The sequence below is a fragment of the Eumetopias jubatus genome, unplaced genomic scaffold, assembly GCF_037043125.1.
Source record: "Eumetopias jubatus isolate StellerSeaLion01/CBP00866 unplaced genomic scaffold, mEumJub1_p1.0 scaffold_1, whole genome shotgun sequence".
NCBI lineage: Eukaryota > Metazoa > Chordata > Mammalia > Carnivora > Otariidae > Eumetopias > Eumetopias jubatus.
This window is the reverse complement of record NW_028274807.1, coordinates 40,151,683-40,223,771: the sequence shown is the minus strand read 5'-3', so window position 1 is coordinate 40,223,771 and position 72,089 is coordinate 40,151,683. Positions and strand designations below refer to the sequence as shown.

Here is a 72,089-nt window from a genome sequence, read left to right as displayed (position 1 = left end):
AGTGACAGGCAGAGAAAGAGGGAGAATCAGGCTCCCCATGGAGCAGGAAGCCCGACATGGGGCTCAATCCCAGGACCCCAGGCTCATGACTTGAGCCAAAGGCAGACACTTAACTGACTGAGCCACCCAGGCGCCCCAGAACTTGCTGTCTTACTACCACATTCTCATCAAAGAGGAAAATGCTGAAGTATATGAAGCCAGCATCACTGGCCCACATGAAAAGTGCTGCCACAGGTTGAGATGAGCTCAAACAAGGATATTTCCTTTTGAAGTATGAAAGATTCCATGGCCCGGTGTTTAAAAAAATACTTTGACATATTACAAGCTAGTACTGAATTGTTTTTGTTGTATTCTGTATCAAAACATTTCTTATAAAGCAGTTCACTTCTTCCAACAATTATATTGCATCAACATTTTGTCTTTAAACAATTGTCTAAGCTTTCATTTCAAGTTAAGCTAATGTTCTTTATAGAAATATTGCTCGGGGTGGGCGTAAAGAAATCTAGAAAAGTGTGACTATACTCCCTCCCTTTTCCTCAATTGCTCTACCACCTGAAAACAAACACACATGCACACATGTGTGCAGACACACACACACACACACACACATTTGTGGCATGCATGCCTCTGAAATAAATCCTAACCCAAACAATTTTGCTTCCTTATGGAAATCACTGGCCTAAGAGAAATAACTGAAAGAAATCCAACACCCATATTTTACAGGGAAAAGCCATTAAAACTTTTTGTTTTTGTTTCTTTTTACAAGTACAGAGAAAGAAATCTTGTGTACAAGAAACAAAACAGTAGAAAGCATAATGAAACCAGCAAACATCCTGTGTTTTGAGGTGTCCCTCTAGGCCAATTTCTGAATTCCCTTATAATGTGAAGGTATAGGGTAAGTATATATAGGAATGTATAGGGTAAAATCTGGTGATGCCCTGTAGTAAAGATGAGGATGTGTTTTAATACACTCAAAAGACATTCTGAAGCAACTGGTTGTTTTTAGTTCAAAGTATTTATGATTTTGCTTACGGATGCATTATAAACAAAATTAGTTGCCTTAACTAGTCTCTCTCCAGCAAGGATCTGAATCTAAAGTCATATTCTGACTAGCAGCTTTAAATCTCTATCCAACTATATAAATGTTCAGATTGGACATATGTTGATAACGCCTTAGTAACAATATTTGCTTTTGCATTTGAGGCTCTTATTTTGAATATTCTAGGTAGAAGCAGTGGACAATCAATTGAAATTCTTTTAGAACAGTGGAATATTGACTTGTTGAAGTTATTTTTATAAATTGTTTAGTCCTCATTTTAGTGAGAAATTGCCTGGTCATCAGCAATTTAAAAAACGAATATCAAAGCTTCTGGTATGGTTAGAGGGCTGGGACCAACCGTTGGACTGACTTTCATACCAACCTTCACACAGATATATTTTATGTCTGAAATAAAAAGAAAACCTACCTGCATGCACTAGATAGTGTCCAAAAGTAGACAGACATTGGAGACAAATCAACTCTTGGTAGAATGGAATCACACGGAGTGGGCTTCCCATATATATCTTTTCAACTGATGACAGCACCGGTCTTCATCATGTAGGGTAGCTAAAACTTCAATAAAAAATCCATAATATTATTGGCTTGAAGAACCTGAGGACAGAATTTGGGTCAACCATAGTCACTGAATGATGTCAGGTGAGATTCCCAAAATGAGAGAGCCTAAGAGGAGGAGCCTTGAATTCCATGTATCAATGCTAACCAGCTCTTTGTCTGATCTGAACGACACATAAATGGGACAGACTCCTAGCAGCACAGCTAAGGCTACAATAAATGAACTGACATTTGGGCTGCTGCCATTGCAAGAAAAATAGTTTCAGGTTTAAGCTGGCTATGTATGGTAGGCCAAATAATAGCCTCCCAAAGATGTCCATGTCCTAATCCTTGGAATTGGTCAGTATGTTAAATTATTTGCCAAAGGAAATTAAAGTAGATGGAGTAAGGTTGCTAGTCATCTGAACTGAAAGAGGAAGATTTTCTGGGTTATGTTAGTGGGCCCAATGTAATCTCAAGGGTTCTAAAATGTGTAAGAGGGAAACAGCAGACTCAGTCTCAGGGTGATGGGATATGAGAAAGGGTAGACAAACTACTGTTGGCTTAGAACATGGAAAAGAGCCACCAGCCAAGGAATTCGTAGTTTCAAGACACTAGAAAAAGAAAAAAAAAATAATTCTCCCTTAAGGGCCTCTGGAAAGGAATGCAGTCTTGCCAGCATCTTCGTGTTAGCCCAGTGAGAACAATTTCAGACTTATGATGTTCAGAACTGTAAGATAAATTTGTGTTGCTCAATCCACTAGGCTTGTGGTCATTTGTTACAAAGACCATAGAAAACTAATGCAGATTTTGGTAATGGAAGTGGGGTGTTGCTGTAACAAATATCTAAGAATGGGGAAGTGGCCTTGGAATTGAGCAATGGATTAAAGCTGGAACATTTTTTGAGGAGCATTATAGGAAAAGCCTGGATTACCTTGAACAGATTGTTAGTAAAAACCTGTATGTTAATACACTTGCTAGAGAGAACCCAGAAGGGAATAAGGAGCATGCTATTGGAAACTGTAAAAAGGGGATGTATAGCAGCAGAGAAGTGAGCAGAAATATGTTCTGTAGTTAAAAGGAAAGTAGAACTTGTAAGTAATGAACTGGAATATTTAGCTGAGGAAATTTCCAAGCAAAGTGTTGAAGCTGTGGCTTGGTTTCTTCTTGCTTCTTAGAGTAAAATGTGAAATTAAAAAGATGCAATTACAGAAAAACTATCAGGCAAAAAGGATCAAATTTGATAACTTGAATCTTTAGGAAGGAATAAAGCACAATATCAGAAATAGTAAATGTGTCAGTAAATATAAGAGGTTGTTCTTTCCCCTCTTAGTTAAAATATAAATAATTGTTTAAAGGAAAATTATAACACTGGATGGTGGAGTTTCTAACATATAAATGTAATACATATGATTAACATAAAGGATGGGGGGGTAAATAGATCTACATGGTTACATGGTTTTGATATTTTATGTGTGGTAGTACTATATTAACTGCAACTAAAATGTGAAAAGTTAAGGATATGATTCCTTATTTAATTGATATAATTGATATAATTCCTTAAGTCATTTAAAAGTATACTAAAAAAAAAACTCAATATATATAAATGACTATCAACAAAGATTTAGAAAAACACAAATTTATGTAACTAGAAGAGGTGTGGAAAGGAACCAGCCATCTAATTTTCGCAGTGCAATGGAAAAGAACTATTTTTGTGTTTTCTAAAAATATTTATGAGCTCTGTGGCCTTAAACTTTGGCAAGAGAAATTTAAATCTCATATAAGATAAACTGTAAGGCATGTTGAATATTGCTATTCTACACAATTGCTATTCTTATCTAGATGTTTAGGCTAATGTCCATAATTATTGTTGGTATATTAATGGAAATGTAGCTCTTGTAAAGGCAATCATTTTGATTTTTTTCTTCTAACTGAAGATTAAAGAAGCTTGTCATTTCCAGGAGGTAATATTCTTCATCCTAACTTTTGGGGCTTTCCTTCAAAATTTAATTATTTTGACTTCATTCATAACAGATTTAGTATTCACAGTGATAGGAAGGGTGACACAATGTTCTTCTTAATAGGTGAACCTAATTTCTGGTAAAAACAGTAGAGCCACTATTTCAATTTTCTGCTTACAAGCAAAAGCAAAATTTCATACCTTCTTAGGTAAAATGGGCTCGCACTCTGGCATTCTCTTCCAGAGTTATTTATTCAATGTGTCATTTAAAATTGTTTTGAGTCTAAAGGTTTCTGGGAAAAAGCATTTATTTAAATATTCCAATTATTATGCCATGTCCTTATGCAAGCAAAGAAATGCTGAACTGTGATTGAGATAAACTTAATATCCTTTTCTGATTCTAAACCTGGATCTTAACAAAACAAAACAAAAAAAGGATATCTCACTCTGTATATTTATTACATCAGTAATGATAAGAGAGGAAAGTTAAATATAAAATTCAATCTATAGGGCAGTTTATCAAAGCAACCAAAAATGACTGTGAATCTAAGAAATAATAAAAATCAATAGAGGAAAAACAGGGGAGGGTTGGTGAATGCCAAAGAAGTAGGTGTGTCTGGGTACAGATGTGGCCTGAGTCAGAGTTGCACAAAGTACAACAAAAGAATTCCTAACTCAGCCTAATGCTCCCTAAAAATTACAGCCCAATGTATGTTATGCCTCAGTTAAATAATAACACAAACTGTAACCCAGCATTCAATGGTACTCATGTATTTACATATTATAGAAATACCCTTATATTTATTGATTGGCATAGTAAGTTAAAAAATAGTTATTGAGGGGCACTGGGCTGGCTCAGTCCGTAGAGCATGCGACTCTTAATCTCAGGGTCATGAGTTCAAGCCTCACATTGGGCATGGAGTCTACTTAAAAAAAAAAAGTTATTGGTTGCACTCTAAACAAGAGAATTGGTTGTACAATTACCTATATTCATAAAAATTTTCCATTTTTCACTTTTAAACTGCATGTTATCTAAAATGCTGTTAATAAAAAATAGTATATTCAGATTATTAGGACAAACATTTCTTAGCAAATTCTATATCTATGCACTGCATTTTGAAATTTCTACAGTATCTTCAATGTCAAATGTAGACTTTGCGTAAGTGGCTGACATGTGAAAGAAGCTCCCAGGTGTTGTCAATGGTGTTGGGCTCATAGACCACACTTTAGAGTGCTTCATAAATCCCAACCCCTTTCCAGCTCATCCCTTCCACAGAAGATAGATTTATATTGCTGACTGCCATATTAATAATTAATACCATTGTTTTAGGCAGGAACTTACACTTTAGGGGTAAATATAGGAGCAGCAGATAATATAATTCCCTAGGTGTTGAACATGAAAAAAAAGGTTTGCTTCCCTCAATTAGTGGCCCTATTGATTCCTTAGCATTGTAGCTATGAAAACCAATCAATGTCATATGGCTGTAGGGATGATGCTTTTTGTGGTTCTACTCTATAAGCAATATTCTTTTAGTACCTCATTCCTGTTGTCTATGGAATGATGTACTGCACACTAAGATACCAGCTGGTCATGTTGGCCAATCTCCAGAAACCTGACTCAGTCCAATTAATATCTTTTTAGAATGACCATTTACGTGAGACTAATGTGCTACAGCAATGAACAGCAGTAATACATTCCTTTGACAAAACTTCTTAAACTCAAGGAAGGAAATGCACTGTAGAAGAGGGAAATTAATAAAAACCCAAGTGTTGCAACCACTTGTCTCAGATCTGTGACTTTGCAGCCTGGATTTGCAAAGGAACTAGAAATGGTTTGATCCATTACAAAGTAAATGCCGACTTCTATGGTAAAGCATCTTTCTGTCATTCTTAGTAAAGATATGCTTGGTTTTAGTAAAAAGGAGGAAATGTACACAAAATATCCCATTGTTGGTAAAAAAACATAGAATATCTATCTCAAATAAAATTAATTTTACAGGTGATTGCAGGTCCTTGAAAGCACTGAAATCACATTCACAAAAATGGTACTCAGTGTTCTAAAATAGGGACAATGACATATAAGAAAGTTCATGAAGCACATGGAATTCCAAAATATCTTTAAAAAGTAAAATATGCAAAGGCAAAAGGGTGGTTGATATGAAGGGCATTTCATGTTGGTAGAAAGAGAAGTCCAAGCAGTAACAAAGTACAAACAAAAGGTAATGTTATCTTGTCAGACTAACCAATGCAATACACTGGCTAAGAGTGAAGTTTTTACGATTAAGGCCAATACAGACAGTTAAGAATGAGCAGAGGTTCATAGGTGATCACAAGCCACAATGTGATAGGCCTATCCAAGCCTGGTCATACACCTGAGGTACACAAACTTTGACATCGTTCCATATATTACTTTGCTCAGTGAAAGTTGTGAACTCACCTAGACTCTACATGTTGGGCATATTTATCAAGCCTTAAACTCCTTTATCCACAAACAACATTTTGAGATTTATTGAAAGTAATTTGACCAGGGCCTGAGTTTGGGTTGGGGGTAGAGAATAGGTTATGATTCTCTTTCTCCTTTTACTACTGCATTCCTTACCAAAGAAGAAATACAGTAACAGTACATTTTACCATTTTTCATTTTTTCTTTTTTCCTTTAAGGCATTAGAATACTGAAGAAATTTAGTTTAACAAAAATAATAGTGATATCACCATCACACCTTGTGGTAGGCAGAATAACCCCCAAAGATGTCCATGCTCTAAACCCCCAGATCCTGTGAATATTCTACTTTCCATGGCAAAAAGGACTTTTTGGGTGTCATTAAGAGTATAGACCTTCAGATGGGAAGATTATCCTGGATTATCTGCGTGGGCGCAATATAATCTTAGAGAACATTCTCTGGTGGGAGTGAGAGATAAGGCAGGAATAGAAGAAGAATGTTGAAGTGTGAGAGAATTCAGCCTGCCGTCGCTGGGTTTGAAGATGGAGGAAGAGGTGACAAGGAATGGGGGTGGCCTCTGGAAGCTGGAAAAGGCAGCAGAACACATTCTTCCCTACAGCCTAGAGATGGAACACAGCCCTGCTTTTATTTTAACCTAGTGTAGCCTGAAGTAGATTTCTCACCTGCAGAATGAGAATAGATTTGTGTTGTTTAAGCTAAGTTGGTGATAATTTATAACAGCAACACCTGAAAATGAATACATCAAGACTGATAAGAAATAAAGAAGTGGACACAAAATTATTTGACCTTAGCCCTCCCCTTTACACTGATCTTTTACGATGGCCCTAGGAGATATGCATTAATACCCTCAGTTTAAAGATGAAGAAATCTTAATTTGTCTAGCCTTTATATTCACTCACTCCCGTATTCATCCACTTTATAAAAAATATTAAAAACCTATAATAAGTAAAATTCTATCTTAAGTGCTGGGACATAGTGGTTAAAAAATAAAGAATGACACCAATCTAAGTCTTCTCGCATTGTCCTTACATTTTGCTGGAAAAGAAAGGCAAAATCAGAATGCTGCTGGCCTGTAAAACAGACCAGCATACGGCCCAGGAGGTCAGGGAAGAATGCTCTGAAGATACCATGTCCTAGATGAGACCTAGAATGGAGTAAGTTAGATGAAGCGAGGGAAGTTGGTGGGGGAAATAGTTTCTTGAGCAAATGCTATACCATGGAGGCAGGTCTAGAGAGAAAGCCAAGTTTAAAGTATTTCACAAACTGAAACCAGTTCAGAATGACCAAAGGAAGGGAAGAAGTGTCTGGATGAGGCTGAAGAGGTGGGCACAGGGAGGTCCCTGGATCTCATCTTAAAAACAATGAAAAATGAGTGAAGGATTTTAAAGTAGTGTGCAATTCAAAAATGTTCACATTTTAAGTATTCCTCTGGTTGCAAAAGTTTAAATGGATTGGAAAGGAGGTCGAGTGTTGTTTTCCAGGACAATTAATAGGCCATAGTGGGAGACCAGGGAAGAATGATAGGAATGAAGATGGAGAGAATGTGCTACATTCAAGAAATATTTAGGCTTGGCATGGACTTGATTTGTCATGGGGCATTTGGAGTCCAACAGTAGTTTTAAAATTCTGGCATCAACTACAGGGAACATGGGTCGATTTTTCGTGAAGGGCAATATTCCAACAGATGTTTGTTTGGGAAAAAATATTATGAGTTCTGTTGGATATATTGAGTTTGAAATGTCTTTGAGTCATTCACGTAAGGAGACTGAGTTGCCATTAGATATATGGATTTGGAACTCAGAAAACAGGCTTGGGCTTGAGAAACATATCTGGGAGTCACTGACAAATATAGCAAGAGTATACCAAGGGGGAAAGAAAAGTGCCTGGGACAGAACCTTAGGGAATGCTATTCCAGTGATAATGGAATACAGAGAGTGAGAAACTGACAGTTTCAGAGTCACTGACAGAGTCAAGATATGTAACCAAATTTGCATGACTCTGAAGTCCAGAATCCGAGATATCTTGTCTATTAAAGAACAATTTTGAAAGGCTTTAAGAGATTCCTCCTTCTTCTGAATGGAATGAAGATCATGGACATTTAAAAGACATATTAAAATACCTTCTTCAAAATTAGTTATCCTTTTTTTCCTATTTTGGGTCTATTTATGATGGAACAAACACCCCTAGGATCATTCTTCCTTTTGGAAGGCATTTGTCATGTGTTATAAATCTATATGGCTGGCTTTAGCTAAGGAATTAATTAATTTAATTAATTTTTAAAATTTGGATTATGCATTTGATATTCTTCCTAGTCATTATAGTGTGCATATGGAATATAAATTATGATGATGTAGTTATACGTGTTCTCTCCCAGAACTAGAAAAGTGTGTTTAGAATTTTCTGTTTGCTGGAAAACAATTTGGCACAACATAAAAATATTTGGCAAGTTGTATATTTGAACATTCAGAGACAATTTTCTCCTGCTCGTCTCCATTCTGCCTCATTGTGTTCTTCAAGCAGCAAATGTGAACATGATAAAATAATTTCTTTTTTCACCAAATAGTCCTAGGCAGAGCAACATCATAAAGGAAGACAGCAAAACATAGAAAACACTAACAAGTCTGGAGAAATGAAAGGGTAACTAACACAGGCTGTAAACGGCACGAAAACATCGCCAGAATCAATAGAAGCTGATGTGCATCAATTTTACTAATAATGGTCCCAGGGATTGTATTCTGAGATTCTCAGAGGGTAAAACTTAATGTGAAGACACACAGATTGAAATTTATAATAGCAGTCTAAGACTTTTATTCCATTCTTAGAGATATGATGCAGGTTGCACTAGTTTCTATTACATTACATTTGTCCAAATGGACATTTACATTGGCACAAACTTTGGAGAAAATGGGTTAGTTGCATATTCTGCAAGTCTTTTTTTTTTTTTTTATTTAACCTTTTTGGTTTAAAGATTTGAGAGAGAGAGTGAGAGGACGAGCTGGGTGAGGGGCAGAGGGAGAAGCAGACTCCTCATTGAGCAGGGAGCTGAGCAGGGAGCCTGATGCAGGGCTGGGTCCGGGGACCCCAGGGATCCTGACCTGAGCCGAGGGCAGACACTTAACCAACTGAGCCACCCAGGTGCCCCTAACCTTTTTGGTTTAATAACTATGTGTTAGCAACTGACTGGAGGTTTATCTTCCTCAGTAGCGTTGGAAGAAATTCTTTGCAGAAAGCAGTTTCCTTTTGCACATGCCCCAAAGACCAGGGGTATTAATATCAAATATATACCATACAAAACAAGTACAGACTGTCCGTTTGGATACTTTTAACTTTTAAATCATGTTCAAATATATTTACTTCTACATATTTCATTTTTTTAAAATAGCCTTTATTTTTTAGAGTAGTATTAGATTCACAACAAAACTGAGCAGGAAGTACAGAGACTTGACATATACTCCCCGCCCTCCGTACCCAATTTTACTATATTACTTTATTCTGATTAGAGGTAACACAAAGGATGGAGAAACAGGATTCGAGAAATGTGGCAGCCAAATGCATCCCACTTTTCTCTCCGTTCTCAACGTCAAAGTAAATGATCTTTTCTGCATCTGCCAGTCAGACTGGCTGAGGGAGCTGGAGAAAAAGCCACTGCAGAGCATTCACCCTCTGAACTGTCAAGAATCATTAGGGAACCATACATGCATCATTCTGCAAGTGCAGTTTAAATCCTAGAGAAAATCTTCTCCCAGAAAGACAAATCACTAAGATTAACATAAGAAGGGACAAACTTAAATGGATCAATATGAAGATAGTAAAGAGGTATCAAGATGGAATCACAGCCTAATTTTACTAACTTTTAAAAGGCAGTCTTTAAAATATTATTTAAACTATGTCAGATTATGCAAAAAGTATAAAACTTTATGAAAGGACATAAAAATATGAGCAATGAAATACCAAGATATTTGGGAAGGAAATTGTAATTAGAATCACAGTGTGGCTTAGTTTTTTGTGGTTTAAAACACCTAAGACAAATATACATTTCTTAAGGAAGAATAGCTGTCTAAGAACAGCCAAGTGAAAATAAAAGAGATTACCAAGGTGGAATTGGCTTTAGCAAACAGTCTATATTAAAAAAATAGATCATATAGTTATGGTATACAGGTAAAAAGAGATTGATGTAGCAGAATCGAGATTCTACAAATTGCAGAATATATGAAAATTTAATGTATGACACAGGCAGTATCAATTCAGTGGGGGAAATGTGGTTTATTTAATAAACATATCTGGGCATTATTTCAGGGTGAAACTAAGTTGAAGACCCAGTTTACATCATATGCAAAATAAATTTCAGATGTATTAAGGAAGAACAGTTTTAGAAGTAAACATTGGAGGCTACCTGCAAAAGCCAAGGATGGAAAAGACTTCTTAAACAAAAACAGAAGTGCATACACTATTAAAAAAACAGAGACTTTTTGCTACAAAATTTATAGTAAATATGGTAGGTTAAAGGCTAAACGTCAATAAAAAATTGTTAAATTGACAAGAAGACAAAATGTAATCAAAATTTGGACTGGAAAAAAAATGGAAAATCAATGCACACTAGAGAAAATCCAAAGGTCAATTAATATAAAAGATATGATGAAACTCATTATTGGTCAGGGTAATGAGCATGAAAGTAACCATTAAATACCATTTCATACCTATCGGGCTGGCAAAAATATTTATTGCTAGTGAGGATATTGAGAAAAATATATGCTTAAATCTTGTTTGTAGAAATGTACACAGTGTACATTGTTATTTATATCTGCAAATGTTTTTTTGTGTGTGGGAAGGAGAGGAATCTAGCACTATCTATTTTAATTTAAAAGAATCATATCCTTAGATCTGGCAATGCCATTCCTGTAAATCTATCCCATAGCAATTGAAGCACGAATTCATTAGGCTCCATGTTCAGGGATGTTTACTGTATCATCGTAAAAAGAACACCGTAGAGGAATAATTGGATTAATTATGGCACAGCAACGACATGGAATATTAAGCTGTCATTAAAAACAGTGAATTAGCATAGTTGAAGATTCCCATGAAATGTTAAGCAATAAAATTAAGATGCAAATATACACTATTGTATTTTTAAAAAGCAAACAAAACCCCTTGTACATGTGAGTAACTATATAAGTAGATTTTGACTGATTACTACCTGGGAGTGGGAATGGAATACTTGGACGCGTACAGACTTGAGTGAGAGAATGTTATATAAGATAGTAATAATAAATCCACATGACATTTCATTTTGGTAAAATCATACATGTGTAAATGACACATGTGATGAAGAAATTCAAATAAAAATATAGAATTAGATCTATCTGCTTGTCAGATGATCATGATATTCTGTTGAGTGAAAAAAGAGAATTGCAAAATAATGGGCATAATGGAATTTTGTTTTGATAAAAAAAGAAAATTAGAAAAAATTAGAAAATTAGAAATTAGAAACAAGTATTTAAAAAGGTATGTTTATATCAACTATGAGAAAAAGGTGGAAAGAGGCATCCTAGGCTTGTTAACATTCTTACTTTGCTGGGATGAGAGCAGAGGTGAGGTGTTGGAAGGCAGGTAGAAATGGTTAATTCTGCATTTTAAGATAGCTATTCTGCTTCACTTATTACAAAACAATCAAATGAAGACAAATTTTAGAAAAGTAGTATAGAATGAAAGGGGGAAATTGGAGGGGGAGATGAACCATGAGAGACTATGGACTCTGTGAAACAAACTGAGGGTTCTAGAGGGGAGGGGGTGGGAGGGATGGGTTAGCCTGGTGATGGGTATTGAAGAGGGCACGTTCTGCGTGGAGCACTGGGTGTTATACGCAAACAATGAATCATGGAACACTACATCAAAAACTAATGATGTAATATATGGTGATTAACATAATATAAAATAAAAAAAGTAGTATATACATATTACAGAAAACTATAGAAAATTTATGTAAATAGAAAACTATGATAAGAAAATAAAAATCACTTAATTCCAGAACACAGAAATACACATTTTTTGTTAATTTTTTCTAGTATTTTTTCTGTTCTTGTATATAATTAAGTTTGTATACAAAATTTGTATATGCCATTTTGCATTTTCAGGGTGTATATATTTTTCTTTATACTTTTTGCTTAATAAAATGCTGTGTTTTTGTATCATTAATCTTTGAAAATATTTCTCACATTGACATTTAATTTGATGAATATCATAATTTATTGATTTGTTAAATCATTTTCTCATTTTTACACATTTAGATTATTTGTTTTTGGAATTCTAAACATCTTGTACCTAATATCTGCTTTAAAAAAACTTTTCTATATATATATATATATTACTTGAAATATCAAGCTTCTATAGAGCTTAATAACTTAAAACACTAAAATAAAACAAATTTTATTTCTTTTTTAAAAGATTATTTTAAGGGGGGAAGGGCAGAGGCAGAGAATCTCAAGCAGACTCTCCACTGAGCACAGAGCCTGACGTGGGGCTTGATCCCATGACCCTGAGATCATGACTTGAGTGGAAACCAAGAGTCTGACGCTTAACCAACTGCATCACCCGGGTGCCCAAACAAATTTTATTTCTTGAAGATTTCCCAAGAACTTCTGCTCATGCTTCATTCCTGGTCACTTTTTCTCCCCCTCTTCTCTTAAAATCAGATGTTGATTAGATTGAGAAAGAATCTCTCTATTCCCATTCAGGTCACATGTATACTATCTCTTCTTGAAAACAAGGAATCTTTGAATATTCACTATTCAAAACCCCAAAATTAAAAAGGACTCAACACATTGCAATAAGTTATGAAACATCTTGATTTCCTGTGATTTTTTCCTAAGAATAAATTTCTGGAAGTGGAATTCTTCAGTCCAAGCTCGAGGTACTTGATATTTAAGTACTTGATACTTACTGTCAAGTAGAACTATAATAAATTTGTACCAATTAACCCCCTTGCCAAAAGTATACCATGAAAGTGCCTCTGTCAAAACATCATTATGACTATTTACAAATTTTTGTTAATTTATAAAAGCCTAAACCCCCCAAAAGCATTTCATTAATCTTTTAATTTATATTTCTTTTGAGGAAAGTTGTACAATTTTCATGATAAATAATCATTTGTATATTTTATTTAATGAATTTTATATTCATTTTCCCCCCCATTTTGGATTTGGATGTTTGTGTGTATGTGCTACATACCTTAAAAAAGAATAACACACTTAGGGTTCCTGGGTGGCTCAGTTAGGTTATGTGTCTGACTCTTGATTTTGGCTCAGGTCATGATCGCAGGGTCATGATCTCAGGGTGGTTAGATCAAGCCCCACATCCGGCTCTGTGCTCAGTGGGGAGTCTGCTTGAGATTTTCTCTCTCCCTCTCCCTCTGCCCTTCCCCCTTGCTCTCTCTCTCTCAAATAAATTAATTTAAAAAAATACACTTATCTGGAGAAATGGACATTTCTGAACACAATGACCATGTGATTATTTTACTTTCAATTAAAGCAAATTAACAGGGTAATTAGCCACAAAATGACATTTTACTGTCCACTAGAAAATTCCTGTGACTTCTATAAAATTAAACTCCAGTGTGAAAAACTTGGAATTTCTATTTCAAAAGTTATAAATTATATTATGCAGTTAAGGTACAATTACATTCTTATCCATGAAGAATTTGTCTTTAACCAGGAAGATTTTCAATCAAACTTCATGCTCAAGAGGATTCTGTAATATTACAGTATAGTGTCTTCCTTCCAGTCAAATGTTGAAGACAGCATTCAGTCATGACAATGAAGTTGGATTTGTAATTCAAAAAACAACAACAAATAGGAATGCTGACTATGTTACTATCTAGCTGGGTGATTTGGAAAAGTCATTTGACCTTTCATGAGCCTATTTTTCTCATTTATTAAATTATAAATTATAAAGTTGGCATTCTCTCTCACTTATCCTGCTTTGTCTCCATCCCATCTTTATGTAACTCACTGTATGTTTATTGATTATATTTACTGTCGGTCTCCTCCCCCACTGGAATGTCAAACCCCATAAGAGTGAGGCCTGTGAGTTACTGCTTACCCCTAGCACCTAGAAGAGTGCAGGCACACAGTGAGTGCTCCATTAACAACTGTCAAAAAGGGCGCCTGAGTGGCTCAGTCATTAAGTGTCTGCCTTCAACTCAGGTCATGATCCCAGGGTCCTGGGATTGAGCCCCACATCTGGCTCCTTGCTCAGCGGGGAGACTGTCGCTCCCCCTGCTTGTGCTCTCTCTCTCTCTCTCTCTCTCTGACAGATAAATAAAATCTTTAAAAAAAAAGTCAAATATGATGATGAATAAAACCCATGCTAGGAAGGAATTTATAATCCAGTGGATGAGTTTCTGAGGGAAAATGCCAAAATAATCTTTTCAGAGAGGAGAATATATTCCATCTCTAAATAAGAAACTAGGACTTAAAAATGGGAAATATGTAATATATAAAATGTTCAAATCATTTGACAAATATATTCACTTAAATCGGATAATGAGAACTTGAGGAATGCATAGAAATAATTTTCTTTTTCTCTTTCTTTTGTAAATAGAACTTATGCCAGGCCTTGCCTTTGTTTGAGAAAGTAAGTCAGAGAGTGAAGGGGCAGCAGTAAGTTTATGTGATATTGATAAATGTATTGCGTTTGGTCACAAGGTACTTCAAAGGATACAATGTCAACATTAAACAGAACTATAAAGTACACTGAGGAAGAACACAGTTCACATTTAATGTTTTAGGATGAAAAATACAAATATTCAAGAAATAACATCATAAACAGAATCCAGTTAAATATATCAATGAGTTACATATGCAGGTTACCTCAAGAAGTTAAAATAATTTTAACTGGTATTATTGACACCACTAACATAAACCAAAAGGTTTTACAAGTTATCTTCACTTTTGCTTTTATTAATATTTTTATTTCTGAGATTGTTCTTGAGTGAATGTAAGTTCCGGCATCGTTCCAGATACACAGGTGGAACTACAATCTCAGGGGCTTCAGTTACACAGGCCCACTTGAATAATGGAGTCGGCCCCCATGCTTCAGAGCTAGAGACTCATGAAAACTTGTCTGAACTTGGAAACCGTGAGCATGACACTCTGGTTTACTACGACCCAACTACAGCATCTGTACAGCCTGTCCTTTCAATCCTGTAGTGAATGTGTGCCTGTTGTTGTATGGTTCTTAGAAGAACATTTCAGCTTTTAAAAATTACTTGACTATGGTCTCTGGTGGAGGGAAATATATTTCTTCCTTAGGCAGACATCCCGATACACTACAGATTAAGTGTCATAAGTTTGTTTTATAAGGAGTAAGTCTTCAAAGTTTTCTGATTTGTAATCTGCAGAGATGTCTAGCTTCTGGTTCTTCCTCCAGAAAAGATGTGGGTACTGTTTGGTCCAAAAATTTTAGAGCCATCACATATGCAGTAATATTTCATTACGATTTCTCTGAGTATCGAGGCTGCCATTATTTTAGAGTTTGTTTTCTAGGAAACTATTTTACTGATACAAAATCCTAGATATTTGAAATTCTGTTATAGCTCAAATGATGTTTTATAACTCATTTCAATGTATTGGGTCTCTTTATGAAAGTTATTGTTTTGAATTGTTGAGTTGTTAATATTAAAATATTCTTCAACTTCCAGAAGAGTGAGTATACAATGTAATCTTAGTGGTAATGAAGAGATACTTTTATAATCTAATCAACTTTTAATTTTAAAAGGAGAAAAAAAAAGTGACCAGGAGTGAGGTATGAGCAGGAGTTCTTGGGAAATCTTTAAAACATGAAATTTATTTCATTTTAGTTTTTTACATTATTGAGTTTCATGGAAGTCTAGAATTCCAAATAATATAGAAAAAATGCATTTTCTTTAAATTAGTGGTTCTACTCACCTGAGTGCTCAACTCCCCTTGTATTCTTGTGTATTTGCTATAACAATTAATGGGATAATGGATTAATATTTTAGTTCATCTCTGTCTTTCAAAAAGTGCAATTATAAGTAAAGAAGAGTTTTCATTGCGAGGTATAATCAAAAGGATTGATTAACGATGGAGAATCCGGGGACTAAGGCAAACCTAGAGAAGTATTCTATTTTTATTTATTTTTATTTATTTATTTTTGGAAGGAAACTTTCAGACCCACTCAGATTTTAGCATGCAGCAGGTCACCCATTCTACTTTAGACACAGGTTAGGTCCTTTCTAGAATTTCCCATTGAAGAGACTCTTGGATTTTAAAAATGTGGAGTTGTCCCAATTCTGTTTCTTTTTCTTTTTTTAAAGATTTTATTTATTTATTTGAGAGAGAGAGACAGATATAGGGAGAAGAGAGCATGAGTGGGGAGGAGAGGGAGAAGCAGGCTCCCACTGAGCAGGGGGCCTGACGTGGGGCTCTATCCCAGGACCCTGGGATCATGACTTGAGCTGAAGGCAGACACTTAACTGACTGAGCCACCCAGGGGCCCCTGTTTTCTTTTCTTATATATTTTTCCCATAATGTGTGTGTATAGTTTATTTTCATTTCAGTCCATTATTGAGTAATATTGCAGCAATTTAAATATAAAACGCTTCAACTACAAAGTACCAAAAGGCAATCACAGCAATAAAAAGGAATAACCGATTGACATATAGTAATTTGAATGGATCTCAAGACATTATGTTGAGTGAATAAAGCCAATCTTAAAATTTCACATACTACATGAGTCCATTTATATAGCCCTTTCAAAATGACAAAATTACAGAGATGGAAAACATACTAGCAGTAATCAGGAGCTAGGAGTTGTGGGAGAGTGTGGGGGTAGTATACAGGGTAAACTCTGTGGTGTTGGAACAGTTCTGTATCCTGTTTGTGGTGGTGGTTACACAAATCTACACATTAGATAAAATGGCATAGAAATATGTAAGTGCATTTTACCAAAACTAGTTTCCTGATGTTGATAATGTATTTCAGTTATATAAAATGTAACTACCAGGTTTACAGGGTGAGAGAGAGATAACTGGGACCCCCTTTGTTCTATTTGGCAAGTTCTTGTGACTCTATTAATTATTCCAAAATAAATTTTTAAGGACCATGGTTATTAGCAAATAATCATGGTCTTTTAATCACTTGAAACTTTTACCTATGAATTTCATTTTTAAGATAGGTTTTACAATATCCTGTCATATATTAGAGATACCAAATAAACCCAAATATGAAGTCTTGAAGTCTTTCATATAATAAAAAAAATGTCTTTTGTGTTCAATTACCTCCCCTGCATATTATATTTTAGTAACAAATTAAAACTTCCAAAATGTAAAGGCAAGAATCAGAACTCAAGAAAACTGATTCTAATAAATGTACCAGCCAAAATCATGTAGGAAATTTCAGAGTGAGAAGGGAGAAAAGATTATAGTAGTTTTATGAGTTTTTACTGGGTTTTTATGCATGGACTTCTAAAAATTTCCTTGGTATCAATAAAAGCCTACGGTAATTTATCTTCTGTATTTAATTCACTATATAGATCGAGAATTTAAAATGATGAATGTGACATTACACTTTCTACAGAGTAATATCATAGAAACAGTATGGGTTTGGGACAGCAGAACTGTGTTCAACTTCTGGCTGTGTGATTTGCTAGCTTGGTGATTTCATTGGTTATAATAAAGGGATAGGGAAAAAGTCACTTTGAAATGGTTTGAGTGGTAAATGGAAAAAAAAGAATGGAGTCAGAGGGATAGTTAAATCCTTGTTTATGGGGTGTGTGTGTGAAAAGGATTCAAGAATAAGTGAGTAGTCAAACTAAAGAGCGAAACATCAGTCTACGGCCATACCACTTTGAACACGCCCAATCTCGTCTAAAGAGCCAAACATCTAATGGGTGTGAAGATCAGAGCATCTGCTGCTCTGAGGCAATGCTTGGCCATGGCAATTGTGATAAAAGCAGTTTGGGAATAATAGTTGAGGAATAAATAAAAGATGAAAAAGTGGAAAATATCCCATGAAATCAGTCTCAGGATTATAGATGCCAAGGAAAGGAGAGAGATGGGCAATGGTTAGAAACAAATACACCGTGGACACAGTGAGAGAAATCATATGCATAGAAGAGAAAGGATCATGGAGAAAGATTGAAGATAGAGAGACTTGGGGGATAGAGAACTAGATAGAGAGACACTTCAGGTCTCTGAAGTGGCAGGAGGGTATGGAATACAGAAGAAAGGGAAAATATTTATCCTGGCTTTTAAAGGGTCCTTCTTCCACTGAGAGGAGATAGAAAATTTTAGGTTGGTGTTTTGATTAGTAGTGGCTTCCTCCATCCCCAGCTAACTCAGCCCTTAACATCTCTCCTCCCTAATGGGTCAGTTCCTATTAGGAATTATTATATTATTAAGGTTCTTTTTGAGTGGGCCTTCTTGGAGGCTTCAATCTGGTTTCTTTCCAGAGATCTCAAAATAAATATCTTTGCTTTCTGAAAGAAATTATTCAACAACCACAGTTATTATTTCCAGATAGTATTCTCACAGATAAAATAAATTCTAGAAAAATATCAAGTAAATAGAAATATGGCACACTGGTTTTTGAAAAAAGATAAAAAGATTCTTCAACCATAACATGGTAATAACAACATTTTATCTGCCTTAACTGAAGGGAGGAGGTGAACACATTCAATGTAACTTAATCCAGGGAAATAGGTTAAGAATCATTTATTTAAAAAATATGTCCTATTTACAAAAGAGAGTATGAGGCAAGAATTTAGAAAATTGTTAGCCGATATATAATATGCTTTCAACATAATCTAATAATAAATTATCAAGATGCATTTGAAGTCTTTAAGATTCATCTATTTCTTAAGATATATTTATTATTTTTCTGGTTAGAGTGCAATGATTTTTAAATATCCTTAAACAAGTCACTGAAAAAAAGTATTCAAGAAACACAGATGGGAAATTTAACCATTAGATTTCTTTATTTCATACAAACCCTACATTTAGTCTAGAAAAAACAAACAAAAAAACTCTACATGAAGTATTATTAAAACGCTAAACAAATCATTTTACCATAAATCCAGTACATGCATTACAAGATTCCACTGCTAGGAATTTTGTTAAGATCAGTTTAAGCATTAGTAACACTACGTAATAGAGTACAGGAACACAGGTCATTGGATGTGATCCTTGCCTCCTATCCTCAGATTTATGTCAGAATAAAGCTGACAATTCTCCCAGGCTCTGAACCCCCAGTGACCACGTCCCAATCCTTGGAAACAATGAAGATGTCCTGTCACATCACACAACTTTGTATAAGTTGTAATAAAACAAAGCCTAAGTTTTCTTACCGTTCTATAGGAAATGGTCAGTTATTTGATAAATATTAAAACTTTTTTTTAAGATTTATTTATTTATTTATTTGAGAGAAAGAGAGAGGCACAAGCAGGCGGAGGGGCAGAGGGAGAGGGAGAAGCAGACTCCCTGCTGAGCAGCGAGCTATATGTGGGGCTCAATGCAGGGCTTGATCCCAGGACCCTGAGATCACGATGTGAGCTGAAGGCAGCCATGTAACCAACTGAGTCACCCAGGAGCCTCAATATTAAAACACTTCTAGGAATTTACTTTGTGAGTTTGTTTACCAAATATATTTTTTAAGAACTGACTACACAAAAGGTTCCTTTAGTATTTGGCCCACAAACTCACTTAACAGGTTGGAAACTTAAAACCTGCAAGAAAATGAGGAAATGGGGAATCCCTGATCCTAACGTGCTGTATTTACTAAAGGGATGTACACACATACAAAAGTTTTGCTCACAGAAGGCACAAACTATAAATGGATATGCTTTCCGAGTAAAAACAAAGATGTAGCTGATATCTTTGTTTTGTGTGAACCATAGGTAAGATGAAGTTAGACCCGAATTCACTGTCTACTCCTGTGACCAAAAAAAAAAAAAAAATTAAAGATAAAAATTTTAATTTGTCTTACTATATACTTGCCAGCCATTAACTGAGGTGTAATTATGAAAGGTTAAAATTGCCTTAAGAAGGGGTTGTAATAGCAGCTATCAAAGCAATATTCAAACATGATTTCAAAGATGCTTTCAGGTTTAGAGTTTACCTTCTTTGTAAAAATTCTTCACAACTTCATCAAAAACTTCAGTGACAGATTCAGAGGCGTCTATTTTCTTGACTTTCCCCATTTCTTCATATAAACCAATAATTGGCTATATTGACTAAAGATACATTTGAATTCTCTTTTCCAAGCCCTTTCTGTTGTCATCACTCCTACTTTAATCTTTCCCCTCTTAAGACATAGTTCAATACAGATCTCATTATTATAGTCAGAAAATAGAATGAAAGATAAATCTGCCTTTACATCCATGGTCTTGTTCCAACCTTGAAGGTTGTCTTGATTTCTTGGAAACCCATCAATCAAGAATTCATTCTTCTGAACATTGACAGCAATTGTTGGATCCATTTCCCTCTTAAAAAAAAATTTTTTTAAAGATTGTATATATTTATTTGAGAGAGACAGCATGAGCAAGAGAGCACAAGCAGGGGGAGCAGCAGAGGGAGAGGGAGAAGCAGGCTCCCCACTGAGCAGGGAGGCTGATGTGGGGCTCAATCCCAGGACTCTGGGATCATGACCTGAGCTGAACGCAGACGCTTAACAACTGAGCCACCCACGTGCCCCTGATCCATTTCCCTCTTTAACAAACTGATGGGTATCTCAACTGGCACGATCTTTATACATCTTTAATGTATTTTTCAATGAGTTCGTCATACTGTGAGTCTGGGTTGCTCCTTTCATCATGAAGAAATTCATGATGACAGGTGTGTGTACCATATTTTAGATCACCAGTTTACTATAAAGAGAACATAACTCAGGAACATCCAGCTAGATGTATAGCACGAGGGTATAAGGTCTTCCATGCCCTCTCCAGGCAAGTGTCTTCCCTTGAATCTCTCATCTATTTCTATTATTAAATTATGGAGGATGTTTCCTGTTTTTCCCTATGGAGAATTCGGTTATCCAGTGAATAATAACGAATATGTCCAGTGAATATGTTCACTCCCAGGAAGAACATCTGATTTTCCTTAGGGAACTATTCCTCTTTACTCTTTTCTCCTGTGATTCAGGCAAGGCTAGGCATTTACTCTTAGCTTCTAGACTGTGAACATGCCTCACATTGGCTAATCAAAAAATTGCAATGATGGCCAATCTCAGGACTTTGGCTGGAGCTTCTGGAAAAGAGCTTTTCTATTCTGTTAGTATCGCTAGGCTAGCAAACCATAAACCTGGAGTTGCTATGACTATTTCTATAAAGATAATGAAGGCTTGTTAATGAAGCTACCAGAGGAAAGCAGAGTTGAGAATATGGAAGAAAAACTAAGCCTTTATTGTGTGTGACCTTGAATTTATGGCTTGTTCAGTCACGTCGGTCAAATTCTACTTTTTTTTTTTGTGAGCAAAAGGCATTGGGAATTTTATGAATTTTATATATAACATTCTGAAGTTTAAAAAAATAGTTCTGAAGGCAGACACACTAATCAACCAAAGTATTTCAGCTAATGAGCAGCAATATGAGGGTAGCTTCAACTCTTATTAGAGCTGATTTTTTAATAACATAATAAAAAAATTCTTTTAAGATTTTATTTATTTATTTGAGAGACAGTGAGTGAGAGAGCACAAGCAGGGGGAGCAGCAGAGGGAAGAAGCAGGCTCAATTCCAGGACCTCGAAGTCATAACCCAAGCTGAAGGCAGATGCTTAACTGACTGAGCAACCCAGGGCGCCCCAGTCAAATTCTTTTTTTTCTTGAATGTATAGGTATTTTATTTATTTTTCCTTTAAATTTTTTTATTGTTATGTTAATCACCATACATTACATCATTAGTTTTTGATGTAGTGTTCCATGATTCATTGTTTGTGCATAACACCCAGTGCTCCATGCAGAATGTGCCCTCTTTAATACCCATCACCAGGCTAACCCATCCCCCCACCCCCCTCCCCACTAGAACCCTCAGTGTTTTTTTTTTAAAGATTTTATTTATTTATTCATGAGAGACAGAGGAGGATAGAGAGAGAGAGAAGCAGAGGGAGAAGCAGGCTCCCAAGGAGCAGGCAGCCCGAAGCGGGACTCGATCCCAGGACCCCGGGATCATGACCTGAGCCAAAGGCAGACGCTTAACCATCTGAGCCACCCAGGTGCCCCCTCAGTTTGTTTTTCAGAGTCCATTGTCTCTCATGGTTCATCTCCCCCTCTGGTTTCCCCCCCTTCATTCTTCCACTCCTGCTATCTTCTTCTTCTTTTTTTTAAATATATTATATTATTTGTTTCAGAGGTACAGATCTGTGATTCCACAGTCTTGCAAAATTCACAGCGCTCACCATAGCACATACCCTCCCCAATGTCTATCACCCAGCCACCCCAGCCCTCCCACCCCCCACCACTCCAGCAACCCTCAGTTTGTTTCCTGAGATTAAGAATTCCTCATATCAGTGAGGTCATATGATACATGTCTTTCTCTGATTGACTTATTTCACTCAGCATGACACCCTCCAGTTCCATCCACGTCGTTGCAAGTGGAAGATCTCATTCCTTTTGATGGCTGCATAATATTCCATTTTATATATATACAACATCTTTTTTATCCATTCATCTGTCGATGGACGTCTTGGCTCGTTCCACAGTTTGGCTATTGTGGACATTGCTGCTATAAACATCGGGGTGCATGTACCACTTCAGATCCCTACATTTGTATCTTTGGGGTAAATACCCAGTATTGCAATTGCTGGATCTTATGGTAGCTCTATTTTCAACTTTTTGAGGAAGCTCCATACTGTTTTCCAGAGTGGTTGCACCAGCTTGCATTGCCACCAACAGTGTAGGAGGGTTCCCCTTTCTCCGCAACTCTGCCAATATCTGTCATATCCTGACTTGTTAATTTTAGCCATTCTGACTGGTGTGAGGTGGTATCTCATTGAAGTTTTGATTTGGATTTCCCTGATGCCGAGCGATGTTGAGCACTTTTTCATGTGTCTGTTGGCCATTTGGATGTCTTCTTTGGAAAAATGTCTGTTCATGTCTTCTGCCCATTTCTTGATTGGATCATTTGTTCTTTGGGTGTTGAGTTTGATCAGTTCTTTATAGATTTTGGATACTAGCTCTTTATCTGATATGTCATTTGCAAATCTTCTCCCATTCTGTTGGTTGTCTTTTGGTTTTGTGGACTGTTTCTTTTGCTGTGTAAAAGCTTTTTATCATGATGAAATCACAGTATTTCATTTTTCCCCTTGGTTCCCTGGCCTTTGGTGATGTTTCTAGGAAGATGTTGCTGCGGCTGAGGTTGAAGAGGTTGCTGCCTGTGTTCTCCTTTAGGATTTTGATGGACTGCTGTCTCACGTTTAGGTCTTTCAACCATTTGGAGTCTATTTTTGTGTGTGGTGTAAGGAAATGGTCCAGTTTCATTCTTCTGCATGTGGCTGTCCAATTTTCCCAACACCATTTGTTGAAGACACTGTCTTTTTTCCACTGGACATTCTTTCCTGCTTTGTCAAAGATTAGTTGACCATAGAGTTGAGGGTCCATTTCTGGGCTTTCTATTCTGTTCCAATGATCTATGTGTCTGTTTTTGTGCCAGTACCATACTATCTTGATGATGACAGCTTTGTAATAGAGCTGGAAGTCCGGAATTGTGATGCCGCCAGCTTTGCTTTTCTTTTTCCACATTCCTCTGGCAATTCAGGGTCTTTTCTGGTTCCATACAAATTTTAGGATTATTTGTTCCATTTCTTTGAAAAAAGTTAATGGTATTTTGATGGGGATTGCATTGCATGTGTAGATTGCTCTAGGTAGCAATGACATCTTCACAATATTTGTTCTTCCAATCCATGAGCATGGAACGTTTTTCCATTTCTTGTGTCTTCCTCCATTTCTTTCATGAGTATTTTATAGTTTTCTGAGTACAGATCCTTTGCCTCTTTGGTTAGATTTATTCCTAGGTATCTTATGGTTTTGGGTGCAGTTGTAAATGGGATTGACTCCTTAATTTCTCTCTCTTCTGTCTTGTTGTTGGTGTATAGGAATGCCACTGATTTCTGTGCATTAATTTTATATCCTGCCACTTTACTGAATTCCTTTATGAGTTCTAGCAGTTTTGGGGTGGAGTCTTTCGGGTTTTCCACATACAGTATCATATCATCTGCAAAGAGTGAGAGTTTGACTTCTTCTTTGCCGATTTGGATGCCTTTGATTTCTTTTTGTTGTCTGATTGCTGTGGCTAGGACTTCTAATACTATGTTGAATAGCAGTGCTGATAGTGGACATCCCTGCCACATTCCTGACCTCAGGGGGAAAGCTCTCAGTTTTTCCCCATTGAGAATGATATTCGCTGTAGGTTTTTCATAGATGGCTTTTATGATATTGAGGTATGTACACTCTATCCCTATACTCTGAAGAATTTTGATCAAGAAAGGATGCTGTACTTTGCCAAATGCTTTTTCTGCATCTATTGAGAGGATCATATGATTCTTGTTCTTTCTTTTATTAATGTATTGTATCACGTTGATTGATTTGCGGATGTTGAACCAACCTTGCAGCCCAGGGATAAATCCCACTTGGTTGTGGTGAATAATCCTCTTAATGTACTCTTGGATCTTATTGGCTAGTATTTTGGTGAGAATTTTTGCATCCATGTTCATCAAGGATATTGGTCTGTGATTCTCTTTTTTGATGGGGTCTTTGGTTTGGGGATCAAGGTAATGGTGGCCTCATAAAACGAGTTTGGAAGTTTTCCTTCCATTTCTATTTTTTGGAACAGTTTCAGGAGAATAGATATTAATTCTTCTTGAAATGTTTGGTAGAATTCCCCTGGGAAGCCATCTGGCCCCGGGCTTTTATTTGTTGGGAGATTTTTGATGACTGCTTCAATTTCCTTAGTGGTTATAGGTCCGTTCAGGTTTTCTATTTCTTCCTGGTTCAGTTTTGATAGTTGATACATCTCTAGGAATGCATCCATTTCTTCCAGGTTATCTAATTCGCTGGCATATAGTTGCTCATAATATGTTCTTATAATTGTTTGTATTTCTTTGGTGTTGGTTGTGATCTCTCCTCTTTCATTCATGATTTTGTTGATTTGGGTCATTTCTCTTTTCTTTTTGATAAGTCTGGTCAGGGGTTTATCAATCTTGTTAATTCTTCCAGAGAACCAGCTCCTAGTTTTGTTGATCTGTTCTACTGTTATTTTGGTTTGTATTTCATTGATTTCTGCTCTCATCTTTATTATTTCTCTTCTCCTGCTGGGTTTAGGCTTTATTTGCTGTTTTTTTCTCTAGCTCCTTTAGGTGTAGAGTTGGGTTGTGTATTTGAGACCTTTCTTGTTTCTTGAGAAAGGCTTGTATTGCTATATACTTTCCTCTTAGGACCACCTTTGCTGCATCCCAAAGATTCTGAACAGTTGTGTTTTCATTTTCATTTGTTTCCATGAATTTTTTTAATTCTTCTTTAATTTCCTGGTTGACCCATTCATTCTTTAGTAGGATGCTCTTTAGCCTCCATGTATTTGAGTTCTTTCTGACTTTCCTCTTGTGATTGAGTTCTAGTTTCAAAGCACTGTGGTCTGAAAATATGCAGGGAATAATCTCAATCTTTTGGTACTGGTTGAGACCTGATTTGTAACCTAGGATGTGATCAATTCTGGAGAATGTTCCATGGGCACTAGAGAAGAATGTGTATTCTGTTTGGGATGGAATGTTCTGAATATGTTTGTGAAGTCCATTTGGTCCAGTGTGTCATTTAAAGTCTTTATTTCTTTGTTGATCTTTTGCTTAGATGATCTGTCCATTTCATCCAGGGGGGTGTTAAAGTCCCCCACTATTATTGTATTGTTGTTGATGTGTTTCTTTGCTTTTGTTATTAATTGCCTTATATAATTGGCTGCTCCCATGTTAGGGGCATAGATATTTACAATGGTTAGATCTTCTTGTTTGATAGACCCTTTATGTAGGATGTAGTGTCTTTCCTCATCTCTTATTACAGTCTTTCGTTTAAAATGTAATTTGTCTGATATAAGGATTGCCACCCAGCTTTCTTTTCGTGTCCATTAGCATGGTAAATGGTTTTCCACCCCCTCACTTTCAATCTGGGGGTGTCTTTGGGTCTAAAACGAGTCTCTTGCAGACAGCATATTGATGGGTCTTGTTTTTTAATGCAATCTGATAGCCTGTGTCTTTTGATTGGGGCATTTAGCCCATTTACATTCAGGGTAACTACTGAAAGATATGAATTTAGTGCCATTGTATTGCCTGTAAGGTGACTGTTACTGTATATTGTCTGTGTTCCTTTCTGGTCTATGTTACTTTTAGGCTCTCTCTTTGCTTAGAGGACCCCTTTCAATATTTCTTGTAGGGCTGGTTTTGTGTTTGCAAATTCCTTTAGTTTTTGTTTGTCCTGGAAGCTTTTTATCTCTCCTTCTATTTTCAATGACAGCCTAGCTGGATATAGTATTCTTGGCTGCATATTTTTCTCGTTTAGTGCTCTGAATATATCATACCAGTCCTTTCTGGCCTGCCAGGTCTCTGTGGATAGGTCTGTTGCCAATCTAATGTTTCTACCGTTTTAGGTCACATATCTCTTCTCCCGAGCTGCCTTTAGGATCTTCTCTTTGTCTCTGAGACTCGTGAGTTTTACTATTAGATGTCGGGGTGTTGACCTATTTTTATTGATTTTGAGAGGGGTTCTCTGTGCCTCCTGGATTTTGATGCCTGTTTCCTTCCCCACATTAGGGAAGTTCTCTGTTATAATTTGCTCCAATATACCTTCTGCCCCTCTCTCTTTCTTCTTCTTCTGGGATCCCAATTATTCTAATGTTGTTTCATGTTATGGTATCACTTATCTCTCGAATTCTGCCCTCGTGATCCAGTAGTTGTTTATCTCTCTTTTTCTCAGCTTCTTTATTTTCCATCATTTGGTCTTCTATATCGCTGATTCTCTCTTCTGCCTCATTTTTCCCAGCAGTTAGTGCCCCCATTTTTTATTGCACCTCATTAATAGCCTTTTTGATTTTGACTTGGTTAGATTTTAGTTCTTTTATTTCTCCAGAAAGGGTTTCTCTAATAACTTCCATGCTTTTTTCAAGCCCAGCTAGTATTTTAAAATCATGATTCTGAACTCTAGGTCTGACATCATAGTAATGTCCGTGTTGAGTAGGTCCCTGGCAGACGGTACTACCTCTTGTTCTTTTTGTTGAGGTGATTTTTTCCATCTTGTCATTTTGTCCAGAGGAGAATAGATGAATGAGAGAACAAAATGCTAACAGGGTAACAACGTCCCCAGAAAATATACTCTAAACAAATCAGAAAAGACCTGAAACCAGGGGAAAAGAAAGGGAAAGACAGAAAAAAGAAAGAGAAAAAAAAAGATAAAAACAAACAAAAACAGAACAAAACAAACAGAATATGATGAAATATGTTCAGGCTGGTGCATAGATCAGTGCCACACACTAAATTTTGGGTGTATTTTGGTCTGGTAGAAGAAAGTGCCTCCCAAAATTTTAAAGAAAGAAAGACTTATATATGTACAAAACAAGGGTTGATACAATGAAGTGATGCAATATGACTGTAAAGATGAAAATTGTAAAAAATTTTATAAAAGGAATTGATAAGTTGGTTGGAAAAAGAAACAAGAGGGTTTAAAAAAAAAGAAAGAAAAGAAAAACAAAAGAAAAGGGGAGAGAATGTGATCAGGCAGGAGTCTAGAACAAAGCCATACACTAGAGATTTAGGGTATATTTTGATCTGTTAGAAGAAACTGTATTTCAAAATTTTAAAGAGAGAACAACTTATATATATATGCCAAAAATAAGGGCTACTATGAAGGGATAGAATATGACACTAAAAATAAAAAATAAAAATGTTTTTTTAAGAAAGGGATTGATAAGATGTTGGTTGAAAAAGGGAAAAAGAAAAATTAAAAAAAAAAAGACAGTTAAAAAAATTAACTTTGAAAGACTAAAGAATCATGGTAAAAAAGCCATGAATTCTATGTGCAGTATTCCCCTCGTGCTGGAGTTCTGCTGTTCTCATTGATCGGTAAACTTGGTCTGGCTGGCTGTTCTTGCTGATCTTCCTGGGGAGGGGCCTGTTGCCATGGTTCCCAAATGGCTTTGCCAGAGGTGGACTTGCCCTGCCCTTGCCGGTCAGGGCTAAGTAATCTGCTTGGGTTTGCTCTTGGGAGCTTTTGTTCCCTGCAAGCTTTCAATACAGCTTTGGAGGACGAGTGTGAAAACGGCGGCCTCCCAATCTCCACCCCAGAGGAGCTGAGAACTTGGGGCCCCACTCCTCAGTGCACCCCCAGAGAAAAGCAGTCACTCCCATCTCCCAGGTCTCCGGCCGCACTCCATGCTCCCCCGGTCTGTGACCGAGCGTTTGTATATCTGGCACCCGATTCGGTGTGGAGTCTCCAAACCCAGCAGATCCCTGTGGTGCGCTCCCATGCCACTCCTCCCAGGGCAGGAGGGGGAGTCTCCCCGGATCTGCCACTTGTTGGGTCCCTGCTGGATGAACAGTGGCCCGACTGTGTCGCTGATCACAGTTTATGGCAACCCTGAGCTGAGAGCCTGTGCCTTGGCTCCATCTCTACAGCCAGTTTCCCTGCTCTGATACCCAGGAGCTCTGCCGCACTCAGGCACCCCCGGTCTTTCTGTGACCCTGAGGGTCCCGAGATCACACTGTCCCATGCGGGTTCCACCCCCTGCTTAGCCACTGGAGCGACGTCCCTCAGCGGAGCTGACTTCTGAAGTTCCGATTTTGTGCTCTGCGGCTCTATCACTTGCCAGAAGTAGATGATGGAGGCCCCCTCCCCTGCTGTCTATCCTCCTGAATATCGCCTCAGATTCACTTCTCCGCACGTCCTACCTTCCAGAATGTGGTCACTTTTCTGTTCAGAGAGTTGTTGCTATTCTTTTCTTCGATCTCCTGTTGAGTTCGTAGGTGTTCAGAATGGTTTGATCCCTATCCGGCTGAATTCCTGAGACCAGATGAAATCCAGGTCTCCTACTCCTCTGCTATCTTGCTCCACTCAAATTCTTTTTTATTAACAAATTCTTTATTAACAGAAGATAGTTTGATTGGATTGCTGATATTGCAAGTAAAAAAAGTGCTAAGATCAAAAATACAAGAAATAGCAAGTGTTGATGAGGATGTGGAGAAAAAGGAACTCTCATACATTGTTGGTGGGAATGCAAATTGTTATAGCCATTGTGGAAAACAGTATGGATGTTCCTCAAAAAATTAACCATACAATTACCATAATATCTAGTAATTCCAGTACTGGGTAATTACCCAAAAAAACAAAAACACTAATTTGAAAATATATATTCATCCCTATGTTTACTGTAGCATTATTTACAACAGCTACGATATGGAAGCAATGCAGGTATCCATTCTTAGACAAATAAAGAAGTGGTTTATGTGTATACACACACAAACACACACACATACACACACTGGAATATTACTCAGGCACAAAAAAGAATAAAACCTTGCCATTTGAGACAACATGCATTGAACTAGAGAGCATAATGTTAAGTGAAATAAGTCAATCAGAGAAAGACAAATACCATATGATTTCACCCATATGTGAAATTTAAGAAAAAAAATCCAAACTAACAAAAAAGAAAAGAAAAAGAGACACCAAAAAACCCAGACTCTTAAATACAGAGAACAAACCCATGGTTACCAGGGGGGAGGTAGGCGGGGAATGGATGAAACAGATAAAGGGGTTTAAGGGTACTTGTCTCTTGATGAAGAATGTATAGAATTGTTGAATCATTATATTTACACTAAAACTAATACAACATTCTATGTTAATTATACTTGAAGTAAAAAAAATAGCATAAAAAGTAAAAAAAAAGTGCTATCTAATGCATTGATATTAATTATATGAAATGCTTTCCCTATATTCTACAAAGTATTATTTTGTTGTAATGATACTATATTAATAATTCAAAGTTAAACATCACCACCATTAATTTATAATTATACAACTAAAGATAGGAATGAGTAGATACTGGAGTGCAAAACGATCGTGAATTACTTGTATTGAGTACTGTCAACTTCTCAGAGATTGGGGCATTACAAATACAATTTGGAGTTATAATTTGATAGGCTATATTCACATACCAATAAATATCAGCCCTTAATAAGTTGAGAATTTATTAAATTTAAAGTATTAAGGAATTCTGAAAAAAAATAAAGCATTAAGGAATTCTGTAGTTTTATCTTTATTTGACACTTACTGAATATTTCCATTATCCAAAACAAATGACTCATTTTTATGAAGGAAAAAAAAACACTCGTGGATACCAAAATTTTTTTCCAAATAAAAGTTGTGTGACTTTATATGAAAAACAAACAAAATCTTCTGAGAAATTATTATTTACTAGGACACACACTGTTGTGTGAATCAGCACAAAAACCAAAAACTAAAAGAGGAAATGGCCTTCTCATATTAAAAACAATGATCTCAATGGGAGAGGCAATCTTTTTGCTAATGCTACTTCCATGAGTGCATTGAGTTAATTCACAATCTGAGTTCTCTGTGGTAACTGTAGAATTACTGTTTTCTTCCTAAAGCTGTGAGTTGGTGGCACAGAACCGCAAAGACTTCCAAAAGAAGCTAAGCACGAGTATGGAGTCCATCTGACCCGAGGGGCAGTATATCCACTGGCAGACAAGAAAATATACGTTGACTGCTCTGTTGATAGTGAGCAGAATGCAAGGTATTTCCTTTTCTGCTGGGTGGAATCCTGGAGAATAATCAGGACAAGCAGTGAAGGTGTTCATTTAGGATTAGCCCTTGTGACCCTAAAACTATCAAGTGAGGATTCTTTGCACTGGCAGATTGCAACTAATGCAAAGGTCTGAAAAGTGCCCTGAGGAACGTTTCTCATTAGTTTTAGAAGGTGTGTACCCAGCGGGTACAGACTAGTTAACAAATGCTCTGGGAAAGACTTATTCACAAGGAATCAAAATGGATCCAACTAATGGTCCAATTTACTTCTAATTTGGACATCTCTTTAGGAGAATGTAAGATCCAGGCCATAGATGAAGTTCCTGGCAGGAAGGAATTTGGTTTCAACTTAAGAACTGGGAAACGACATTTAGTCTTTTATGATAGGAAAAATACTTCTTGAATCAGTCCTGGAAGGAAGTACAGAAAATTGAAAAATAAATAGCCGAGAACATTGCTAATTGTTTTATATGTGTGGTCTATAGACTTTCTAACTTTTTGCGATAGATACCAAATATTGCATTACTGTATAAATTGGGCACAGATAGATTCTTTAATTTGGGAAAGCATCATATCTGGTTTTGAGGTAGAGTAACAGTGTATTGTGTATGTGTGTGCACAGTGTATGTACATATATACACATAAGTCTTATGTATAACTTGTATGTGTGTGTATATGTAAACATCAATCTACACAGACACACACACACATGACATCTTATAGTTCCAATTTAGAAATTCAAGCACATATCACATGTAGTTTACTGGTTAGAGGACTCCCCCTTTGGGTTTTATATCCAAATATACTATCTCTGTCCCAGAAATACAACCACTGAATTATGAACATGATTATCAGCTAATTTGCAGCACTTAGGATATTAATCTTATTAAACAGTTTCTTGCCATGCATAAAACAAAATGTCCTCCTGAGTTAAGCACCCAATCTATATATATTTTGCAGATGGAACAAAATAACTTTCTTTTCTTTTTTTAACTTTCCTTTAAAGTTAATCAGAATTTAGCATGTGAACTCTGATTCCTAAGTTACTTATTTAAAATGTAAGTAGATGTTTTCAAAGTAAAAAGTTAAGAATCTGTGTATATGTCCAAGTTGTATAAAAATATATGGAGGACTTTTTAAATTTTTTTAAAGATTTTTTATTTATTTGACGGAGAGAGACACAGCAGGAGAGGGAACACAAGCAGGGAGAGTGGGAGAGGGAGAAGCAGGCTTCCCGCTGAGCAGGGAGCCCGATACGGGGCTCGATCCCAGGACCCTGGGATCATGACCTGAGCTGAAGGCAGACGCTTAACGACTAAGCCACCCAGGTGCCCCTGGAGGACTTTTTTAAAAACATGCTTTATAGAGTGCAAGGGTTATCTGCTTTGCTTATTGAAATACTGTCTCCTCGTTCCCAGCTCGGAGGTTCTGATCAAGTAGGTCAGGAACAAGGCCAAGAAATATACATTTTTTTTTTTTTTTTTAAACAGGTAGATTAGGTTGTTTCGATATAGTAGGCTCAGGGGCAACATATGGGAAACGGCTTTAAGAGGCAAACAGTTAAGGCTTTTATTTTTATTTTTCCTAGTTCCAGTTTGGGAACATTCTAGGCACTTAAAAGAGGCAGAAGCCTGTTCGCTCTATGTGCTTTTACTTAAAACGACTCTCAGAAGGAAGCAGAGTCCACCAGTGGAAACAATGGCAATTTTCTAAACAGTTTATAACCAGGATGAAGAACAGTGCAGACAAAGACAAACTGAGTGTTACCCTTTGCATCTTCAGTCTAAACAAGATGTCAAAATCTCTCATACATGGCCTTTTCTTAACAGCTAAAGAAAAGGTGTTGATTCAGACTCTCACACCCTAAAGAAGAACCTTCAGGTAAGAAAACGGTGATTTTGAAACACTTAAACCCTGTTACACAAGTCTGAAATTTGCCAATTTGAAGACAAAAACAAACAAAACAGCAAACAAAGAAAACAAAACCTTGCAAATATTTTCTCTATTCATCCACCATCCAAAGGGTTTTTATTCCTGAGATTTTGATACAAGTTTCAAATATCTTAAATACAACTTTCAAACATCACTATTTTGCTATAATATGAATTCTTGATAATGTCAAATGTGAAACCCTGGGGTGATCTGAAAAAGCTTTAGCTTGATTTGGTGAAAGAGACAAAGGTTTTTGCCTCTATTATGACTTCAGTTGCAGCGTATGCACCATGATGATCATTTCTTACAAGAAAGAGTATTTCTGTGCATGTAGGTACCTGTGCATGTGTATACATATGTATCATACATATTATACATTATATATATATTAAGTGTATCTATCATCACATTCATTTAATGAAGGAAGTACTTCTATAAATTCACTTTGCCTTTAACAATGCTGTTCAGACTCACATAAGACATGGCTTTTAGCTTGTTTATTCAGTGTGAGTTTTCTTCTAGCCTCTAGACGGGTGTCACAGTGTAGTTGTTAAGAGCACAGGCTTGTGGAATTAGAGTCTGCAATCCCTACTTACCGTGTGACCTTCGGCAAGTCACTTAACCTCCCTAATTCTCAGTTTCCTTACAGGGGTGATGGTAGTACTTATCATACGATTAGTAATATTAATGGTGCTTGGGGATGATTTTAGTATTTACTTCATGGGGTGGTGAAGAGTGCAATAATCCATAGTGTAAGTATAATTTTCAAAAAGTTAACAACATGACTCATTTACAAATATAAGTTAAATATGGGTCAAAGATTTTATTCAACCCGCTAATTAATGGATAAACCAATCAGATGGCAAGGTTGACTCACAGCATTTTGAGGATCTGGGCATTTATAGGCATTTTGAAACATTATTAGTATAAGATCTAGGTAAGATTCAACACTGATTAATGTCCTATGGGATAATAATCTATGATAGTTGGGTTTACTTTTCTCCAGGACAGAAATTATTTCTGTGTTAGAAAAACATCTGCAAGTTAACATGTAACTAAATCTGGACTTTTCATCAACAGCAGTGAATTTAACAAAGCACATTCTCTAGATTATTAAATAATCTGGAGTGTGCCTGTTAGATATTAAAACCATGCTCCCTTGCTTTGTTTATATAATTGTTCTTAATAACCTTTAATGTATGAGGACCCTATAAAACTTAGTTACTAATATTTTTATTACTATTGTGTACTTTATAGGCTAAAATGTTTGTGCACTCCAACTAGGTTATCACTTTTCTGCATCATGATGTTTGTCCATCATAACAGTAAATTCCTCTCGTTTAGGTAAGAACATCTAGCTCTTTAAGGCTATTCTTCAGTCACACAATGCACCTACTACTTACAGGAATCAGAAGAATAACTATTGATTCACTGTATATACTGTTCAACAAACAGATTGTTTCTTCATTCGTCAATTATTGATTGAATGTCAGACTCTGCGAATACTGCACTGAAGGGGACACAGTCCTTTCTTTTATGAAACTGTATCTTATATTTATATGTGATATTTAAGACCCATTTCTACTTCAAATGTGCCATAAGCATTGATTAGAAAAAAGAACATGGAAAAGCATTTTTGTTAAGTGATATCCATTTTTACCCCCAAATTTCTTCATACAAATCATCTGGAGCAAGTCCATCAGTCTCCTAGTTCAAGACAAGGGTGGCAATATAATGCTGGTGCTCATGTTAGTAGCTCTCCACTGCACATTCACTTTTTAAACATCCAAAATATATTTCTGTATTTTAAAATAAAGCAACCAAAATGTAGTGAGATATCACTAAATACTCATTAAACAGATCCTCTCAAACCTATTTTGCTACTATTAATTTCAAGATATTTGGTTTTTCAATAAAGAGTTTCTTTCCATAAAGTGAGCAAGAGAAGTCATGAGAAATTAATATCTTTATGATGATAAACCAGAGCATAATAACATGAGCTAATGAATAATAAAATTGTATCATTATAAAACATTTCATTTATCTTATGACCAAGAACATTCCTGTTCTGAAAATATATCTATGAACATATGCTGATGGACTCTTTGATATTCTTTTTTTTTAAGATTTTATTTATTTATTTGACAGAGAGAGAGAGACAGAGAGAGCAATCACAAGCAGGCAGAGTGGCAGAGGGAGAATCAGGCTCCCCGCGAAACAGGGAGCCTGATGCGGGGCTTGATCCCAGGACCCCAGGATCATGACCTGAGCCTAGGGCAGACGCTTAAAGACTGAGCCACCCAGGCACCCCAGGACTCTATGATATTCTTATACATTTCAGTGAATCCATACATATGGATGTTTTTTAGTATTTAAAAACCTGCACACATAGAGGAATTTACACATCATAAATGGATTTTACTTTATGCTATGGTTCTGAGGTAAGCAATTTTATCTTTTCCCCCAAAATATTATATGCAGACATGTACATTTTTGCACATGATTTCAAGGAGCTTATAATCCCTCTAGAATAGTATTCTAGAGTAACCAATACACTACAAAAAACTTGTATCTACATTAAATATTTAAATGACCAGGGAGTTTTTTTTAAGTATGCTCTGCCAAATTATTTTCACTTTAAAATTTAAAATTCATTTTTAAATCTTATGACTCAATTTATTTTGTAAATAAAAGTTAAGTGTGCTTAAATTAGGGGAATACCATTCTATATGTTAGATTAAATACTATTTTGGAAACAAAGAATAGTTCATCTTTTCACTTAGATCATATTTGCACTTCTGTCGAAAGTATTTATTATTGGCTTTATGTGAGGATATCAGTAATTTCCAAAGTATTCACAAATTGCATACACCTTTGATTAAAAAGCACGGTCTCCATCAGTATTTTCACAATTTAAGTAAATGATTTTCTTTCCAAAGGAGGACTTGAGTATTTTCTCTGTCAGACTAATGGTGTATCTTACAAGACTGGCTGGTTTCCTTGAAGCAACACACAGTCGTAATTACATGTTTGGAGAATGGAAGGCAAGTGTGCGAACCTCGATGCAGCACTTGTCAGTTCCACTCAAGCCAGTGTGGATGTGGAAATGGAATCAAGAGATCTCTAAAGAAATGGGAAGTCCTAGGAGCATGACTGTGAAGGGTATGGGTCTGCATGCCTTCCCATGAGTGCAGGATTCCTTTCTCTCTATGCCTGTGCCAAATTTGGAGGCTTTGGATTTTACCTTATTAAGGAAGATGCTTATTTCTTTAGGCACCTCCAACAGGTCACTTAAGCTTCATTTGAGAATTTCAGTGCTGAATTTCAGATTCTGCATGTTATATACAAATACAGAATATGACTTATCCTCAAAGGATAGTAAGTGAAAATGAATATCCTTTCAGAAATTGGTGGCTAATTCTCATGAAATCACCCAAGCAAATTGTCAGATTTTGGAGACAAAACTGAAGTTGTGCAGTAGGCAGTAGGAAGTGTTGGTGAGTCTGTGGAGGAAGCTCTCTGTGGTGGTGGCTTTGTTTGCTGGGTGGTACTGGCAGGCTGGGGGGTGAGCCTTTTCAAAGGGAGGGGCAGAACCAAAGATATCTGGACAGATCTTACTGACTTTTTATTTATTTATTTTTTTGCATGCTGACTTTACACCACAAATAAAAACTATTACTTGTCTACCTTCGAAATAGGACCCCATCTACAAATGGTTGATGAAAAGCACTTGGAAAATCCAGGAGGGAAAAAGAGAAAGTTTCTTTTTCTTTTTCTCTATTTTGTTGCTCAGGAAGGAATGGACTTGAGACAGTAGGAAATAGTTATTTCATTGTTTGATTCAGAAAGGTGAATCAAAGATACTAATCTATACTTTTGAATGATAAGAGATAATCTTTTCTAGAAAATCCTCACACTCAAAATGTTTTGTATTTAGTTCTCAGAATGTTCGTTGCTATAATAAAAGCAAAACGAAGATTTATTTTATTTTAAAATTTCAAGTCCTTTGGTTTCTGATTTCAATCTTTTCTGGCTACTCTCTACTGAATGCTTAATTTACTACTGATCAGCTCATCTGCCATGGGTGAGGTGTCAAATACAAAAAGACAGAATTCACACTAATTAATTCTCAACTCTGAGCAATGTTAAGAAGCTCATTGGTAACAAAGGTTTAATGTGCTCTTTAAAATAAAATTTTGGATTATCTGTAGGTTTCAATTTTCTATTCCCCATTGTTATAGACAATTAAGAGTTGTATTTATGGGGTTCCTGGGTGGCTCAGTCGATTAAGCATCTGCCTTCGGCTCAGGTCATGGTTCCAGGGTCCTGGGATTAAGCCCTGCATTGAGCCCTGCATCAAGCCCTGCATGGAGCCCCACATCGAACCCTGAACACCACATTGGGCTCCCTGCTCTGTGGGGAGTCTGCTTCTCCTGCTGCCTCTGTTCCTCCCCTCTGTTCCTGCTCTCTCTCTCTCTCAAATAAATAAATAAAATCTTAAAAAAAGGAGTTGTATTTATACTTAAACTGGATTTGTTAGAAAATTCCTTTTAAACTAATGAAAAGGGGCTAAAGATATTCTTATCTTTTCCCAGGCATGAGACTAATATTTTTTAATGCTTAACTAATCAAACTTGAATGACACTCTCAACTTGTGTTCTGTCAGGAAGTACAAGTTCCCCACTTTGTCAGCTATTTTACAAAGTGGGTTCTTGAAAATTCTCATACATGAACCAAAGAAAGTAAAGACATAGATAATCCACCAGATTTCTTAGGAGATGGAACAAAATTTATAACAATATCTTAAAATAATGTAAATAATATAAACACATAACATATATGGGAAGAGACAGTACAATTACCCTCCCCATCCCCAGATAAAATTATAGAAAGTTTCAAACCTGCTGGTCTAGATCTACTGTAGAGTAGGCTTGCTGGCTAGATGTTCAAATGCTCTGCCCTCTCTGACTTTTCCTTAGTGATGAAGACCCAGGGCAGGGAACCAGAGAAGTTCATTAAGTTATCCTAGGAGAGAAAGATCTAGATTGTGGATGTGTGTGGTTGCTTAGCCTGGCTATGCTGAGCTTAAATGTGGTACAATAGCTGGATGCCGGTTATTCTCCTATCTCCTCATCTTTTTCCAAGTAAGGAGTTTCTCTCAAGGCTATCAAGGTAGATCTATTTTTTTAGCACTGATTTCTAATATGAAAGAAATTTGTGAATAAAAGGTGAGTGCTTATTTGGAAGGTTGATGAAATTTCGCCCCACTGCTTTCCAATTTATTTAAATAAACTGGCTAAAATATGGATAACTTTTACTAAGGACTCGTTTTTTTTTTTTTAAAGATTTTATTTATTTATTTGAGAGAGAGAGAATGAGAGAGAGAGAGCACAAGAGGGAAGAGGGTCAGAGGGAGAAGCAGACTCCCCGCTGAGCAGGGAGCCCGATGTGGGACTCGATCCCGGGACTCCAGGATCATGACCTGAGCCGAAGGCAGTCGCTTAACCAACTGAGCCACCCAGGCGCCCCTAAGGACTCGGTTTTTTTAAAACAAGGCTTTGAAATTTCTGAACTTAAAATCTCAATTGCAGAACATTATTTTCATGCAAATGAGAAAAGCACACATACTAGACTATTTGTTTAGGCTTTTACATCTTGATGTTCAGAATTACATGAAAATAGCTTTACATAAAAATCATATTTGTTTATGATATAGAGTACAAAATGGTAGTACAATTTGACAAATAAAATCTTGGAAATAAATTTTTAAATAGGGCAATAGGAATAATAATAACACCTTCCATTAGCCATTCATTATTTATGGACCTTCAAGCATATTGTAGGTGCTGTGGTACTGTCATCCATTCAAGGAATTGATTTGATAGTAGGTAAGACAAATAGCACATAAACAGTACCGATATGACAAGGTACATGCTTATAGAGACATATCCAAGTGCAAGGGGAATACTAAGCTGAGATAAATGGACTGAGATGAGGCCAAGGCTGACAAAGCTTTATAAAGGACTTTATTTGAAACTATCAAGGCATTCACTGGACATATAAGTAGCAGGTGGGGAGAGGCATTCTAATTGGAGAGGCTGGTCATGTGGATACAAAGGAGTGAACAAAGATGAACTTTATGAGAAAGCCAAGCAGCTGAAAAGAATGAGTGTTGGAACTGAGTTTGGAAAAATATGCAAGGATAGGGGAGAAAAGGCTAAAAAATCTGTATTTTTGTTTCTCACCTAGAGAGGGTCATTGATGTACATCAAAGCAAGAAAACAGCCTGAAGGGAAATAGGTTTCAGGTATTCTAGAATGAGGATTTGCAGAAGCATAGAAAGAAACAGGTTCCCTGAGACAGAATAGGGTCTTACTGAAGTTCCTTTATCCTGGTATAGGATAGACTGTGTATTGCCACTCCAAAGAGATCAGTACAAGATGCCTAGGAAAGCAAGCAGGGTTTCTGCAAGTGCGTTCTGGGTAACAGACAATGGTGCCGAGAGTGGTAGGAGAATGCAAGAAGAAAACTAACGTCTGGTGAGCATCCACCATATGTCAGGAAATACCTTTTAGTAACATAATCTTATGTGGTTTTCACAATAACTCTATGAAGTGTGAATTCTTATCTCAAAGTCAAATATGGTTAAATTAAGTTCCAGAGAGGAACTTACCCAAGATGATACCACTGGTAGAGGCAGAGACAGGATCTGAAGCCCTGCTTGTCTGGTATCATCACTTACACTTTTTTTTGTAGAATCTCCTATTTCAACCCATCAGTCCCAAACCATACTGCCTCTCAGGGACATGATTCTGAGCTGACCCTTCTCTGGTTTTATAGGGAAGGTATGGTGCAGTCAGAAACCAGGTTAATACACCTTGGTGAGACTAGAATGGGTCAATCTTTCAAAGAAGTCACAGTGATGGAGAAAAGGGAACAGATGCCAGAAATATTTTGTAAGCAGAGGATATGGTGACCCAATAATTAATATGAAATGAGGGGAAGCTGGGCATTAAGAAATGAATCTTCTGGCTTGAGAGACTGGATTGAAAAAAAGGTACCATCAACCAACATATAGAATATGGGAGGAGGTACAAGCTCCATGATTAGGAGATTAAATTTGACCTGAAAACAATGAGACATACTTTAGTAATTATTCAAACAAATTCACGAAAGAGGAACCAGAGATCTTACCATACCACATTTCATACATTCACTGGTCATTAATTTATTGCAAGCCCAAGCAAATGAACACCATAGTAGACTATATAATTCATTATCAGTCAGGTCCAGACAACTCTGAGGGCCATTATTTGGGATCATTTAAATATTTCAAATACAACTTAAAGATTTGAAGCAGACACTACTTTTTCTGGCAAGAGATATGTAAATCCACCCATAATCTATTATGGCTATGGTCTGAAAAGTTGTTAGGGCAAATAAAAGATCTGAAGAGTAGTAAAACAGATTTACCATCATGACATTTCTTTTCCACCATGACATATTTTTATGCTTTAGCTACTGCACAATTTGAAAGGATTTGGCATAATATTACTTCTGATGATCACTATCATCAAGTCCAAATACAATTTTTGACTATGAGGGGAAAGACAAAGGATGTTCCTAAGTATAAACGTTCAGGAGGTAGGGATGGAAGTTGGAGAGATCAATAATACAAACAAAAACAAAAATGACTTTCCCTTTCTTAGTTTTTGAGAGTTTCCATTCTTATAGAATTACCCTGAGTTGAAAATAGGTAGTATTATATCTTTGAATCAATATGGTATTTTTGGCTGTCTGTATTCAAAAGGAATGCCAAGAATGTACTTCGTAAACAAAGAATGCATTTATGGAAGCACACCTAGCACACTGATGGTCATGTGCAGCTGTATCATGGAATCAGCTGAATCTGATTCCTGGGGATTCCAAGCCTGTTTCCACTAATGGATTCATACAATGGCTATGAATTCATTCATTCACAAGTATTATTGTGCCAGGCAGCATTGCAGGTATGGACCTGAGAATAAAACTGGACAAGTCCTTTCCTAATAGGGGAAAGAGACAATTAAAAAAACCCCATATATATAGAAATATAATTTCCAAGAGGGCTTTGTGATATGAAGAGTGACAAGTAAAAAAAGCCTGCTTTACATAGTTGAGCTTAAAATAGTGGCCACGGATCTGATCATATAGCATTTTATAGGGCATGATAAGTGATATATATTACAGTAGAATCAGAACTTGCTGATGGATTGGATGATGATGAGAGGAAAAGGAAGGGGTCACTAATGACACCCATATTTTTGACTTAAACAACCAAGGGTTTAGTGGCACCATAGGAAAAATAGGGAGAAACTGGGGAGAAACAATTTTAGATAGAACACTGAGAAGTTGATCTGGACATGTAGACTGGACATACAAAGATGGTGCAGAGCCATTTGGTGTCTAAGTCTAGAGGTCATGGGAAATTCAGGATTGGGGCTCTAAATCTGGAAAACCTCTGCATATCTAAATTTTTTTTAAGCTGTGGGAACAGTTGAGACAATATGAACATGGAGAAAGAAGGGAAGAGGGCTGAGACTCCAAGAGCATTCCCACATCTCGAGGTCTTGAAAAGGATGATGAACTGCAAAGTAGACTACATGGGCAAGAAGCTCCTGATACAGAGTACCTCTACTCTCTACATTACTTCTCTGTAACTCAAACTGGCAACCACTACGGCTTATAAATTGTTGATATTCTCTATCATAACTGAGAATCAATGCAATGGGAAAATAAAAATCTTTTAAAAAGAGTAAGAGACTGGGGACCACTGGGGTCTTAATATCTAATATATAGAATTACAAATTAGTATAAATTTCAAAGTATTTTTCATAGATGGTAAAATTTTGGCTTTCCCTTTAACAAAAAAATAGTTTAATTATTAAACAAATACTTCTAGCTTGGAACTGTAGCTTACATGAGATAATATGCCAGACTGTCTCTTAAAAACTATTAAAATCCATATACATGGCAACAGAGTTATCTTATGGTTGTGTTAATACCCTAAATAATAATACGCTTTTCTATAAAACTTGACATTTTATGAAACATTCTTTTATTAACTCAGACAACTATGTAAGGGTTAGAAGGTAAATATTATCATCATCATTGTGCTAATAGGCACAATGGGATTCAGAGGCTGACTGATTTGAATAATGTCATCCAGCTAGGTATATGTGACCTGAATGAGGGTCTTATGACTCTTAATCCATTGCTCTTCCCAAGATCACACCATTTATTATGTACTTTGATTTCTTTTTTTAAAATTTTATTTGTTATGTTAATCACCCTACATTACATCATTAGTTTTTGATGTAGTGTTCCATGATTCATTGTTTGTGCATAACACCCAGTGCTCCACGCAGAACGTGCCCTCTTTAATACCCATCACCAGGCTAGCCCATCCCCCCACCCCCCTCCCCTCTAGAACACTCAGTTTGTTTCTCAGAGTCCATCATCTCTCATGGTTTGTCTCCCCCTCCGATTCCCCCCCTTCATTTTTCCCTTCCTACTATCTTCTTTTTTTTAATCATATAATGTATTTTTTGTTTCAGAGGTACAGGTCTGTGATTCAACAGTCTTACACAATTCACAGCAGTCACCATAGCATATTTCTTATTTATGCTTAGAATCAGAGACATGTGTATGGGTTGTGCAGACTGTGTATTGCATGAGTAACGTATGAATGCCCTTCACACTGGGCAGTAAGCAGCCTGAGCAAGCTAATCAGTAGCTGCGATTAAAATACTTTGACCATTACGTCTAATAGTCGCAGAAACATGGAGATAAGAGCTAAAACCGATTTGTCATTTTATTAGAGATAGCTATCATCCCTCCAAATAATAAAAATGAAAAACTGGATCCTCCAAGTGATGATGATGATTGTAAAAATTCTTTGCTAAACCTGAAATTCTGCAGGTTTTCTTTCTGATAGAGTATTTTATGTCTATTTTTTCATTTTCTAGAAGCATTTATCTTAATTCACTTTTTCGTTGATCCGTGTTCACTCACTCAACTGTTCTCTTAGCAACATTTCTAAGTTTCTACTGTATCTTCTTCCAGCAGGTTCTTGGGTTTATCCTCCTTGCACCTTTAAACACGACCGGCCATTAGCGAACCGATTAGTCAATGGTGGTGGCCTTTCCTGGAAACAATACTCACACCTTCATCCCTCCAGTGTCACATCTGCTTTTAGTTCCTTGATTTACCACATTGTTTTTATCATATTCTCCCTAATTCACAACTTATTTTTCTTCATCATTTAAATCTGAGAATGCTCACCATATTGTGATAGACTGATTTATTGGTTTTCATCATCACTCTGCCTCCTCATGTTTCTGCTCTTGTGAGAAGTCAGCGAGAGGCTCACAGTCCACTTTAATCTCACCCTCTCTTCTTAGCTCCTCCTTAAAAAAAAAAAAAAGAATGAAGCAAATTATTTCTTTTTGATTCTCTCAAAATTTTTCCAGCCAAAATATGCCCTGGTTCTGATGTACTGATGTGGCAGTCGCCCTTCCTCTTCCATCCCCAACAGCAGCCACTTTTAAAAGTGAAAACATCAGGTTTAGAAGTCAAAAGAGAAAAAGATGCACATGCGCGCATGTGTGTGTTTGTGAGAATATAAACTATAATAGCTGTGTATACAATGTATACTAAATAAGGATATTTGGCTATTCTTTTTGTAATTAACATTTATCAATATCTACCAGACATTGGATTAGAGAATCAATTAGAGAACCGAGAGCAAATTTATGACACTTGGGAGAGTGGGTTCATTGACCTGCTCTTTATGAAACTATTTATTTGGGGCACATGGGTGGCTCAGTGGGTTAAGCATCTGCCTTTGGCTCAGGTCATGATCCCAGCGTCCTGGGACTGAGCCCCACAAAGGGCTCCCAGCTCAGCGGGGAGTCTGCTTCTCCCTCTGCCTCTCCCCCTGGCTGTGTTCTCTCTCTCGCTCAGGCTCTCAAAAAAAAAAAAAAAAAAAGGATACTATTTATTCCACACAGGGAGCAGGACTAGTGTTATCAATAACGGAAAAGCAATCACAAATATTTTGAGGTTTAAGGGGTTATGGGAAGTCTCTTTTCTAGCAGGTGTGGGACATCAAATTGTTAACATTTAATATAGAATAAGCTAGTAGCATACTACATTTCATGCTTTGTGGGATTAAGGATAGAATATCATCAGATAGCTGGCTATGTCAGCTGGGGTCAATTGCTCATAAAAAAAAGAAACCAATAATTTTGGACTTTCCTAATTCATACAGTTGATAAGAAAATCAAAGAAAATGTACTTAGAGGTAATTTGGAAAATATAAGGATTATATAAATGTAACTTATTTTATGCCTTTGTTTTAAAATTGGCAAGCCTATTACTGCTTGTCTTAATCAGTTAGTCTGGAAATCAATGGACGTAATCTTCAATTAAAAAAATTATTTTATTTGATATGTTCGAGAGTGCTTACATTGACTTTTGATTTGGCCATATTTAGTATCATTCAAGATAAATTTACAATTTGGTTTACCTGAGTTAGTATTCAAATGGTCATGCAAAACTTACAAAACACAAATAGGGTAATAAATACTACTGCTGGTCAAATTTGTAAATCTTAGCCACTTTATTTTAGGTTTATTCCTTTGCCTTTAAGATAGAAAACTAGTAACATTAATAGTAACAAAAAAAATAACACATTTATTAGGTTGATTTTAACCAAGTATTAATCATGGTAAAATGGTTCATAATTCTAGGAAACTAATGTTATTGAAATATTTACTCATGTCTATTTCTTTCACTTTTGTCTATCAGATTCTAAGATTTAGACTTGCTCATTATTATTACTGTCCAAAGTTGGGCTGAAGTATTTCTATTGCTCATAAAGAAATTAAAATATCCACACAGAAATGCAAAAAAGCAGAAAATGAAAGCTAAAAAATAAAATTATCAGTGCAATGTTCTTGAAAAGAGGTCCAACAAATTTGAATTAAATTTTTCACATTCAATATTAAATTTTTCCTAATTTTACTAAAGTGTGTAGTTTGTCAATATTAAGCATGGATTTTGGTTGAAATACTAATTAATACTGAATCTCATTTTAGGTAATTTATAAAATATAAAAACATTTTACTTCATATAGCTAACGTTCTTTTATTATCTTATTACAAACATTAAAACTTTATGATCTTTTATGTTAGTGTGATGGAGATATGGGTTAATTATAAAGTTTTTAATTAACAAATAATAAATTAATTAATTTTCCAGTTTTATTTCTTTCTACAACTTACCATACCCAGCATGAACAGGAAAAAAAACAAAACTAAATTAGAAGATATTTTGAAAAGGAATAGCACTATAATGGTGATGTAAAAGAAAAAAGAAGAGAAAAAAATAACAAAGAAGAGTCTAGTTATTGAGGGGCTTACTAAAATTCTAGCTGCCTTCTTTGAATTTAAAATATCTAAACTCACAAAATAGATGAAAAATAAAACTGCCCTATGAAAATAAGCCAAAAGATGAACCAATTGACAAAGATTTATAAAAATATTCAAGAGTTGAGAATAAAATCTTATCATCTTGTGCCAATTGATTAGCAATTAAAATACTTATATGTATATCAGGCTGTGGAGAAACGAATAAACCATACAAATTTATAGTGACAACTGGTAAAATTCTTTCAAAAGAAATGTGGCAATAAGCAACATGTCCCAGTAATGTTCATATCATTTGACTAGTAATCCTACTGCTGGATATTTATCATGCAGAAATAATTTAAATGAAGTAAAAAAGTATGCATATGAGACAATTCACTGAATTGTTTATACCAGTGAAAAACTTGATGTAAACTCTCTTTGTTGTTCTATGGGTATAAAAAGAAGTTAAAGGATATTTTTTTTGTTCCCTAGAATTTTAGGCCAAAGCTCAACCCAGAAGGCAACAAGAACCAAATTATAAGTTTATAAATCTAATGATAAGGCTCTATAAGTTTCAATGAGTTGTTAAAGCTAGCCAAATTCCTGCAGTGCATAAAGAGAAGATCCCAAAGTTACCCCATGCTACAGACTGAATGTTTATGTCTCTCCCAAATTCATTATGTTGAAACCTGATCCCCAATGTAATGGTATTAGGAGGCGGGGCCTTTGGGAAGTGATTAGGTCATGAGGGTGGAACGCTTATGAATGGTATTAAGTGCCCTTAAAAAAAGAGAGCCCAGAGAGCTCCCTCTACCCCACCTCCCTGCGAGGATTAGAAGGGAGAAGACAGCCATCTATAAACCAGGAAACAAGCTCTCTAGACACCAGATCTGTGAATATTTTGATCTGAGACTTCCTAGCCTCCAGAAATGGGAGAAATAAATTTCTATTGTTTGTAAGCCCCTCAGTTTATGGTACTTTGTAATAGCATCTGCAACTAAGACGCCCTATTATACCCTTCTCTCACATCTGCAACTGAGATGAAACAAGTAAGGTCCCCAGTGAGCAAAACTGAAGGAGGTACAGACACAGTCCTGAGAGTAAATGCCTCCTTAAATATTTTGCTCTAGATTTCTTTACTAGTTGGATATTGGTTTGGCCTATAGACTCAATGGTATGTCTGTAGGATACACAAACAGGGGAAAGCACAACTAGAGAAAGGAAAGGGATAGGAGTGGAGGGAAGAGGGGGCTGAAGGAAGGGTGGCAGTGGAGGAGCCCGAAAGCCCACCATTGGCAGGGTAGGGCTGCAGGTCTCCTGTGGATCACGTGGAGGTCTGGGAGGACATTTAGGTCTTTGCTCTATGCTGTCATCTTCCGCCATTTCTCTTGTTCCACAGATCACTTTGCTTCTGGAGTTGGCTTACTCTGTGAACAGCCTTCATGGTGTGGTGCTGGCAGGATGTCTCAAATACAGAATTGTCCAGATTTTCCCTCCGACCTACAGGAAATATGCAACCTTGCTATGCTAAACAGTGGGTTTGACTCTTCACTGTCACCCCACCATCAGTCCCATTGCCTTGTACATGGATTATTTTAAAGTTCCTATCACAAACCCTCTGGACTCTGATACTCTGGTATCAGTATCAATACTTGGGAAATACTTGGGAAAAAAATCTGAAGATGTGTGTCTTACATATGCACATACCTGGCACAGCACTTGACAGGTTCTCTGATTCATTCAGAGGGTTGCTTTACATCTAAGCTAAGGTCTCTCTGTTGAGAGCTCTTCAAACACGAAGCAAATAAACATGTGCAGAATTCCCAGAGTTACACAGCATTTGTATAATTCTTTAAAGCAACCAAAAATAAATCCCAAGAACTCTTGTTTTCCTTCCTGATAATGGTGTCTCTTCGAGATCCTATAAAAGCAGAGTGCCATGCTGAAGGTTATCAGACAGTTTCCACAGAAAATGTACTTGTCAATTCCATGTCTGACAAAGAATATCTTTCTACTAGCTCTCTTGGATTTGACAGAGCTGTGCTTTATATAGCATGGCTTCAGCAACAGTGTGAGCAGTAGTACCGACATGGCATCTGCTAAAGCAGCGAATGATGAGAAATTTGACATACATTTTGAAACACCTTTGTAATCTTACCCTTTGTCTTCTCTAACTTTTTAGATTAAAGCTTCCTTTATGTCACTTGGAGTTAAGGCATCTGAAAGATTGCCAGGAGCAGAGGTCGAGTCACATTCCAGCTGTGCATCTCATTTGTAAAATTTAACAGTTTGCAGGATGCCAAAAGCATGGCTTAGTTCATACAGAACGGAACGATAATAAAAAGCTGGAGCTCTTAGCAGTTCAACAAGTGTAGCACTCCCAACTAGTATAGTTTCAAGGACTTGGAAAGAATGTTTTGCTAGCTAAAATGCATACTGTTCTGTGTAGAAATTTTGTAATGGGGATGGATGATAAGGACCACTGCCTGACTCTTCTTATTGAGCATCAGTTTTTTTTTTTTATTACTTCCAATCCTATTTATAACCATTCGGAAAGTCATTATCACTATCAAAGATGATTTTTTATTGGCAATTTGTATATAATGGTATGTATTATATAAAGATGCACTTTTCATATTCAGGAACTTAAAAACTAAGAGAACAGTAATGATGTAGCACAAGACAATTCAGAAAGCTATGCTGAATGAAGTTAATGCCTCCTCTTTGATAGCATTCAGTTGCAGGGCTACCAAATTAGCAAAACTGATACTTTTTCTATACATTGGGAAGTGTAGGAATTAGTAAGGATGATAAATCTGGCAGCATTTAATTTCATTTGTGTGTATGCGTGCATGTGCCTGCATGCATGTGAGTAGCTATTTGGAATTTCAGAAAAACTATGGACTCATAACATTCAAGTTGGTCTACTTATGCATACAATACCTTTTGTTTATAAAATATTTCTGTAATTCATTTTCTTATTTTGATACAATTTTGAGATTTTAAGGAGGCTAAGAATTATTTTAGCTCTTTTGTGGTAAATAAAACAGAGACACAAAGATGTTTACAGACTTTACCAAGATGATACTATTAATAAGAGGCCCAGGGAGTATTAAGTCATTGAACTTTCATTTGCTTATTAAATGTGCATTTGTTGATTTTTTTAAACCTTATTTTAGTTAGTAGTCACTGGGTACACCATAATTAAAGACATATTCCTTGCCTTTCAGAAGCTCACGGCATAGTGAGGGTGGGGGAGATATTTTTATACATAATCTACACATAAATGTAGTAAGTTCAACTATAAATACATACAAATAAGAGCTGTGAGAGGCCAGTAAATTGAATAACAATTTGTAGAGAGACTCTACGAAGATTTTGTTGAGGATGTGATTGCTAAGTGGTTCTGTTAGGAAATTCAGAATGGCAGGTTAATCTGGTTTAGAGATGAAGTTGAAAATGTAGACAGAGGCCAGAATGTGAAGAATCTTTACACCAGGTTAAAGGTACCTGATTTTAGGGCGCCTGGGTGGCTCAGTTGGTTAAGCGACTGCCTTCGGCTCAGGTCATAATCCCAGGGTCCTGGGATCGAGTCCCATATCAGGCTCCCTGCTCAGCAGGGAGTCTGCTTCTCCCTCTGACCCTCTTCCTTCTCATGCTCTCTATCTCTCATTCTCTCTCTCTCAAATAAAAAAAAAAAAGGTACCTGATTTTATCATTCTTCTACCTCCTTGCTTTTGCCAAACCTATTGCCTCCCAAGTACCACCCCCCCAAAATTAAACAATTTAACAAAATATATAAAATATAGAAAGAACAGTTGAAAGTCAGAAAACCAGGAATGCATTGCTCTAGAAACTAGAGAGCTTTAAGAGGTGGTTTCTGAAATTAAAAAATGTTAAGAATAACTATAACAAAATATAACAAAAATTTGATTAAAGATATACAATATAATACAATACAATAATAGTAGGAGACTTCAGTACTCCACTATCAATAATGGAGACAATCAATAAGGTAATACATCATTTGAACAACACTAGAATAAATGGAACTAACGGACATATACAGAATGTTTCACCCAACAGCAGAATGCACATTTCTTCTTAAGTGCATGTAGAACATTCTCCAGGACAGATTACATACTAGGTAACAAAACAAATTTCAACAAATTTAAGAAGACTGAAATCATTTCGAGTATCTTTTCCAACCACAATGGCATAAAACTACAATAACAAAAGGAAAAGGAGAAAACCCACAAATGCATGGAAATTAAACAATGCACTCTTGAACAACCACTGGGTCAAAAAAGAAATCAAAAGGGAACTTAGAATTATCTCGAGACAAATGAAAATAAAACACAGCATACCAAAACTTACGGAATACAGCAAAGCAGTATGAAGAGCGAATTTTGTAGTGATAAATGTCCGTATTAAAAAAGAAGATCTTAATTAAACAAACTAATTTTACTCCTCAAGCAATTAAAAAAGGAAGAACAAACTAAGCCCAAAGTTAGCAGAAAGAAAGAAATAATAAAGATTAGAGTAGAAATAAATGAAATAAATAATAGAAAAACAATAGAAAAAAATCAATGAGTTGGTTTTTTGAAAAGATCAACAAAAATGGACAAATCTTTAGTTAGACTAATCAAGAAAAAAGAGAGAAGACTCAGATAAATAAAATTAAAAATAAAAGAGACATTATAAGTGATGCCCCAGAAATAAAAAAAAGATCATAAGAGACTACTATGAATAATTATATACCAATGAATTGGAAATGTAAAATAAAAGGATAAATTCCTAGAGACATGCAATAGAACAATACTGAATCAATAAGAAATAGCATGAACAGATGAGTAACACACAAGGAAACTGAATCAGAAATTAAAGATAACCTATCAAAGAAAAAGTCCAGGACTGCATGACTTCACAAGTTAATACTACCAAACATTAAAAAAATTAATACCAACCCTTCTTAAACTCATCCAAAAATAGAAGAGGAAACACTTCCAAACTCATTTTATGAGGCCAGCATCACCCTGATATCAAAACCCAATAAAAATACCATAAGGAAAGAAAACTACAGCCCAATTTCTCTAATAAATACAGATGTAAAATTCTTCAACAAAATATTAGCAAACCAAATTCAGTGGTATGTTACAAGGATCATACACATGGACCAAGTGGGGTTTATCCCTGGGATGCAAAGATGGTTTAACACATGCCAAAGAATCATTGTGATACTATATTAGAAGAATGAAGGATAAAAATTAAATAATCATCTCAACAGAGGCAGAAAAAGCATTTGACAAAATCAACACACTTTCATGATAAAAACTCTCAACAAATTGGGTATAAAAGGAACTTACCTCAACACACTAAAGGTCTTATAGAAAAAACCCACAGCTAACATTATACTCAGTAGTGAAAAACTGAAGGCTTTTCCTCCAAGATCTGGAGCAAGGCCAGGTTGCCTGATCTCATCATTTCTATTCAACATAGCACTAGAAGTCCTAGCTGGGACAATCAGGGAAGAAAAAGAAATGAAAGGAATCCAAAGAAGAGAGGAAGAAGTAAAATTATCTCTGTTTGCAGATGACATGATCTTATATGCAGAAAATCCTAAGGATTATACACACACACACACACACACACACACACACACACCATTAGAACTAAAAAATGAATTCAGCAAAGTTGCAGGATACAAAATCAGCATATAAAAATTACATGTGTTTCTATATACCAACAATGTGCTATCTGAAAAGGAAATTACAAAAATCCCATTGACAATAGAATCAAAAAGAACAAAATATTTATAAATAAACTTAACTAGGGGTGCCTGGGTGGCTCAGTCAGTTAAGTGGCTGGCTCTTGATTTCAGCTCAGATCATAATCTCAGGGTCATGGGACTGAGCCCTGTATCAGGCTCTGAGCTCAGCAGGGAGTGTGCTTGAGGATTCTCTCTCTCCCTCTGTCCCTCCCTCCACTCAGGCTCTCTTTCTCTTTTTCTCTCTCAAGGAGGTGGAGGACACATACACTGAAAACTATAAAATACTGATTAAAGAAAAACAGACACAAATAACTGCAAAGACATTCTGTGTTTATGGATTGGAAGAGTTAATATTATTAAAATGTTCATACCACCCAAAGCAATCTACAGATTCAGTGCAATCCCTATCAAAATCCTAAAGTCATTTTTCAGAGAAATAGGAAAAACAATCCTAAAAATTCGTATGGAACCACAAAAGGTTCTGTTTAGCCAAAGCAATTTTGAGCAAGAAGAACAAAGATGGAGGTATCATTACTTCTTAATTTCAAAATATATCACAAAGGTACAATAATCAAAACAGTATGGTACTGGCATAAAAACAGACATACAGACTAATGGAACAGAAGAGAGAGCCCAGAAATAAAATCCACATATATATTGTCAACTGATCTTTGAGAAAGGTGCCAAGAATACACAATGGGGAAAATACAGTCTCTTCCATAAATGGTGTTGCGAAAACTGAGTATACACATACAGAAGAGTGAAATTGGGCCCCTATCTTATACCATACACAGAAATTAGCTAAAACTAGATTAAAGACTTAACATAATACCGGAAACATTACAACTTCTAGAAGAAAATATAAGGAAAAAGCTTTTTGACATTGATCTTAGCGATAATACTTGACACCAAAAGTGCAAACAACAAAAGCAAAAAATAGGTAAGTGGGACTATACCAAACTAAAAAGCTTTCATAGCAAAGAAAACAATCAAGAGAATGAAAAGGCAACCTAGGGAATGGGGGAAAATATTTGCAAGTCATCTATCTGATAAAATGTTTATATCCAAAATATATAGGGAACTTCTATAACTCAAAAGCAAAAATAAACAAAGCAAAACAAACAAAAAACCTGACTAAAAAATGGGCAAAGGAACTGAATAGACGTTTCTCCAAATAAGGCAGACAAAGAGCTGACAGGTATATTAAAAAGTGCTCAACATTACTAATCATCAGGGAAATGAAAATTAAAACCACAATTATACCACTTCACATCTGTTAGGATGGCTATTATCAATAAGACAAGAGATAAATTTATTGAGGATGTAGAGAAAAGGGAATCCTAGTGCACTACCATGGGAATTTAAACTGTTGCTGCCACTGTGGAAACTGTATGAAAAATACCTAAAAAATTAAAAATGGAGCTACCATATAATCCAGCAATCTCATTTCTGGGTATATATCCAAAGGAATTAAAATCATAATCTTGAAAAGATGTCTGCATGCCCATGTTCATTGCAGCACTATTCACAAAACCAAGTTCACAAAACAATCCAATCAACAGAGGAATGAATAAAGAACATGATTTTATATATATATATATTATATATACACACATACAAATACATGTATTTGTATATATATACATATATACACATATATACATCTACACACATATACATACATATATACATTTATACATATGTACATTTTTACATTTATACAAATATATGTGTGTGTATGTAATCACGTTCTTTATTCATTCCTCTGTTCATGTTCTTTATTCATTTCTCTGTTGATGGACATTGGGTTGTTTCCTGATCTTGGTTTTGTGAAGAGTACTTTAATTCTTTTATTTCCTTTAATTCCTTTGGATATATAAATGTATATATGCATATATATACAAACATTTATAAATACACACACAATGGAATACTGTTCAGTCTTAAAAAGAAGGAAACCCTGTCATTCACAACAACATGTATAGACCTGTAAGACATTATCTTAAGAGAAAAAAGCCAGTCATAAAAGGGTAACTACTACATGATCCTTTTTATATGGGGAATCTAAAACTGTCAAACTCATAAAAGCAAAGAGTAGAATGGTGATTGCCAGGGCCTAGTGGGGAGGGGTAAATGGGGAGGCATTAATCAAAGGGTACAAAATTTCAGTTATGGGAGATGAATATGTCCTAGAGATGTACTGAACAGCATAGCACCTATATTAATAATGCTGTATTGTATACTTTAAAACCTGCTAAGAGGCTATATCTTATGTTAAGTGTCTCTATTAGCAAAAAATAATAAAGAGGGCAAGATAAAACTTCTGGAATTGATGGATATGTTTATGACATAGATTGGGGTGATGGTTTCACAGATGTGTACTTATCGTCAAACATACTGAGTTGTATACATACTTTAAATATTTACTGCTTTTTATATGGTAATTATACCTCAATAAAGTGGTTTAAAAAAAAGAGAAGTAACTTCTGTAAATTATAGCAAATACTGTCAAATGATAAGATAGGGTGAAAGTTGAAGATTGTTTTTTGAATTTATCAATTTGGAGGGCACTGGTGATTTCAGTAAGAACGAACAATTACAAGAGAATGATATCTCCCTAGCACTCAACTAAGTCCTTCCTCTTAACTAGAATTGTATATTTGCACATGTTCTTCTTTGCTTAATCACATTCTCTTGTCATGTTTCAAATTTCCTTAAGGCGTGGTTCTCTGCAAATGAAACTGAAAAATTAATCCAAACTAATCACTGAAGGAGAGTAGATGGGTTAACTTATTCCTCAATAATAAACTTGGATAATAATCCTGAAATAATTACTTAGATAACTTTGGCTTCATATACCAGAAAGGGCAGAAGCACCTTCAATGATATGTTGTAAAGAGGGAGGAAGTAAAATGCCAGGGCGGTCACTCTTCCTTTCTTAAGGAAGTCTACTAAGACATTATCATCAGCTACATGAAGAATGACGCTTCTCTGCCTTAGTAATCAATAGCTTCTAATTTTACATTTGGTGTAGAGGAAATTAAGAATTTTAATTAGCACACATCAAATAACTGTAGGAATTTGTACCCCCATCATGTTACCTCCCTGGTTAAAACCTTTCAAATGTCTCTTTGCTGATAAGTTGTATAATCCTAGATCATCCATATATAATTGGCAGTAGGTTCCTTTTCCATAAAATGAGATTGTTTTCTTTTTAGTATTGATTTGGGAATGAAATAGAAACACATAAAGCAGCTAATATAGTGCATGCATCTTCAAATATGTTAATTATATACTAAACAGAAAATCTTACATAGACTCATTTGTTGATTAGGTACCAAGCTACTTTTGTAGTAGATCTCCTGATCCTACCCTCATTTGCATTTGGAATACATTAGGTTACTCACTTTTTCATTAAAAAAATCTCTGGGGCACCTAGGTGGCTCAGATGGTTAAGCATCTGCCTTTGGCTCGGGTCATGATCCCAGGGTCCTAGGATCAAGCCCCACGTCTGTCTCCTGGTTCAGCGGGGAGTGTGCTTCTCCCTCTGTCTCTCCCCCTGCTTGTGCTCTCTCTCTATCATCTGTGCCTCGAATGAATAAATAAAATCTTTAAAAAAAAACTCTTATAATTCTGTGTCAATTCATTCTTTTTGTTTGATTCACTGAAAATGCCCCAAAACTGACAATTTCTATTCATCAAAATCCTGCAAATAACATCTTAAATATCAGGCTTTTAAGTCTTTCCTGTTTATTATAGCCAGAAGTTATTTTCTTCCATGCATTCCCAAGACATATTATTTCCACCTTTTGCAGTATTGTACTTTTGTGGCAAATCCCATACATAGGTTGATCCACTCAATACCCTTTCCACATTCTTCGTCTTCCTTTTCCTTCACCATAGAGGCTGCAAAATGATAAGCAATGAGATTGAGTCATAAAGACTATCCATGTGCCACTGCCCCCTAGCTTCTGCAAAGTTTTGTGCTTATTTTATTTTGACACTTCAAAGATGGAAAAGAAAACAAATGTAGGTTATTTTTCTTGAATTCTTCCTGTGGTGTCTGCATTTCTCATGAATTCTCCCTCCCATATACAAGCCGTTTTAAAAAGATTTATTTATTTATTTGAGAGAGAGAGGGAGAGCGTGCATGCGCACGTGCAGGGCAGGGGGAGGAACAGAGGGACGGGGGAGAGAGTCTCAAGCACTCCCCACCAAGCTCAGAGCCCAGTATGCGGCTCAATCTCACAACCCTGAGATCATGACCTAAGCAGAAACAAAGAGTTGGACAGTTAACCGACTGCACCACTCAGGCACCCCTAAAAGCCATTTTTTTCAGATTGCTACATAGGTGTGCCAACGCTAGAGATCCTATGACCATTTCCTTACTAATTATATTGCATCAATTCTGACCTCCTTTTTCTACTTTCTAATGAGTTAAGGACAGGAAGAAGGAAATGAATAGTACAGAAGATAGAGAAAAAATAATTCTTTATTATCTATTTATATATCAGCTACTTTCTTATTTATTGTATCTTTTAGTCATCACAAGATGCCTGTGAAATAGCTTTCATTATTCAGAATTTTACAGATGAATATATCAAGGCTTAGCTAAATTAGGTAATTTTGCTAAAATCACACACCAAGTGATGGTGCTGGGATTGAAGTCCATCAGCTTCTAATCCTAATGGTCTCAATCACTTTGGATTGTACCACACTGCCTTGTTCATTACTTTAAACATGAAAGTACATACAACCAGGTAAAAAAAAAAATCCTTTATTTTTACCAGTTAGAGCTTACATAACCTGGTAATCGTTTTAAAAAAAATGTGACTAAGATTATACTAGAAGTATGTTGGAGTTGGCTCCCACTGGCTAAAAGTCATTGGGCACATTTCTTTCCACTGAACTGGGTTCAGTGACTTCACATTGGTAGTTTGGAACTGATTATTTCAGGAGCATTTATATTGTTTGCACTATGAAGATCAGCAAACTCTACAAATCTGGGCTCTTGCTCTCCCTCCCCCTGTTGGTTGATAAACATTTACCGGAATACCTCTAGTCAAAACATTTTCATCCAAAATCTTTAGAAACATTTAAAAAATCATTTTAACATTAATCTCTTTCCTTTACTATTATATATCTTTCATAGCTGAGTTTTCATCTGTTGACATTTGAAACATTATTGTCGTGTCCTTTATGCTTCAAAGATTTCCCACTATTATAAAATAAAACCCATCAATTTCCTTCCCCCCCCTTATTTATTCATAGCCCTACCTTGCCCGTTTTAAAATTGCAACTTACATGTGTAGTTGTGCCAAGAGCTATTGAATCAAGTAGTTTGAGCACTTGTCTGTAGGAATGCATCTTTTCACAACAGAACTCTACTGAATGTCCTGAAAATAACCGAATGATTTGTTCCCTTCAATTCCTATCAAGCTACATAATCTTGGAAATGAAAGAAATTTAAACAATGACCTGTATCAATTTCTAATAGAATACACATCAACTCCACTTGGCTATACTATCAAAAAGAATAAAATCAAATCAAGAAATTATCCATCAACATCAAAAGATAGTGACAAAAGAAAAAAGAAGAAAACACTGAAAAATTTTTGGTCCAGGTATAATGGAATGTGATATTTAAAGTAGTTAATTAAAAATGTAAGGAAAGCTCATTTATTAAAAGGGAAAAATACCCAGACCGAGTATCCAGATTAGGTAAAAATAAAAGCTAGTAATATTTTGCTTGTAAGAAAAATTCAAATATGATTCAGGCCAATAAACTTGAGGCAAACTTAAAGAAAAGAAGGACAATAAGGCTTCTATTAAACAAGATGAATTCAATGAAAAAAAAACGAGAAAGTAAATTTCACATAGGAAAGCTAGACAATCATCTATCTTTAAGTGCCCAATAATCAAGCACCACAATATACAAAAGAATATAAGTTGGCTATCCACTGGAAAATAGACAAATACAATTATAGATGGAAACTTTAATGGATCTCTATAAATAAGTAACAGATTAATCATATAAAGTAAACAAGAGTATAGAGGTGATTAATATAATGCTAAATTTTAGTGCCATACACAACACATAATTCACTCTTTCAAGTGTGCAGTGATATTTTACACAAATTAAACACATGTAAACCAAAAAGAAAACTTTACATAAGCATCTTAAATAGAAATCATGCTGGCCGCATTTTCTGGATACAATGTAATAATAAAAATAAGCATCAACTGAAAATATTTAAACATAAAAACCTAAAACTTTGTCACTCATATAGCTTCTTCAAAATAACTTTTAAGTTAAAGAAGAACATTAGAATTCAATGGTATACTATTTGGTTTGTACTACTGAGAATGATATTTAGTAATTCTAATGGCATAGCTTTATAAATATAATTATATACTATTGTTTTTGCTTAAAATATGAAACGGACAAAATTTTTGGATTCAGAATATATTATAGTCTATTTTAAATAATCAAGAGAATAAAAAAATCTATTTATATTAACAAGAATTTAGCAAACTAAATAGATTAAAGGTAAATGAATAAAAATAAGTGACTTTTCTATGAACTAGCTGTAACCACAAGAAGATGTGATAAGAGATAATCGTGTGATATTAATATTCCATAACATAAAATACCTAGGAAAAACCCAAAGAAGAAATGTGTAGAACCCATGAGAAGTCAATTATAAAACTTTATTCACAATATGAAATAAGTCCTAAATAAATTGAGAGATACTGTATTCCTCCATGAGAAATCCAGTCAGTCCCTTCACATTAAATGTACTCAAAATGCTTATTTTAAATCTTAACTTTTTTGATCTCTCAAAAAATTGCCCATGCTCATTAAGGGGGGAACACACAGGAAAAATACACAAAATTTTGGAGAAGAATGATAGAAAACCCTTGCCAAAAACAGTTGCTAAAATAATGCACAATTCACAATAACTAAAAGTAGTTCAGGTACTGCAACAATCGAGAGGCAGCAATGAAACAGAACCGATCACTGCAAACAGAAGCATCTAGAAGATGACAGATTTAATATTTCATACTAGTGAAGACAGAATGACTTTTCAAAATATGGTATTAAGACAATAGGGTAAATCTTTTGGAAAAAAAGGTCATACATGATATATAAAAATGATTTAAAGGTTGATCAAAGAGCTAAACAGAAAATGAGATAATAAATATTGGAAAATATCAACATATATCCAACTGATCTTTGGATGGAAAGTTGTAAACTTCCTTCTGGTTTCATGAAACTAAAACTAAAGTAAAGTAAAAAATTGAAATGTTGAACCACATAAAATTTAAACTTAAGCGTCATCAGTAATTACCATGGAACAAGATCAAAGTTATAAATCAACAAAGGGGAAAATTTGCAGCATATAACAAACAAGGCTTTGGAAAAACATAAACATGTCCATAGTAAAATCAAAAAAGCACTGATAGATAGTTCAAAAAGAAGAAATTCAAATGACCATAAAAATAAAAAAAGATATATTCAACCTTATAAGTAATCAAAGGAAAAATACACCAATATCAACAAGAGTTGAGATATGTAATTTTGGCTATCAATTCAGAATAAGTTTATTAAAAACTACGATATAATACCCAATTCTTGTGAGAATGTTGTGACAGAATTATGGAGACTTCTATTTTTTTTCTTTAAATAGTTTTACATATTCATGTTTTCAATAACGAGGAAAATGTTATTAGAATAAAATCACATTTTTGTATATTGGAAGCATCTGTAAAGTAATATGAGAGAAAATACTTTTCAGTTTTTTTTAAAGATTTTATTTATTTTTTGAGACAGAGAGAATGAGAGAGAGAGAGAGAGCACATGAGAGGGGGGAGGGTCAGAGGGAGAAGCAGACTCCCTGCCGAGCAGGGAGCCTGATGCGGGACTCAATCCAGGGACTCCAGGATCATGACCTGAGCTGAAGGCAGTTGCTTAACCAACTGAGCCACCCAGGCGCCCACTTTTCAGTTTTAAGTGTAAATTTTGCAACTCATTTTTGTTTTAAACCTAACAATGAAAATGATAAAATGTACCTTAAAAAAAGAATCCAGAGGAGGATGTAGTTTTTTTCTCCAATACTTTAGGGTCAAAGGGCAACATACTCTATAGCTGGGAGATGAATGGACCAAGGTGAAATGTGGATTTGTGCCCCAGGTCCCGCCCCCCCCGCCCCCATCCCCGCCAGTCTCACCATTTAGGACAAACCATTTAAGTCTCTGGGCATCACATCACTCTTCCGTAAAATGGGGATAATCATTCCTGCCTGGATGTGAAGATAAAATATAATACTACATTGGAAAGCAACTATAAAAATGATCAAACAGCTCATTCTCAAGCCATTATGATTATACTCATGGAATTATGTATAGTTCTAATTTTGTCAATTTTTCTTCCACTCAATTAATTTGTGTCCAGGGCAGGAGCATTCCTTCTACTTTTCATTTTCATTTTGTGAGTCCAATACCACTTTTGTATGCTATAGACAATCATACATTTATTCATTCAGAAAACACTTCCCTACTGTTTCACTGTGAATTCTACATATTTGTATCTTATATTCAATAAGATGTTTTTCCAAAAAATCTAATGTTCCAACATGTGATACTGGTTTTAATGTAACCTTCTTTAGCCCCTGCAGAATTACTGTCTGTCTACAATTTTACAATGGTGGAAACATTTCTATATTTTTTAGAAAGTGCAACAATCTTGACAGACTTTCTCCACTCAGGTTCTGAGGTAGCAATGATATTTAATGAAAGTACACAAATGCTTTTAGTGACAGAGTATATGGAGAGGAAAGGAAACTTGCATAGATTTTCGCTAAATCTTGGTAACCTTTAGGACCAAAATGAAGTTTGTCAGAACTTTAACCCATTCATTTGAAAGCCCTTTCCAGGATTATGCCTATGAAGGGAAGAATATGAGTTTCTCTCTTCTGATATGTTTTAGGACTAATAATGGTGGCTAACTGAACTTAATCAGGAAAGAGAGGAAAGAAAGATCCGCAGATGAATTTGAGGGAAAATGGTTCTTCGAGCATTTAAAATTCAAGCTATTTTTCTCAAAACAGAAAGGGTCAAAATCACACAGTCTAGACTTTAGTTATGCAAGGTAAGAATAGAGAGCTCCATTGCTTTTATTTCCACCAGAATTATAAAGATTGAAGGGTCCTTGCCTTGTCAAGCACAGCTGCCAAGATGCAAAAAAACAGCTTGAATCGAATGCCTTGAATTATTGTTGCTGTGCTGCAGTAGCCACACTGGATAATATGCAGACAGAATGCTGAAATGAGGGTGCCTGGGTGGCTCAGTTGGTTAAGTGACTGCCTTTGGCTCAGGTCATGATCCTGGAGTCCCAGGATCTAGTCCCGCATCGGGCTCCCTGCTCAGCAGGGAGTCTGCTTCTCCCTCTGACCCTACCCTCTCTTATGTGCTCTCTCTCTCGCTCATTCTTTCTCTCAAATAAATAAATAAAATCTTAAAAAAGAAAAAAGAATGTTGAAATGACCACTTTCCAAATCGGGAACTCATTATTTCAAACATCATTTAATCAGAAGTTGTGACAATATGCAACTAAGGTATTGGAAGTATCCATTATTACTTGTACCACCTAACTATAAAACACCCGTGCTTGTAAGCATGAACCAAATCAGTCTTTTCCTGAAATTGTTTTAGCTATGCATGCAGGAGGCAGGAAATCTTGCTTGCTATGGCAATCGGAAAACAAAATCACACTTTATAAACCTTTTAAAAATATGACAAATGCCTCAAAATGTGAACTGTTGCAAGATTAAAAAACATAATTCTAAAATTAGGGCTTTTGATGGCTAGGTATTTGCACATAACCTTGACTGCTTTAGTGTATATACTGGTTTCTACTTATATAAAATCTCTCTCTCAAAGGCAATTTTAGTCCATCAGTTTCTCACCATAAGTGTGTGAATACTCTGATATATACTAATTATAAGATGGAGAAATAACAAAAAGAGAGGAAAGATGCAAGTTGAACTGGAGCCAAAGACCTCTTGAATAGCTAAGAGGCAGACATTTGCAAAAGATGAGTGAGTACCAATAAATCCTGGTTTAACTGAGATAGTTTTGTTCAGTATTAGTTGACATTGTTTTGAAATAGATGACAAGTTGATATAAGGAAAATGTAACCATGTATTGCGCACTTCATAAAAAAAGAGAGCGACCACAGCAATGTCAATTTATATTGTATAAAAAAGTAAAGGTAGTTGAACACCAGAGTGGGTTTTTGAGTGAGGTTATATAATATTCCTCTGTTGAGAATTCATTATATAAGAAAACAGCCCATCTGTCTTGGAGATTGTGGGTATAGAAGATTACGTTAGGAAGCTTCTCTGAATTTTTTGGCCTTTTAATTTTGTGAAATAGTTCGAAAGAGTGAAATGCCACAGAGAGAGACACCACTGAATAGAGAAAGAGATGTTTTTGAAATGATTTTTCCAAAATCACTCCCACCCAAGGATTTGTGAAGTGTTCAGGGCTGTGGCTTGCTTCTTTATGGGCACTTTCACGGTGAGCAACAGGGGAGTCAGACAAGTTTGCCTTTGATGCCCTTTGTACCAAACGCTATGGTTCATTCCGTCAGGGGAAACAGAGATGAAAAAGCCTCAATTCTGGTATCCAAGGACTCGTCCATTGGCGAGAAGACATGTCTAAATAAATAAAATACAAATAGCCTGGTGAGTACAGCATAGAAGCTTGCAAAAAGTTCATAACCAGGGATTGGGAGTGAGTTGTTTTCTGGCTAAAGGAAGAGTCTGGAAAGGATAACAAATAAATCTGAATTTTGGTAAATGACTAACAATTTCCCAGGTAGAAGGAAGGACATCCAGAGCTAAGTGAAGAACAGAGAGGAAAACCTCATGTGTCAGATGAGTGTGAGAAGTTCCCTATTGCTGAAGCATGGCTGGCAGGTGGGCAGGGTGGGAGTGGTAGGAAGGAAGCTGGAGCAGAAATCCAGATAAATGAGGGCTAGAAGACGGAGCTAAATAGCTTGGCTTGCTCCCAGAAGGAAATGCGAAGCCACCAAAGGATTTTAAGCATAGGACAGAACTAATTTCTAAAATTAATTTTGTGACAGTATGGGACAAATGACTCATGGGGGCAAATCTTGGTCCAGGGAGATGAGGTTAAAGGTACTTAAAAAGGTCCAGGTCAGGCATATTGAGTTAAAGTAAGTTAAGGGATGATCAGGAAAGTAGATTCAAGGGACCCAACAGACTGACTGAGTTTGGCTGGGTATGCAGAAAAATTTTACAAAAGGAATCCGGGAGTTTCTCTGATGGGATATGGAATATAAGAGACTTCTACATTTAAGGGAGAAAAAAAGATGAGTTAAATTGTGAACCTGTTGACTGGACCTGGAGGTCATTTATCTGTCCATACGGCGATCTCCAGGTCTGTAGCTTAATGAGGAAGTTTGGGCTGGATAGGTACAAGAGGGAAATTTTCCCAAGTCCAAGTCCCACTGGGGCTATACAACATGACGTCACTTGCACTAGGTCATGGCATTAAATAACACTGTATCACAAAGTGAGGAATTCCGTTTTCAATGTTCTTTCCCTTTGGATGAAGCCCTTGAGAGAGTTGCAGTTTGTTGAAGATTTGTTTTTAACTTTTGCTATCTCCCTTATAAGCAGAGGGGAAGTTGGCCTCAGGCTCAAGGCTTTTAGCTGGCAATAAACACCTAATAAAAATTTAATAAGACCACTACTCTTTTTGTTGTATCACTTTTTTTATCATTGCCTATTTTACAGTGATAAAATTATAATTTATTTATATTTTAAGATGTGATTGAAATTAAAGAGAAATTATGTAAAGAAGAAATAATGTAGTGTGAAAATATGGAAAACTCATGAAGGTAGTATGTGCTGGGACTTGGATACAGGGAAAGAGAATCATTAATAGGCAATGTTAGAACTGAGGTTCGTCCTCACTTTTGAAATAACTAGGACCCATCATCTCGTTTGGTGGTAAGTGAAACCACAGTAGGTCATGATATTATTTTATTTTTATTTTTAAAGATTTTTATTTATTTGACAGAGAGAGAGCACAAGTAGGCAGAGCGGCAGTCAGAGCAAGAGGGAGAAGCAGACTTCCACGGAGCAGGGAGCCGGACGTGGGGCTCGATCCCAGGACCCTGGGATCATGACCTGACCCAAAGACAGACACTTAACTGACTGAACCACTCAGGCGCCCCGATATTATTTTATAAGAAGCTGTAGGAAGGATTCCTGATACTCATGGATGCACTTCAGTGAGTCTCTTAATTGACAAAAATTATCTGCAAATATTTCTATCTATGTGCCTTATTTTTCTGGGAAGACATACTATAGTTGTTTGTTCCTTTTTGTTTTTAGATTCTCAAAGGGATCTTTGACCAAAGGGGAATAAGAAAAAAATGGCAGTGAATGGAGAAGAGAGCTAAGGACAGACAGTGGAAGAGGGTCACTGGATGAATGGAGAAGTAAAGGTCAAAGACAAAGCAACTGGACAAAGAGAGTGCTGTCACTAACCTTCTTCAAGAGCAAGAAAGGTATCTTTGAGTCTAATGGAAGAGAAAGCATGGATGGTTAATAGTTAACTTTGTCAACTACTCCTACATAGTTTAGCAAGCTAAGGTTTCAGTGATCAGTAGCCTCTGGTTTTAAAAATATGACGACAGTGGCCCCAGGAGCTTCACGGGGTGGTAGGGGTGGAAGTCAGACTATGGTGGGAAAGGAATTAATGGGAGGGGAGGAGATGCAGCAAGAAATAAAAATTGGTTTTCTTCTAGAAGCTGGCTGAGAAAAGGAGTGACATGACAGCATGAAGCAAGGTTCAGATTGGAATGGGGCAGTTGTAGGATCCAGAGCAGAGGGGGAGGTCAGCTTGACTATAGCATTGGAGGGGAGGAGAGTAGCCAAGAAGTTAAATATACAAGAGTCAGAAGAGGGGAGGGAGATTCATTCCTGGGAGTGTCTGAGTTCCTAGTAAAGAAGAATCATCCTGAGAGCAAAGGGGGCAGGGACAGAGACAGAGCTAGGAGACGGGTGGCAAGCTGTGCTCAGGCTGCTTTGGAGAACTGGAGAGTGCCAACTACTGGTAAAAAATGCCAACCATTGGTAAGAAAACCTTTGATGAGAGATTAAGTGTCCAAATGACATTAGAACTAAGACTTTACAGTAGCATCAATTAGAAGAGCTTATACAGGGAAATAATCAAAACCTCAATGAGATACCACCTCACACCAGTCAGAATGGCTAAATTTAACAAGTCTGGAAACAACAGATGTTGGCGGGGATGCGGAGAAAGGGGAACCCTCCTACACTGTTGGTGGGAATGCAAGCTGGTGCAGCCACTCTGGAAAACAGTATGGAGGTTCCTCAAAAAGTTGAAAATAGAGCTACCCCATGACCCAGCAATTGCACTACTGGGTATTTACCCTAAAGATACAAATGTAGTGATCCGAAGGGGTACGTGCACCCCAATGTTTATAGCAGCAATGTCCACAATAGCCAAACTATGGAAAGAGCCAAGATGTCCATCAACAGAGGAATAGGTAAAGAAGATGTGGTTTGTATATATACATATCTATCTACCTATCTATCTATCTATCTATCACATATGGAATGGTGGTATGTGGTGGTATGGAATATTATGCAGCCATCAAAAACCCCCAAAATCTTGCCATTTGCAACGACATGGATGGAACTAGAGGGTATTATGCTAAGCGAAATAAGTCCGAGAAAGACATCTATCATATGATCTCACTGATAATGAGGAATTCTTAATCTCAGGAAACAAACTGAGGGTTGCTGGAGTGGTGGAGGGTGAGAGGGATGGGGTGGCTGGGTGATAGACATTGGGGAGGGTATGTGCTATGGTGAGTGCTGTGAATTGTGTAAGACTGATGAATCACAGACCTGTACCTCTGAAACAAATAATACATTATATGTTTAAAAAAAAAAGAAGATAGTAGGAAGGGAAAAATGAAGGGGGGGGAATCAGAGGGGGAGACGAACCATGAGAGACGATGGACTCTGAGAAACAAACTGAGGGTTCTAGAAGGGAGGTGGGGGGGGATGGGTTAGCCTGGTGATGGGTATTAAAGAGGGCACGTTCTGCGTGGAGCACTGGGTGTTATACACGAACAATGAATCATGGAACACTACATCAAAAACTAATGATGTAATGTAGGGTGATTAACATAACATAATAAAATAAAATTAAAAAAATGAAAAAGTAGGATAGAAGATTGTCAGTATAGTAAACTCCCAACTGTATACAGGGTCCAACTGTATCGAGTGTCCAATAGTAGAAATGTGATGATACATACACTTTATACCCATCTATGGTTATAGTATTAAAATGAGAAAATCTATATGCAAAAAAGAAAATAATTAGAGGGATGGCCCCTTATGTCCTAGGTAGCCTACTTTAGGGGAAGATCTGAGAAGTTTATGTACACTATAAGGAAAGATGTAATGAAGCTGGAGAACTTGAATTAAATATAAAACATACTTTAAAGTTTGACAGCATGAGTCTGCTCCTGATGTAATTTTATTTATTTTTTGTCACTGATTGATAAATTCTATGACAATAATAAACAATGCAATTGTTTAAAAAAAAAAAAAAAAAAGAGCTTATACAAATGTCCCAGGCAGCACTTAGCCCTAGGAATGTAAGGAGGCTGACCGAAGGACTGATACAGGTCTGGGGCTTTGTAGGAAAGGGCACTGTCCCTATTCCTAGTGTTGCTAGTTCTCTCCCTTACTAGGTTCTGCAGTCCTACCCCCTACCAACTATTAAACAACTTTGCTCCCATAGTTCTCTCCTTTTTTCAAAATCAACTCTTCCTTCTGCTGGTTCATTCTCATTGGTCTAATACCATTAAAGTTCCCATTTTAAAAACAAATCTCCATGGCCTGCTGTAGCTACGTTTAATCCTCTTCCTGAAAGAGCTATTTTATACAGAGTTTTCACTTCCTCACCTCCCAATCTTTCCTTTTTCCTCATTATTATTTTACATTACAATTTTCTTTTAGATTTGTGTATAAAATTTTATTTAGTATTTTGAATAACTATGTGCACATAACTCAAAGATATTAAAGTATATAGAAGATGTCTCTCTCCTATTATTGCACCCTACTGCTCAGTTTTCCTCCCTACAGGCAACCACTATTATCTATTTTTTTATATATGACTTCATATATAGGTTCATTTTTCTGTTCCTTAATAAATAACATACCATGCACACCAGATTGTAACTTTTTCTCTTTAATATACTTTGAAAATCTTTTCACATTAGTACATAGAAGGCTGCCTTAATAATTTTAACAGCTGGATAGTATTGCATTGAATGAATGTGCATACTTTATTTGGCTTGTTTTCTATTCACAGGTATTTATTGCATTCAATTGTTTACCTGTATAAAAAGCTGCAAGGAGTACCTTGGAACATAAATGATCTTTCGTAAGCGCAAATAAAACTGTAAGATAAATTCCTTGGACTGGAATCACAAGGTCACCAGTCTTTGTTCAGTCCTTATCGCTCAATCTTTTATCACCACCATTTCAACTGAAATAGCTCTTACCAAGGCCAAATAAATTTCAAGGTAATTCTGTGTCTTCATATAACTTAACTCTTCTGCAGCACTGGACATAGCTGATCCTCACTTCTTCCTTCTTAAAAAATACTTTCTTCTTCTGGCTTCCATGATACTACACACTTCTGGATTTCCCCCTATTGCACTGACTGCTCCTTCTGTTTCCTTTTCTAGCTCCCACTCTTTCCAGTGTCCGTATTTTGGATTGTTCTAGAGCTCTTTTCTCAGTCTGATGCTTTAAATACATTTTCTCCTTAAATCATTTCATAAAGTCCCATTGTTCTAAATATCATTTACACAGTAGTGACTTACACATTTTTATCTCCAACTCTGACTTTTCCCCTGAGCTCTGTCCTAACTACTCTTGCGATGCTTGCATCTGAAGGTCTGATAGGCTGCTCAAAACTTAACTGCTTTTCCTTATTCTTCCCATATCCGTTGGTGACAACTGCACTCTTTCAGCTGCTCTGATCATATATATAGGCATGAACCTTGATTCCTTTCCTTCTGTCAGCAACCACATCTCATATGTCATGAAGTCTTGTCACCTTTACCTCCAAATATATCCAGGGTTTGGCATATCCACTGCTATCACCCTAGTCAAAGATGAGGCTAGGAAACTAATAGCTTCATAACAGCCTCCTTTTTTTTTCCCTCTTATTTTTAAAAAATTATTTCAGCACAACAGCCAGAGGATCCTGGTAAAACTGTTTCCCACTAGAAATGCTTTAATAGCCTCCTATTGTACATAGAAGAAAATAGAAACTCCATACCATGGGTTAAAAGGCCACCTATTACTTCTGAGAGAAGAAAACACCATCAAGAAATTGGAGAAATTATCAGATCAATACAGTCCCCCCGCTTTAATACGTATGTGCGCTCATTGATGTAATTTTTCTTATTTATGTTCGGTCCTAGGCTCTGACATTTCTCTTTGTACCTTTTCAAGTGGAAGTAATACTTGCTTTTTAAAAAAGATTTATTTATTTATTTGAGAGAAAGAGAGCGGGGGTGGGGGTGGGGGGGTGGGGAGGGATAAAGGGAGAGGAGGAGAGAATCTCAAGCAGACCCCCTGCTAAGCATGGAGCCACAAGCAGGGCTAGATCTCACCCCTGAGATCATGACCCTGAGATCAAACCCAAGCTGAAACCAAGAGTCAGGCAGTTAACCGACTGTACCACCCAGGTACTTCTCGAGTAGAAGTAATAATTTCTGTTACAGATGCCAGTTTTGAGTTTCCCTAGTACACTTGAAGAGTTCATCACTTTTAGAGCCTAAGTGAGTATTTCTTTTCTGTCTAATTTAAGGCTGAGGGAATGGAAAAAAAAAGCAAGGTTTCTCACTGTGGGGTACAGGAATTATGTTTCAATATCAGATCACTGCAGATGCTTCACTATGGGTCTCAGGACTCTATTACTTAAGGATTATTAGTGCTTTCAGTTAACAGCAATCAGGAAGCAACAAACTACATCTTGTTTACTCTGCCTCAAACAGTATCCCTCCCACTTCTTAAATTCATATTGAAAAAAAGAGAATCCTGCCATGGTCTTTTAAATATTACCATATCCATGTTGTTTTACACTAGCCATTTATTACCAATATACTAGAAAGTGCCCTTTAAAAATCTTTGATTTCAGTAATAGTTAATCAAAAGGGACCATACTTACTAGATAAGAAAATTCAAACTATCACTAAACTCATTTCCAGTTAAGAATTATGCTGTAATTTTGCAAGTCTTTTAAAAGAGATATGCACCCAATTCTAAACTAAAAGCAAAAAAAAAAATTGCTAGGAAAGTTGTGGTATATTATTTTTATTAGCAGCTTTATGATAGTCTTTATAAGAACAATATGCTTAAGAATTTTATAAAATGAGCTAAGTAACATATTTATTTATTTAAAACTGAAAAAGCTGCCTTTACAAATGTGCTATTGCTCAATCCCAGGCATCTATAAAACTTGCCTAATGAGATAAAGTCTCAAAATTTGCATTATGCTTCAAGTCTTCCTTCCAACAGAGATCTTTATATACTGTTGAAAGGGAACACACCCTTGATATAACTAAGTTCATTAACTCTGTAATCAGCCTCAGTGGAGCAGATTTGACAAATGATTCGCACTGACCAGAGGAGGTATGGGAAAATACATTAAAATATCTTGGACAAGATAAGTTATTTTTCACATCTGGGAACTCCTAAGCTTATACCAGGCAAGTATAACATTTGTTTTAGAAACATCTGAGTTTAATGAACAATCTACCTAAAGCATAGAAAAACACTTCTGGTTGGAAATAGTGAATAACTACTTTTGTTATCAAGACCAACTGTGACACACAGATTTGAATGGGTTGGAGAGGAGCAAGAACTACGCTTGCCTTGGAGAAGACACACAGTGATGATGCTCAAACCTGCCTATGAATTTGGAGAGGGAGAAAGGGAAAGAGAAGGAGGAACAGCATTTGTAAGCCCAGAGGGATGGAGAGGTTTCTTCAGGTTTGCTCTGGCTCTTGACACTCCCGCTCCGCAGTGAAAACCAGCTTAAGAGTCCAGTCCTCCTTCGTCAGCAAATACATGGACAAAAGGCGCAACACAAACATAAGGATTTAGGTTTTTGATCACCAAATCAAATCTCAAAGATTTGAATATAAATGGAACCAGAGTAAAACCCATCTCGAACTTGTTTCCTTTTCCTGGCTTTTGGTATAGCACAGCCACTAAAATTTAGTCAAACTGCAATGATTACATAGATATTCCAGAAAAAATGATATGAGTGGCTGATGACTCTTCCTCCTTATGTAATCTTAAATGTTCACTGAACTAATCAGCTTAACTATATTAACAATCGTCCAAGTGCCAGGGAAATACTTCACATGCAGAAAACGAAGTCTTCTCAAGGTTTCTTCCAAGGTGCGTGGAAGTGCATCCTTAGCTCTCAACCAGTGTGCTATCAGGGGCCGCCTCTTTCGTGCAAGTGGAAATAACCCAGAAGCACCATTCAGCATTTGAGGCACCCAAAATGCTCCACTCCGAACACATTCTCTCATCTCCTGCGTTTCATTTCTTAACTTTCCGGGCTCACAGATGCGGCTTTCCTAGCCCCTATGGGGACCGGAACCCTGAATAACAACCCTCATTCTGACCCCTTTCTCCTTTACGCAATCGCCCCTCTGAACAGGATCCTTCTTCGGGCAGGACCTGCAACCGCCCAGGCACCTTGCGGCCGCGAGGTGGAAGCTCTCTCTTGCCCTTTACCTCAGTAGTTCGTATCCGCGGGAAATCAAGTTAGAAAACTGCAACCTTTTATTCCGATACGCCTCCTCCCGGCTCCTCACATTTCTCTAACCATTTTCCCCAGACTCATCCCACCGGGGGATGGATTCGAACTCTTTACTGTCCTTCCAGTGCTGGATTCTGGCCGGTGCCCGGTCTCTCTCCACCCCAGCGGCTCCTCAAGGTAGGAGCGCCGGAAGCCTGCACCCGAAGTGGGGTGTCGCGGACTCCGACCACCACCCCTTGCCCTTGGGCCTAGGTCGGGCCCCTCCCTCCCAGCCTGGGGCACCTGCTCCGCCCAGGACCACTCCTGCTTCCTGCAACTTCGCCCCCAGGGAGCAGAGGTTGCGGGCTGAGTGGGCAAGGGAAATTCTTGAATTCCAGCGCTGCTCGTTCACCCCAAAGAAGTGTCGGAAAGGAATGGGGCTCCAGCCCCGCAGGGCTTTCTGGTCCGCCCGCCGAGGACGGACACTGCCCGGGGCTTCCCCCCGGCTCCGCCTCCCCACTTGCGCGAGGGCTCCGGCTCGACCCGCACACTCACCGGAGCGCTGCCCCGCAGCAGTCGGGAGACGGGAAGGCGGTGCTCTGGCGGGGGCTACCGTGCGGGGCGCCGGCCGCCGCCGGGCGGAGAGTGGCGCGTCCGGGCTGCTCTCGGGGCCGCGGGCTGGCTGCGCGCTGCGGGACTCGGGTGCCGCGCCCGGTTGAGTCCGGAGCGCGGGCTGGCCGTCGCCAGAGGCTCGCCACCACCCCTAACACTCCTTTCTTCTTGCCTTCATCTCTTCCTTCAACACCCCTTTCTCATCTTGCTTCTCTCACTTTTCCCCCTTCCTCCCTCTTCTCTCAGCCGTCTCCTCCCTCGTCTTGCACTGGTGCGTGGTGAAGGGCGGGGGAGGGAAAAAGTCCCCTCTCTTTAACTTGAGTGATACCTTGGAGATTATCTCTTAATGGAATCTGGAAATGACGCGAACACCTTTCCGAAAACATCTAGAATAAAACGAGTTTAGTCTCCTTTTCCTTTTGGTTCTCCTTCCAAGTCAGTCTCTCTCTCTCCCTCTCTGTCTCTTTTGATGGAGTGGCTAGGAATGAGGTGAGGTCAGATAAGGAAAGCGAAGAAGTGGTCAGAGGCAGGATGACAAAGGAGATAGGCCAGGGTAATGGGACCTGAGTTTACTCAAGGCTTTATTCTAAGGCATCCATTGTGGTTTATTCTCCAGGTTCTTAGAATACATCTCTAGTGTTTCGATCTGGATGTGACCTTGAGAAAATACTTGACCTTTCCTGTTGCTGGCCTCAAATCATTTTTCCAGACTAATGTTTTATAGCCCAGGAGACGGTCTCTTCAGGGGTAGCCTACCAGGAACTCCCCTAGAAACCAGAGTGCTTCTGGGAAGGTGGCAGTTCTCCAGCAGTGGAACAGATCTCCAAAGCAAGGAAGGATGGGACAGATTTTTTTTGTACAGAGCCCCACCCCCACAGTTCACAGATTGCCCCTCCCACACCCTGGGCCTGCCTTCTATATCCTTTTCCCCAGAAAGGAACTCCTGTTACTGAAGATCCTTTCTGCTCTCCCACTTCTCAATACTTTCTGCCTCCCAAAGACCATCTTCTTTATAGATAAAACCTGTATTTTCCAGCCCATCTTTCTTCTGTTGGTGAGGTCATCTTTGTTTTTTGGAATCACATATTTAAATGAGATATTGCATAAAAACACTAAACATGATGCTTGGCACTTAGTCATCAAGAAATGTTAGCCAAATGTTACCCAAATTATGGGTAATGATTTCAGATTATCATTGGCATTTATTTCATGTTTTTATTCTCTCACATAATTCTGAAACAAGGGAACTTGATTCTCTGTGCCATGATTTGCAGTTTCAGCCCTCGTCCCTTATAACTATGTGGTAAATGGCTACTCATTTAGGAAAGCATAGTGAAAATAATCACAGAGGAAGTCAAGATTTATAACTTTCCTAATAGAACACAGTAATTTCCCCAGAAGATATAATATTGACCACCTTGATTTTACACTTGTATCCAGAGTAATTTGTAATATATCTTGTAGATGACAGCCATGGGAAGAATCCAAGGTTATACCATCTCAACAAACAAATGGGGAATGTATCCACCTACACAGAGGGATGTTCCCAGATACCGTGTGTGGACTTGTGGTATTGGAGTCGCCAATTCTAAAGTACA

The 72,089-nt window shown here is 36.7% G+C and overlaps 1 pseudogene; it reads right to left on the bottom strand.

Moving 5' to 3' along the window:
• Window positions 1-20,131: 20,131 nt before the first annotated feature.
• Window positions 20,132-46,583, bottom strand: LOC114217943 (UMP-CMP kinase pseudogene; annotated as a pseudogene).
• Between the last annotated feature and the right edge of the window lie 25,506 nt (window positions 46,584-72,089).